This window comes from Vulpes lagopus, chromosome 8, assembly GCF_018345385.1.
Source record: "Vulpes lagopus strain Blue_001 chromosome 8, ASM1834538v1, whole genome shotgun sequence".
Lineage (NCBI taxonomy): Eukaryota > Metazoa > Chordata > Mammalia > Carnivora > Canidae > Vulpes > Vulpes lagopus.
In genome coordinates this window covers 33,238,743-33,310,831 of record NC_054831.1, presented here as the reverse complement: position 1 = coordinate 33,310,831, position 72,089 = coordinate 33,238,743, and the positions used below count along the sequence as shown (strand labels likewise).

General features: G+C 43.1%; 2 protein-coding genes and 1 long non-coding RNA gene across 4 annotated transcripts; 2 read left to right on the top strand and 1 right to left on the bottom strand.

Moving 5' to 3' along the window:
• The first annotated feature begins 13,800 nt into the window (after positions 1–13,800).
• GJB2 (gap junction protein beta 2) lies at positions 13,801–19,226 on the top strand. Its single transcript, XM_041768189.1, has 2 exons — positions 13,801–14,007; positions 17,120–19,226. The coding sequence occupies exon 2, from the start codon at positions 17,142–17,144 to the stop codon at positions 17,820–17,822; it is 681 nt and encodes a 226-aa protein (XP_041624123.1). The 5' UTR covers positions 13,801–14,007; positions 17,120–17,141; the 3' UTR covers positions 17,823–19,226.
• Positions 15,345–35,622, bottom strand: LOC121498148. Of its 2 annotated transcripts, none has more exons than XR_005989620.1 (5): positions 35,485–35,622; positions 17,044–17,256; positions 16,358–16,744; positions 15,990–16,203; positions 15,345–15,908 (listed from the first exon to the last, which is right to left on the bottom strand). It is a non-coding gene; the product is annotated as an uncharacterized LOC121498148 (long non-coding RNA). The 2 variants fall into 2 exon arrangements; XR_005989621.1 differs by having other exon boundaries at positions 16,510–16,744.
• An 11,969-nt stretch (positions 35,623–47,591) lies between these two features.
• Positions 47,592–66,179, top strand: GJA3 (gap junction protein alpha 3). The gene is made up of 2 exons (XM_041764884.1): positions 47,592–47,790; positions 63,852–66,179. The coding sequence occupies exon 2, from the start codon at positions 63,869–63,871 to the stop codon at positions 65,180–65,182; it is 1,314 nt and encodes a 437-aa protein (XP_041620818.1). The 5' UTR covers positions 47,592–47,790; positions 63,852–63,868; the 3' UTR covers positions 65,183–66,179.
• Positions 66,180–72,089: the final 5,910 nt, after the last annotated feature.

Here is a 72,089-nt window from a genome sequence, read left to right as displayed (position 1 = left end):
ATCAGGAACTGATATTTAGGTTCAGTGCTAATACCAAAGAGATGCTCTTAGTTCAAAATGTGCCACAATCTCTAATTTATTTATAAGATGAGTGAGATTTGAAATTTTTATATTGTGCCTCCTCCCCAAACATGACTGTTCTAACAAATAGAAGATGTATAACCTTCATCAATTGGAGCTATCATTTATAGGGTTAAGATCTTAAGTTTCCCCTGAAGCACATCTGTCAAAATAGTGCTAAGTCCAGGAACAAAATAATAAGGACCAGATTAATATGGACTATAAACCATGAGTCCTCAAACACAAAGCCCAGGAACCTGTATTTCTAACATATTTCTTTGCGTTTTATACAGCCAGCCTTGGTCCAGGTTACCGTGGAGCAGGCAAATTTTTCAAATGTCAGTGGGCCTAAGAATCACCTGAAGTCATTTAGAATGTTTGTCCACAGAGGTTAATTTGGTCAGCCATGGGAAGTAGGGGAATTGACATTCTAAGGTTTCCTTGGCTCTCCTTATTCTGATCTTCAGAAACACAGACACATGGCATTTCAAGCAGGCTCCTTGGAAATAGCTTTGTGTCCCTGAAACATTTCCACTCTGGAAATGCGTCTGTAAAGGGTGTGCTGTGTTCAGCCACAGAATGATAAAACTGTTGTATAAGTACTAGAGATTGATTGGCTTTTTGGCCCCTATGGACTCAAAACATGAATTTGTCCGTTCAGCAACTTGTTCCACACAGGGAAAGAGGAGAAGCTCAGGAGTCACACCTGTGTCAGTTGCCTTGCTCTGACGGGCCCTGAGCCTCCGCTCTCCATGGATGGCGTCTCCCATGGTTAGTCAATTCTCCAGGCTACTAAGCAGCTCTCTCAAACACCCTGTGGTCACCTGTCACTCTCCTCACAAATAAAACCACATTAAAGACTTCTGATAAATTCTTTTCAGGATTTACTTTCTCTTTTTATCCTACTTAGCTTTCTCTTCCTTTGGTGCCGCAGGCCTCACTTCTTCTCCTGCCAGCTCCTTTGCTTTGTTTTCCTGTGACTATCTTCTTTCTCTTTTCTTTCAGAATGTTCTCCCTTATCTTCCTTGATATAGACAAAAGGTCGGAAGCCAAGCCGATCACAAGGTGAGAGCCCAGTGTCCCAGTTTGCTCTGTGCCAGAGTGGCTGTACCTCTTGGATTTGCAGACAACCTTGGATATAGATCCAGGCAAGCCCTGAGGCTGAGTGTGATTATTTCAATGAAGGTAGTTGCTCAGATCACATCTTCCCTCTAAGGATGGAGGTAGGTAGATTTCTGGCTCCAGTTGTTTCTTCTTCCAACTCTTACTTTCTCCTTGATGCTGAATGAATCTCTTTAAATTGGAGATTCTAATTTCTCAAGTGTCTATTGCAAACCAGGCACTGTGCTAGGCATCGTACATGATGCGATGTAAATTTTCATCTTACAGAAGAGGAAACGGGCATAGAGGGCTGAGGCATTTCACCTCAGGCCATGAAGTTGATAGAGGAAAAAGCAAAGGCTCAAAATTGGGTGTCTCTGATACATTCCCCCATCGCAGTGCTGGGAGTGATGGGGAAATGGAGACAGAGTGGACACCAAGCCTCAGTTCTTCTGGAAAGGCATTTTCCAAGACCCTGTCTCAGTATCTGCCCTCACACACCACACACTGCTGTGCAAAGACCTGGCGGGAGGAAGGTGCACAATGGCAAGACTCAAAGTGACCTGCATGGTTTGACATAAACAACAGCAATGGCTTTTTATTGTTAGTAAAGTAACCACTGGATAAAAATAATGCTCAAACTACTGGGTATTTTCCCCAAGGATACAGATGTAGTGAAATGACAGGACACCTGCACCTCAATGTTCATAGCAGCAATGTCTACAATAGCCAGACTATAGAAGGAGCCAAGATGTCCTTCGGCAGATGAGTGGATAGAGATGTGGTATACATATTCAGCGGAATATTACTCAGTCATCAGAAAGAATGAATACCTACCATTTGCTTTGACTTGGATGGAACTGAAGGGCATTAATGCTGAGTGAAATAAGTCAATCAGAGAATGACAGTCATCATATGGTTTCACTCAGATGTGGAATATAAGAAATAGTGAAAGGAACCATAAGGGAAGGGGGGGACTGAGTGGGGAAAAATTAGAGAGGAAGACAAATGATGAGAGACTCCTAACTCTGGGAAACAAACAAAAGCTGCAGAAGGGGAGGAGGATGGGAGGATAGGGTAACTGAGTGAAAGGCACTGAGGAGGGCACTTGATGGGATGAGCACTGGGTGTTATACTATATATTGGCAAATTGAATTTAAATTAAAAAAAATAAAATGATGCTCAAAAGACATTATCATTAAAAGCAGAATATACAAATATACATTTTATTAAAATAGCAATTATTTTTATTGAAGTTCATGATTCAATAAAAGATTTATACTAAGAAAAACTTAGAAGACTACCACAAATAAGTCTCACATAACAGATCATTTGAAGTAACAAAAATTTCTAAAATTTTGTCAAATGATATTTGTAAAAAACATTTAAAAAGTGTGATCCAAAATTTTTAACATTATCTACTGTATAGTTTCAAATAACTAAGCAAGTAATTCTGGCTGAAGTAATGGTGGGTTGATTTATCCAAGACAAACCCTACTGCTGAGAACACATAAAGAAGTTGGACGATGTAAACAAACGTGTGAAAACCTCAGAGAACTACCAGAGTAGCAAAGACTCTAAGGACCAAGATCCAGGATCCCTGGGTGGCTCAATGGTTTGGCATCTGCCTTCGGCTCAGGGCGTGATCCTGGAGCCCCAGGATCGGGTCTTGTGTAGGGCTCCCTGCATGGAGCCTGCTGTCTCCCTCTGCCTGTGTCTCTGCCTCCCTGTGTGTCTCTCATGAGTGAATAAATAAAGTCTTTAAAAATAAACAAATAAATAAGAGCCAAGATCCTGGCCAGAGAAGATGAACAGGGAAGTGAACTATTTTAAACACAAGGCAATTTGCCAATTTGAAAAACCCAAAACACAAAAACAAAATTGAGAGGCTGAATAGAATCTCTGGCAATGTCATGGGGCTGGAAGAATGAAAATTGAATTTGGGGGGCCATCAGAATACAGGCTTTCATAAATATCCCACTCTTTCAGTATGGACCCCCAAAGGGCTTACTAGAAGTAAAAACAACCTGAAATCAGACAACACTCACCAAGACTAAAGCCACATTTGAATCAGACCAGTCTTTGGTTGGATCGATGGTACCACACTTACCATAACTACTTTCCAGAAGCAAAAATAAGTGATCTCCAGATGAAGTTAACATCACGCTGAGGTTCTAAATTCCACATTCAGATTTATCCTCCTATCAGCCACCATAGGTTCACTTACTACTCACAGTGCTGATCTTGAATTCTCTCTTCATATCTAGCACTCTGGAACCTCCATGTCTTCATTTCTTTCATTTAGTTATTTAGTACAGTTTTTAAATAACATGTTGTTGAGAATTATTATATCTGAAGGGGGAAGAGGAAACTTCTAGAATAGGTCCTACTGATATGTTGCCAGAAGTCCGAATCACCTTTTACTTCAGTTACCAAATCTCTTTAAATTCAAAATACATATTTCTTAAAAAGTCTTCCCTAAATACTAAAGAGGTGGACATCAAATATATTTTTATCTCTTCTTTCCTTTTTTCTATGTTATTATTTCTTAATATTTCTGTGATAAATGAAATAAAACTCAAAATTACCAATTTTTCTACTTGTTACAAGGTTTTACTTTTTTCAAGATTTTTAAAATTTATTTATTCATGATAGACATAGAGAGAGAGAGGCAGAGACACAGGCAGAGGGAGAAGCAGGCTCCATGCCGGGAGCCCAACACAGGACTCAACCCCGGGACTCCAGGATCACGCCCTGAGCCAAAGGCAGGCGCCAAACCACTGAGCCACCCAGGGATCTCCTATACTTGTTACAAAATTTTAGAAAACATCTGGAGGAAGGGATTAGTACTGAACTCTAACCAACATTTCAGGAAGCTTCTCCCCATGTACTTCTTTCCCACAACTTCATACAACCATCCCTCTATGACACCTTAATTTAAATTTTGGGCCAGTAGTTCGTGAGTTAAAAATAAAAGACAAAGAGAATTAAAGAGAATAAAAAAAAAAAAAAAAAAAAAAACTAAAAAAAAAAAAAAAAAATTAAAGAGAATAAAACACATTTTCTTTTTTTTTTTTTTAATTTTATTTATTTATGATAGTCACACGCAGAGAGAGAGAGAGAGAGAGAGAGAGAGAGAGAGGCAGAGACACAGGCAGAGGGAGAAGCAGGCTCCATGCACCGGGAGCCCAACGTGGGATTCGATCCCGGGTCTGCAGGATCGCGCCCTGGGCCAAAGGCAGGCGCCAAACCGCTGCCAGGGATCCCTAAAACACATTTTCTAAAAAATAAAAGTTTTATGAATTGGTCAATGAGAAAAATCCTCCATCAGGCAGTTCACATAATATATTTAATGTAATTTTTATGAACTCAAAACCCAACCATGCTGGCACCCTGATCCTGGACTTTCAGCCTCCATAGTTACAAAACTGAGAAAAAAAAATTGTTTTTTAAGCCACTCAGTCTATGGTATTTTGTTATGGCAGCCCAAACTGATGAAGATAAAAAGTTTATTTACTTTATTAATATTTTCAAAGAGCTAAACTTTAGCTTTGTTTAATTTTCTGTATTGTTTTCTTCTTTTCAAAGATTTTATTTATTTATTTGAAAGAAAGCACAAAAGAGAGAGGGAGGGAGAGACGCAGATTCCCCACTGAGGAGAGAGCCCGATGTGGGCCTCGATTCCAGGACCCCAAAATCATGACTCATGTGAAAGGCAGACACCCAACTGACTGAGCCACCTCTCTATTATTTTTTCTCTAATTCATTGATTTCTTATTATTTTTTCCTTCCTCTACTTACATTGTTTCATTTTTTTCTTTTTCTCAAGCTTCTTAGGTAGAAATGTAGATAATTGATTTTAAACTTCTTTTTCTAATATATATATATATACACTTAAAGTAAAAATTTATCTCTTAGCACTGCTTCAGGTGCATCCTGCAAATTTTGATGTTTTTCTTTTTCATTCATTTTATTTATTTGAAAGGTCTTTTATGACTTCTTCCTTTACCTATTTATGTGTTGTTTAATTTCCAAATATTTGGTATAGAAAATACCAAATATGGATAGATACATAGGTAGATAGATAAATAGATAATTTAATTCTGCAAAGGTCAGAAAATATACTCTTATTTTTATTCTTTGAAATTTATTGAGACATATTTCATGGTTCAGTATGTTTTCTCTCAGCAAACATTCATGTGCACTTGAAAAAATGTATATTATGCAATTGTCGGGCATAGTGTTTTATAAAAATAAATGAGGTCAAGTTGGTTGATAGTATTCTTTTGATCTTCCATATCTTTGTTGATTTTTGTGTAATGTTCTATCAACTGCCCAGTTATTCTATTAATATGGATTTGATCATTTCTCTCTTGGGTGCTTTCAGTTTTGCCTTATGTTTTTTAGAATTCTTTTATTTAGTGCATACACATTTAGGATTGATGTCTTCTTGATGAAATTATTCCTTTGCCATTTGTCTCTTTAATTCTGGTAATCTCCTTGTTTTGAGGTATACGTTGAGCTATAGTCACTCTAGCTTCCCTACAATTTGGGTTTGCATTGAATATATTTTTTACATCCTTCCACCATTCAACCTACTTGTGAATCTGCTTCTATTGACTGTTTTTCTTCTCCTGATTATGGGTCTCAGTTTCCTGTTTCTTCACATGCCTTATAATTTTTTACTCAATGCTGATTTTGCACATAAAAGAATTTCCAGGGGTGTTTTGTTTTTGTTTTTCCAGTGAGTGTAAGCCTTTTTCTCTAAAAAGTGGCTAGAATGAGGATTTGATCATTCAGATTTCATCAAGAGTCAAATTGATCTGGGACTGAGTGTTAATTAAATTGAGCATACCTCTGATATCTGATAAAACAAGGACATTTCACTTTGCCATTCAGCCCAACCTCAGCTTCCTACACATCCACTATGGAGTGGCTAGTCTATTCTGTCTTGTCATTGTTCGAGCTAGGAGGAGATTGAGACACAGACATCGTATAGTCTTGGCTCATTTTGAGTCCAACTCTAGCACTACTCCAAAATTCAAACACTAAAATTATGTAATTCTCTGTTTTCCAGCCTTGCCTGCGTTGACACTTTGCAGTAACCCTGGGGACAGGGGGAGAGGGAAGGGAGGAGAAGGTTGATTGTTAAGCCAAGCCATTTATTTTTGCATTTGAGACACTTCTAAATTCCAATCTATCTGCCAGTCCATACTGTTACTAGTATCCTGACTGTTTTTCCTCAACTCTATAAAGCTTCTTCATCTATAAGAGGCCTGCTTCTCCACAAACCAGGAGTTTTCCTCCAGATATGAAAGCAGTTGTGGCTCTCTGCTCACCATCATTTCCTATAAGTCAGTTCAACAAAGTTTAATCTGCCCATTGTTCTCTGACAGTTGCCATAGACTTTTATTTTAGTAGATTTTTTGTTATTGTTACCATAGGAATAATGGTATTGTATATTCTCTATTCTATTTGGAAACAGAAGTCATAATGCTGTTTGTAATAGCAAAAGATTGGAAACAATCTAAATGGTTATTATTAAATCATTTTTAATTAAATTATTATGTAATCATATAAGGAATACTATGAAGCTATGGGAAAGAATGAGGAAACTCTTTACTTATTTGTATAAAATGATTCCCATGATATATTGAGAAAAACAAAGTGTAAAATAGGGTGTACAATGCTCCACCTTTCACGTAAAAGAAGGGGAAAAGGTTATCTGTATTCATATAGATTTAAGTCACATATAGATCCATATCACATTCATATATATAAATTCTGAAAAGACACAAAATAAATTAGTAAAAAATGGTTACCTCATTGTTTTTTAAATGTCTTGATTCTTTTTTTTCTTTTTTAAGATTTTATGTATTTGAGAGAGAACAGAGAGCACAAGTGGGGAGTGAGGGTGGAGAGATGGACAGAGGGAGAGGGAAAAGCAGACCCCCTGATGCCCAATGCCGGGCTTGATCCCAGGACCCCAGGATCATGACCTGACTTGAAGGCAGATGCTTAACCAACTGAGTGACCCAGGCTCCCCACATATCTTGATTCTTAAGACTCAGTTTTCACATCTGTAGAATGAGATTAAAAATACTTTCCTCAAAGAGTTATGCAATAAAATAAACATAAACATTTGGGTTACTTCAGGATATCAAATTCTAGATAAATAACACAAATAACCTTTGCTTTGTATTATTTCCACAGATTGTTTCATTTCTGTTTATGTGTTTTTTTGTGTGTCCATTATACACTCAATTTAGTGGTTCAGATATGTTACATTTACAAAGGCCTATTTTTTTTTCCTTTGATAAATTAAAAGTAGAGATTGTGTCTTTCCAAGGTCTATTTACCTAATAACCTACATGCAATATCACATAGCCTATAAGAAAAAAAAAAAAAAGAATGTTTCCCATCACATGGTGATTGAGATGATGATGCTAAGAACCTCCAGACTAACTAATACCATCTCCACTAATGGTACACAGTACACACCGGAGCCTGCATATCACTAAAGAGAAGAGCCCAGTACTTTAAATTCCTCACCATCACTGATTTGTTTCAAAGACATTACAGAAAACATAAAAGACATAATGTCTATTGCCTTCTCTTTCCCAGAGCACAATAGTTCAATACATACTTTTAACATTAAAACCCCCATCTGGTTCTTTAAATACATAATCCATTAAAAAGATTAATCCACAGACCTGCGTAGCTCAATTGGTTAAGCATTCGACTCTTGATTTCAGCTCAGGTCATGATCTCAGAGTCGTAAGATGAGCCTAAACAGGAAGTCTGCTTCCTCTCCTTCTCTCTCTCTCTGCCTCCCTACCCTGTGCTCATGTACTTTATTTTTCTCTTTCTAAAATAAATAAATAAATAAATATTTTTTTAAAAAAGCTGATCCATGACTCTTGAGCATACTAGACATTAAAGCATTATACATATCTTTTTTTAGATAAATAATTTTGTTAAGTTAGTAAAAGACTAACCAAACGTTGCTCTTGTTTCTTAACCATCCCACAAACTCAACATACTCAGATTGGAGAGGTGCATTCACACGGCATACTCAGATAGGAAAGAGACTGGAACGAGGTCATCTACCAGCCTGAACTATACAGTTCTTAAGCAAACCAACCACCAGTAACTCTCGCCAGCTGGGAGTTTCTGGGATCACTGGGCTGCGAGCTCAAATAAGGCCCAGCAGAGCTAGGAGGCTGCTCTTAGGGCCCTTTGTACCAACACAACTTCACCTGGGCCACAGTGATTTGTTTCTTGCCCTGGAAATAGAATAGAGAAGTGACTTTCCAACTTTCTGTGACAGGGATCTATAGCAACAAGTACATTTTACACTGGATCCAGTACACATGTGGCTATGTGAGTATGAAAACAGGAAATATCTCATGAAACCCTTACTAAGAGCAATTCATTCTGATATTTGCTCTTCTGTTCTATTTCACTTAATTGGTGGGGGTGGGGGGTGCTGGATTTATTTTCCAGGACAAGCAACACTAGACTAGAAGAAAAGATATCCATTTTCCCTCCACTATCTTCCAAGTACGTATATTCTACAAAAACTTCCTGACAAGTCTTCCCAGTGCCATCTACTGTACCCTCTGGGTATCGCAAGTGCCTTTTTTTTTTTTCTGGCACAGAAATTTAAGCATGAGATTAAATCAGAGAACTCTACACATCAATATGTGCTTCTTCCTCCAAAGTAGAAATGGCTCTGAAACAGCTTAAGAAGTTTAGATTAATATCTAGCACACAAGCCCAGTTCTGAATTTTAAGATCAAAGGCTTCATATCCAATTCCAGAAGAGGGTCTTTCCATGTCTGAGAACATTTTCCTGATTGGGACCTCAGGAGCAAAACTGACCATGGAGTCAGTGGTTTCCAGAGAGTGACAAATTTAGATTCAGGACATTCTAGACTAGCATTTCATAGCAAGCTGCTGTGACCTACCAAATACAATATAAGCAAGGACTGTCTCTATAGTCCCTTGTCAAACCTATGCCTGTAATTTTTTTTTTTTATGAAGCAGCTCATGAGTATTTACTCTACCCTAACTTAGTCCAAAAGCTCTTTAAGTGATAGATAACACAACGTTGTTGTAACACAAACTAAAATGTAGAGATCTCTTTTGTTCCTTTGGGAATGATGGATAATTTCCATTTTGACAAATCACCACAGCTTACAGAATGTAATTTTTATATTCACTAGATGTAAATTTTCCCTACCAGTTTGCCTGGGGAGTTATAGTTTTCCATTCATTTCTGACCAATATACGCTTTTGATACGAATACAATTGGAAGTATCTTTGTAATTTCTCCACTGTCTGCTTAAATAATCATAAAAGAGCTACACAGATATTTTTGCAAGTAAGAGCATATGTTCATCCAGTAAAACCAATTCCTTGCCATTCAGACATATCCAGCAACCTGAATTTCTCCCCAGATATTTTACATGTGAATATAAGAACAGAATGAGGAAAACAGAAAGGCCTATTATAGTTTTAGTCACAACTCAAAAGCTGGAATTTTCATAAGATGCTTTTAATTTGAAAGGGAGGAAGAACAATTAAATTATTGAAGTCTGAGGTCTTTTCTCTGTTTTTAACTCTTTGGATGTAACAACTGATTTTTTTCCCTAAGTGATTTGACATTAAAATTTTTCAGGATACATAAATGAGGGTGTCAGGCAATGATGCAGAGACAAATCATTTGCAATAGTGTTCTCCTGAAATAATTATTCACAAAAATTTAAAAGGCTCACTGTGGGACCACTCTTGCTTTTAATTTATATTATTATACATAAGCTGTTATTAATTATCCAGAAATGCCAAGAAGATTCATTATATCTTCAGTTTCCAACTGCAATTTTGAAGAAGGCTGAACTTTCTGGATTTTTTGCCAATTATTAATATGATTAATATTTCACAATAAAGTCAAGAAAGTAGGTGCAGGCCAGTGGCTAATGGCTCTAATAACTAATAGTTAAGAGACATTCAATGATTCTAACTGACTCTTAAACTGCCAAAGGTTAGGACAGAGGCTCCATTCTCACACAAGACTCTTCATGTCTTGAAATATTTTCTGCTATCTTCTACATATTATTTGTGAGTTAGAAATTTAACAGAGACATTCTTATGTACATTCAGATCATCCTTCCCAGAGGGAATCCAAAAGGCTGCCCCATTAGGCAGCTGGCAAGCAATTAGCCATTAAAATATGTTAAGAAATATCATTTTTCTCACCCTGATTTCTTACACAAGAGCAACTTTGTTCTTTCTGATTTATAAAACAGCTGTCAAATTGAAATACCAAATAGCTTTAAATATTATCATTTCACCTTTATAACCTTACAACTGCATCACTTTAAATACCTGCAAAAACGTTCAACTCAATTATAAACACCTGGGATTGATTTGTCTGTTTGCTACTAACCATGTACATAAAAACATTAGTCATATGTATCTTTGACATTCCAAAGTGATAAGGTGTGGCTATAACAGCTCCTCATCAGTTAATCATCAATAGCTACTCGATAAGCGTATAATTTTCCCGGGAATTGATTCATTCAAGACCAACTCAGAAGACACCAGAGTTTTCTTCCACATGGCTTTTCTTGGGAATTGTTTCATTCGAGACCAACTCAGAAGACACCAGAGCTTTTTCCACAAAGCTTTTCCTGGGAATTGTTTCATTCGAGACCAACTCAGAAGACACCAGAGTTTTTCCACAAAGCTTTTCCTGGGAATTGTTTCATTCGAGACCAACTCAGAAGACACCAGAGCTTTTTCCACAAAGCTTTTCCTGGGAATTGTTTCATTCGAGACCAACTCAGAAGACACCAGAGTTTTTTCCATAAAGCTGAGTCAAGGGCAGCCTGGATGGCTCAGCAGTTTAGCGCCGCCTTCAGCCCAGGGCGCGATCCTGGAGAACCGGGATCCAGTCCCACATCCGACTCCCTGCATGGGGCCTGCTTCTCCCTCTGCCTTGTCTCTGCACCTCTCTCTCTCTTTATCTCTCTCTCATGAATAAATAAATAAAATCTTAAAAAAAAATAAAGCTGAGTCAAAAAGTATTCTCTATACTGTTCAGTGTTTACAAGTTAGTAAGACAAAGGTAGACAAAGGTAGGCTCACGCTCACCCTGAGCACCTGCCATGTTCTGTGGTGCTGTGAAGGTTAGAGCAGAGGGCAGGGCTTTCTCTGGGAGCTGGAATATTCAAAGATGAAGACATGTGAAAACAGGGCCACAAAATTAAGGCTTATGTTCAATGTTTACCTTTAACAAAATAATGCTTTTAACCAAAAGGAAAAAAGTCAGCAACATGATTATGCTATACCATTCATAAAATGATTACAGGATTTATAAAAATATTAATTTGTGGAATGATCTGCTAATTGTATATATGTTTAAGTTCATGTGGAAATAACTTCAAATACCCAAACTTGAGACCTTTTTTCCATCCTACCTCTTCTTCTCCTTCTTCTTTATTCTGGAGGACACAAAAACATGTATTTAAGATTTTCTGTCTTGGAAGAATCCAAGCCTGATAAGGAAGAAAACACTAACACACAGAAAAACAACACAAATCACAGAAACAAAATAGAATTGGGTTAAGACTTAAGAGCTGCAGAAGTCTCACCATATAGCCCCAAATAGGAGCAACTGTGATATACAATTAGCCCCATACTAATTATGCAAATCAGGAGAATAAGTCAGGAAAACAAGGAAAAGGAAGTTGAACAGAAACCTATAATCAGGAGATAGACACTAAAACCTAAGGTGAAATTTTTCAATGTGGGAAAGTGAGTCAACTTTCAATCTCTAAACCATCTTTACCAGCAAGCTTCCTACAGTGTTCTAGATCCTTCCTTCATTCCAGCCTGAGCAGAGTTCTAGCAGATTCCTAATCTGCGCTGCCACTGCTGCCCCCAGCAAAACTGAATAAAAGACCACCTGCCAGCTCCCCACCGTCCACCCGGAGACACCTCCCACCTCAAGTGATGGGTACTCAGACCCAAGAGGCTCCTCTGCTCCACTCGGCTTTGCCTTGTCATTTCCAAAAAGCTGATTCAGTATATCTCGGGGATGGGCTATGTAAGGGCTTTTGGCAGCTCTTGGGGCTTTGTTTCTTCATGAACAGACACTCCCTCCTAGACTAAGACTTTAGAGCCGGAAGGCGGGGTAGTAACCACGGGAAAACATTCACATTCTCCCAAACAAGAAGGGCCTAAATTGGCCCATAGCAGTGGCACACCAGTTTTACAAGGAAAAGTCAATGCTTTGACACTAATGGTGGCAATCATGGGAAATCCATTTCTGAGGCTAGGTCTGTTCTGTCAGGATGAATCATCATCTTTGCTTAACATAAAACTGACCTAAGTAAAGGTGAGCATGGGAGCAAGCATGCCTGCTCTTCCACATGGGCTGCTCTTTGCAGAAATCATGAACCAAGTTTCCTGAGCAGGTAACAGCTGCTGAGGCTTGACATTTTCCCCAACCTGGCCTGGCCTGGCCTGCTCTAGCAGATTCTCTATCCAGTTGCTCTATGAATATCCACTCTCTGTCATTTGTATCTCAAGACATCAAAATATCCAACCAAATGTAGACCATGAGACCTCATAATCCGAGACCAAGGTTCCAGAGGAACTGAGCAGTCGGGGATCTTCTCCAGAGAACTTGTTAATGCTCCCCTTTCATGGTGTGTGTGTGCAGGAGGAGGGGCCACTGGACTTCATTCATACTCTTTCTTTCCTTTCTGAATAATCTGAGTCTCCCCCACCCCAAACTGAGTAGCCGCCTTGCGATTTCCAACTGCCGAAGGGAGGAGGAAGTGGGCCGAAGTGGAGCGCCCTCTGCTAGGGTGCAGACGGCTGGACACCCACATCCAGGGCACACGGAGAGGACCGTGCCAGCCTTGGCAAGAGAAAACCTGTCTCCCCCACCACCTCCAACCCTAGCCCTTGGCATATTGTTAAAAGTGGTCGAATATGAAAGGGAATTCAAGGAGGCGTTGGTCGAGTTTGCCTGTGAGATTTTAGGGGGAGAATGTAGCAGGGATTTGGCCCACCCCAGTGGCGCCACCTGCTCGCCCACTCTGAGCCCAAATTCCAAGGACGACAGAAGGGACCCTGAGCCCCACAGCGCGGCAGAGAGCCTCGCAGAGAACTGGGCCTCCCCGGCCTGAACTGGAATCTTCAAATCGTTGGGAACGCCTGTTTTCTAATACTTAAGAATATATAGATGAAAGCAGATCTATAAATACAATAGTACTCTTGAACTGGTCCGAGTAGAAATAACAGTAACAGCAACAATTATCCTTTAACCCCACCCATCCCCAAGACGCAGGGAGCCGGGCTGGGGCTTGGCATCCTCCTCGAGTCACTAGGCTCGGCCTCCCGCGCTCTGAGCCGGCGCGGGGGCGCTGGGGTGCCGAGGGGCCCTGCTCTGGGGCGCTTGGGGCACGACGGGGCCCTGAACCTCCGGGACCTCGAGGGGCGATCGAGAGATCCCGGTCCCGGGGAAGCTCCGGCCACCGGGGAGGCCCTGCGGCCCCGCCCGCAACCCTGGGGCGGCCGAGCGGCGAGGAGCCGCCCCCTGCGAGCCTTTCTAAATAGCTTCGGGGAAGAGGCGGAGTGTGGGATGCGGTTAAAAGGCGTCGCTGGAGCCAGCAGGTGTTGAGACCCGGACGCCCGGCGCTCTCGGCTCTGCGGACCCGCAGCCAGTCGGCGGCGCAGCAGCCACAGCGAGCGCGGAGGCGGCCCCGCAGCACCAGCCCGGACCCCGCGGGAGCGCCCCGCCCCGCCCCGCCGCCCCGCCGCCCCGCACAGGTGAGGCGCGCCCGACTCTCGGGGCCCGGGACCCTGCGCCGGGAGAGCGCGGGACCTCGGCTGGGCGGGGGCGCCCGGCGGCGACCGACGGAGGCCCCTGCGCCGTCCCTGTCCCGGGCAGGGGCGACGGCGGACCTGGGGAGGAGGGCAGGGGCGAGAGCGAGCTTCGGGGAGTTTCCCCGGCCGAGCTCTGAAATTGGAATCGGGCTGCTCCGGCCGGACCTGCGGGGCGCGGGGTGGGAGAGCGGGGACGTGGTAACGGGAGCCGGGGCCGGGCCGGGCCGGGCGGGGCGGGGCGGGCGGGAGCAAGCCCACCGGGCGGACGCGGTGGGGCCTGGGGCGCTGGACCCGCCGTAATACTCCCCGGGAAACTCGCACAGCCGCCCCCTGCGTTAGGTGCAGCCGCCAGGGCTGCTTAGTGACTGCAGCTCGGTTCAGACCCACAACTCCGCGTCGTTGGTGAAGCAGGAAGCTTCGCGGCAGGGAGCTGACCTTTACCTCCGCGCACCGGCTTTGCTCGGCAGCCCGGGAGGGCGGCGGAGGCGCGCCGGGAAGCCCGAGGCTCTGCCCGGAGCCCGACGCCCAGGACGCAGCCTAAGCCGAGTTAGGGGTTCAGTTGCTTCTCTTTTTCCTGAACGGTCAAGAACGTTTGTCTCCAGGTGGACTTTCCAGCTGGAAGGAAAGCTTTAGGACCTTTGTGGCCAGTGAGGTCGTTCGCCACTGAGAAACCTGTTCCTTAGGGTGGTGTCGCGGCCCCCCAGCGGCCCCTCAGAGGGGGGATATTAACCAACACGGCGTGTGCCTCCCAGTTTCCTGACGTCCAGGCCCAGGGTACCAGGACCGATCACTGCGACTGTCTTGGGATGTTGGGGCCACCGTGTCCCCTTAGCTGTTTGAGTCCCTTTCAGAACTAGCACTAAGTCAGGCCAGTTAGAGACCCCGGGAGGGGATGGGAGCTCCTGGGCAGAGGTCAGCCTTCCTAACAGGATAAGGACTAAGAAGAAGCTAAGGGGTAAGGAATTTTCTTTTGCCATTTCTGTAACCTGGTGATCCACCCAGTGCCTTCCCTGAAGAGCAGAACCAGCTCCTCCGCTCACTTCTGGCCGCACTCCAAACAGTGACAGGGTGGTGTGGGCCAGGTAGGAGCCTCCCTGCTGCCCATCTGCCAGGTCAAGAAAGGCTCCCTGGGTGTCCTGAATACTGAGAACAATTCCTTACTGCTTGGTTGGTCCATCTTGACCTACTACCCCATCTCATCAAATTTTAATTTGCTCGTCTTCCTGAAAGGATCTTTAAAACAGGTAGTTTTAAGCCAAGAGCTTTAAAAAACACACACACACAATATACAGTTTATTTCGAACTGTCTTTTTCTCAACTGCTGGTGATCCGTCAGGCTTACAGAAGAGTGTGTGATCTTTGGCCCATGCAGGAGCAAAGGCATAAGCCCCACCCCCTAGATTTTTAGCCAGATGTATTGATTTAAACCACCTACAGTTTATTTTACTGAGTTCTGCTTTCCAGTTCAGAAGTGCCAATGAGGACTAAAGTGCCAATGACTGTCTAATTTCATAAAATTGTTTGGCTAAAAGATGAATTTGGGTTCTCCTAAGGACCTCCCAGAGAGTTTGTGTCTAAAAAGTCGGCGTTGAATGGAGACTTAAGCCCCGTTTCTTCCAGTTGATGTGTCTCTTCGTCAAGCAGAGTAGGGCTGTTTCTCTATCATATTTCACTCTTCTGTAGGCTTCCTGTCTGTGACTCTTCTCCATGTCTCTCCTGCCTCCTCTGGCCCCGGTGGCACTAGATGGCTTCAGCTGGACTTGGTGCGCCCCAAGATGAGGTGCAGTGATGAAAGGTGTTCATTCCAACCCTGCTTAGGAAGTCCATCAGGATACAGGACCCAACTAGCTCAAAAGGAGGAGAGCATTTAAAGTAAAAGAAGGATTCACTATCAGTTTAGAAGGGGTGGAAAGCCGATTACTCACCAGAATTGTGGAGAGGTGGAATCCTGTTTACAGAGGGGTTGATTGAGACAGACGGGGTGTAACTCTGAATAAATGAAGACACTTCATATCCAAGGATGAAGAGAAGGCCACTGTCTCACGGAATATTGATCCACAGGCTTCTCCAAATCCCTTTTCAATGAGTAGTACATTACCCCAGCAGACTTTGGTTTTGAACTTCAATACATTGACTCATCTGGTAGGGCCAGGGAGGAGGGAACCACTGAATTACATTTTCTGTCATTTTTAATGTGCCTCTTTAGAAACACTTCTAAATTAAAGCCATAGCCCACAATAAAAAGGCACAGTTACAACAATTACCCTAAAGTAATTAGTACTTCAGTACTAACCGAGCAATCAGTCCCAGCATGGCAGTGAGGACCTCCAATCCACACATGAAAAGGATGCAAAGATCCATGCACAGTGGCTTTGCTTCCAACCTGCTCCTTTTTATATAGAAAAAGGAAGTGACACCTTTTGTGAAATTTTAACTTGGGAGTACCTTCAATGTAAACTCGCCCATCAGTACCAGTCATTTCACTGCTACATCCCAAGTCCGTGAAAGTGAACGGAGGTATTTGCAAGGAAAGTGGCTCTGCAGGGAGAAGGCCCATTGGCCTCCAAGGCAAGGCTGGCCTCAGCTACTGTCATCTCCAGTGGTACCATCCAGACCTTGAGGCTAACGGGCAGATGCAACAGCTGAGTGCAAATCGGGTGCGGAGTAACTCAGGCTGAGTCTGCAGACAGTGCAGAGAGTCGGGTCAGCACTAATTAGGGCCTTTAAGTTAGTGAGGGCTTTTGCTTGTGGTACTCCTCCCCCACCCCCAGAATCTTTATTATATGCTAAGCATTGGGTGAATTATTCAGGTGAATAAGCTACTCTTTATTCAAGAAAGCATGCAAACATGTTCCAGGTGGTTTGGGAACTATACATCTAATCTTATAGCAAACTAGGTTGGTTTTGTTTTCACCTTTTTTTGGTGAGGTTATGTAAGAGTTGGTATTTGCTCAAGGAGAGATTTGAGTGCTCACTTACCTGGGACTCAGAGAAATCTTCCGAATTCTGTCCTGACAGAATTGAAATTGAACTATGTTCACTTTGCCTTTTCTAGCACAGTCCACCCAGAGGAGAAGATGGATTGGAGCACACTGCAGACTATTTTGGGGGGTGTCAATAAACACTCCACCAGTATTGGGAAAATTTGGCTCACAGTCCTCTTCATTTTTCGCATTATGATCCTCGTTGTAGCTGCGAAGGAAGTGTGGGGAGATGAGCAAGCTGATTTTATCTGCAACACACTACAGCCTGGCTGCAAAAATGTGTGCTATGACCACTACTTCCCCATCTCTCACATCCGACTCTGGGCTCTTCAGCTGATCTTTGTGTCTACCCCCGCTCTCCTGGTGGCTATGCATGTTGCCTACCGGAGACACGAGAAGAAAAGGAAGTTCATTAAGGGAGAGATAAAGAGTGAATTTAAAGACATCGAAGAGATCAAAAGCCAGAAGGTCCGTATCGAAGGGTCACTGTGGTGGACGTACACCAGCAGCATTTTCTTCCGGGTCATCTTTGAGGCAGTCTTCATGTACGTCTTCTATGTCATGTATGATGGCTTCTCCATGCAGCGTTTGGTGAAGTGCAACGCGTGGCCTTGTCCCAACACAGTGGACTGCTTTGTCTCCAGGCCCACGGAAAAGACCGTCTTCACAGTTTTCATGATCGCGGTGTCTGGAATTTGCATACTGCTAAATGTCACTGAATTGTGCTATTTGCTAATTAGATATTGTTCTGGAAAGTCAAAAAAACCAGTTTAACACATTACCCAGCTAGTGGATAAAAAGAGAGGGTGAAAAGGATGAGGCACAGGTGCTTTGCTACCAAGGCATGGTCACCAGCATTTCCCAAGATCAAGATTCTTAAACACAACCATTTGAAACTGTTCTAGATCTAAGTGAAACTCCAGATGCCTCCAACAGAGCTTTACTCTCCTAAAGCTTGAAAACAAAGGCATAATTCTATGCCTATACTGATTTTTACTACAATTAGTTCTAGTGAAGCCCAGTGCTAGGACGGGTTGCGGGTGTAAGGACTCTCCAATTTTAAATAAAGGACATCAGCATTTGTTTCTCTTTCTTTGAGGAAAGGAAAGAAACCCCAAGTTCTAAAGAGGACACTGAGAAGGTTGGGTTGGTCCCCTTAGGATTCCCTTTGCCATTTTCCCTGAATTAAAGGTGAACATAGAGATTCTTGATTCTTTCATTTACTTGGGAAGTTTTAGTATCTAACAAATGGGCAGGGTTATCTAATGCTTCAAACACTTGTCACACTTTTTTTAAGCGAAAACTTTAAAGTGGGATATGTTCTTTTGATCTGCAAGATATTCTGAAACCATTAGATGTTCCTCCTGTTTCAAAGGCTCAGATTATTATATATATATAAATGGTGTGCAATGAGATACCATCACGGTATCGTGAAAAACATGGTTTTTCAGTTACGAATAATTTGCAGTGCCATGTGAAGCTGTTTGCTGTACTAGTTGTGGTATGTGTCACATGAAAGCATTTCAGCCTCTCACATGTGAAACTCCCCAAAAGTACCTAGTGATGGCTTATAATGGCAAAGGGCCTACTGTCAAAAATTTAGGTTTAATTGGTTTAATTTTGCATAAGAAATATGGGCCGGATAGACCACCAACTACTACCAACTACAGGCTGGCTCAAGACCCCGTCTTTCCTGTACAGTATTTACCTTTTCCAGGACTGTGGTAAATGGTAGGAATACTGATTTAAGGAGCTTGCTTGGGAATATTTTATTGCCACAGTACAATTTAATGGTGCAGAACAAAATGGAGGGGAGGGTAAGTGACCATTTTTAAAGAACAGATGGAAAAACTAGACTCTAAATTCTGATGATTAAAAATGAGTTTTCATCTACTTCCAAAGTTTTGTTTTCTTCCCTCTTCAGCATCTAGCTTTCTTAAATGAAGATGGAATTGATAGATATTTGTTTTTAAATAGAAACTAGAGTTTAGATAAATATTTAGCAGTTCTGTAGGACAAATTGAACTCTAATATTTTCATTGTGCTTGACATGGTTTCCAAAAAATGGTACTCAACATACTTTAATGAGGGTAAATGTTTTCCTGTTGCCAATAATAGCATTGTAAAAACATTTTGTAATAATAAATAATAGCTTTAATTACATGCTTGTAAGTAAAATAATTTTGTAATATCTCAAATGTCATTTAAAATATTAAAATATAATTAATTCATAAGGTAGCTATTTAAAATCTATTACAGTTTTTAATAGAAGAGCAAATTTTAATTTCATCAATAGCCAGTTTTGTATGTTCCTATTTTATATTTCATAACAACAAATGGGTAAGTTATGAGGCATCTGTCCACCATTCTGGGATTCTTCTGCCCAATTACAGAAAAGCCTCTCTTACTAGAAAGTTTGACAGGGAAGGGAAAAATAAAGGTTATTTTTGCCCAACCACATATGCCACCTCGAACAGGTTTTTGACAAACACATGTGCAGTACAATGTACGGACTGGATCTGTAACCTGGAGAATGCCAAGTTGGATTCACATGACCAGCTTGGCTCCTAGAAGAATCATGGAGGCTGACACTTTCAAATGTTATTCATGGTGAAGTTTGGCTGAGGCACGAGAAAAATTCTATAAGGTGTCTTTTCTAGGGGATTTTCTTTCTGTATATTTGTACGTAATCAAAGCTGGTCTTGTAAAACTGCTTTTTATTCCTTAGTGCCCACTTCTTTAGGAAATAAGCCTGGCAGGTCAGCCTTTGCCTGTGTCTGAGAGTGCCTGCTGCCAGAAGGCCTACCTGGCACTCAGGTGCTGGTCCCCTACCGGCCAGCAATGGTCTATCCTTTTAGGTAGAATAAGCCTTCAGCACAAGCACCTCAAAGCATTTTTACACATTACTACTTTTATGTAGAACCATACACCTACACTTTTTACATGGATTTAAGAGGACAAAAGACAGGCTCACCTAAGTGGCTCATTTGGTTAAGCATCCACCTCTTGATTTCTGCTCAAGGCATGATCTCAGGGTCATTGGATCAATCGGGGCTCTGTGCTCAGCAGGGAGCTGCTGAGATTCTCTCTCTCTCTCCCTCTGCCCTTCCACCCCAGTCTCTTTATCTGTCTAAAATAAATAAATCTTAAAAAAAAAGGACAAAAAACAGGTAATTGCAAAGGGATAGGAACTAGTCCCTGGCCATCTTCCACAGTGTTCTGCATGCAGCCTGTTAAAACAGCACATGACCTTTTAAATAGATATGTTCACTCTTATACTCTATGAAGATTATTATTCTCAAGGTTTTAAAAGTCTGGGTCAAAGTAATTACAGATTACTGCTGACCACTTCTAAGAACTTATAGAGAGGTCTGGCCACATGCCTGAAAATTAGAGCTTGAGCTTTGAATGTATTGAATTAAATCCTCAATATATATTTCAAATTTATCATTTGTGCTAGATAAGAAAAAGCTTTGCTGGTTTGTTGGTTTGTTTGTTTGTTTGTTTGTTTGTTTGTTTGTTTTTAAAGACTCCACCAAAGGACCTCGTGTCAGGTTGGCTACATCAAGGCAGTAGCCTCACTGGCCTCATGTGGGCCAGGCTCCAGGAGGGCCTCAGCACTGCAGAGCATCAGTGTATGTGACCTTGGGAGCTTATGAAGCAGCACGTACAGTTCAGCTGCTAATTCTACCTGGTATGAGGTTCATTAGTAACCTGGCACTCGTGGTCTCAACACTTCCATAAATATACAACTGTCAAAAGGTGGATTGCAATCGGTATGAGCGAATCAGGGCCAACTCAGGAGGACAAAGGTAGTGTCCTCCAGGGTGGCCTGACCTGAGCTGGCCACCACTGCCATCATTGACCTCAGCAGTCAACTAGACAGCAGCTGGCAGCATGCTGAGAAGGGCCTATGGTAGGTAAGCAGGAGCTCACTTATTTCTCTAGACTTCAATTTTCTCATCTTAGAATGGGCTTACTGAATACTTCCCAAGGTTAATGGCAACTAAGTAAGATAATTCATGTAAAAGCTTTCTATGAAGTAAAATGCTAAGTAAAATATTGCCACCTGTTTTCTGTTAGATAGACCCCAAACTGGAAATATGATGGGTGGTATTTCAGATAGAAATGACTCAAGCAAAGCTTGATAAACTGGAAGCTGGAAAAAAATGCTCATTTACACAAAGTCTGGAGTAAGTACAATACAGAGGGAGGAGAGACTAGCCACATAAGACAGGAGAGGAGGAGCTGGGTGCAAATGTCACAGCACAAAAAGGGAGACGACAGCTATATTACTGCGTAGTGAAAGAAAAGTCAACAAGGTCATAAAGTTTCCTTTCATTTGGTTAGAGTCTCTGTTACCAAATGTTGTATGCCTAGATCTCATTTAATCCTCACAGCCACCCTGGCAATAGTAGGCCTTCAGGTAGTACTATTCTTACTGAGCTGGCCAGGAAGGTGCCCCTCAGGAGATAACATATTTAGTCAAAGGCCCACAGCAGACAGTCCTATCACACAAAGGCTGTGGGGCTGGGCTTCTAGAATTCCTCCAGTACATTTCATTCCCGTAGCTGATAGCCAACACCAGAGGGACTCGCCATCTTCCCCAGTGTCGATAGGGTTAAGGAGGAGTCCTGACTTCTTAAGACACTCCACTCTACTCCGTGCATCTTGAATTATTCATTTACTCGGCCAATATTTACTGAGTACTAACTGAGTGCCAGGAACTCCTGGGCACCGAGACTGCAAACAAAACAAAATCTCTGCCTTCATGATGAAGGAGGCAGACCACAAACAAATCCCTGTCGGGGACATATGCTGCAGATGAGTGCAACAGAGGAAAATAAAAGTGCATAAGGAAAACAGGATGGCCCAGGGGCAGTAAGGGTTGGTCTTTGGTATGAGGGTGGGGGGCCTCCTGTGAGGGACACAAAGCAGATGGAGAAGCAAGTATCTCAGGGAAGAGTCGTCTAGGGAGAGAGAAAGACCCAGACGCCAGAGTCAGGGAGAGAATGGGAAGAGATGAGGCCAAAGAAGGGACGGGTAGTACAGAGTACAGAGCGTGTGGGGCAGGAGGCCAGCAGAAGAATTCTCTATTGTTGTGCTGAATCTCCTGTTTCTAACCCCAGCCCTCCCGCATCTGTTCTGCCCCCTGGTGGACCCAGAGAAGTCTATTTTCCACTTAATAACCTTAATAGCTGAGAACAGATCCAGGTTCAACCCCAACTTTATTTTCCAGGTCCACACTTCTCCGTTGGTCTTTCATTCATTCAATGTTAAGTAACTACTGTGTACGAACCTACTAGGTATAAGCAAATAAGAAAGAACAAAGCCCATGCTCTAACCTTTGGCAGTCAAGCAGTGGTATCAGTGCCAGGAATTTCCAGGCTTCCCCTCAGGGCAGAGGGGATACTCCTCAGCCCATCAGTGTCCTCCAGAAGGGAGATGGTGCCCAGCACCAAGTGCAGCACTCCAGGATGGCGCAGCATTGGAGTGACTTTTCCAGCTCAAGTGAGCTTTTTAACAGCTTCATCACCTTTCCCCACCTTCAGCTACACCCCACCAAGGTGATTTATGTAATTACAGAATTGATATATAAATATATTTGCATTTAAAATTAAATACAGAAGTATATAGAGTCAAACAGGAAAGTCTCATTTCACAGCCCTGCTCAGAGGTATCATTATTAACATATATATGTATGTGTATATATATATATATATATATATATCCTTCCAGTCTTTTCTCCATGCAATTGCAGATACTTATATACATACACACACAAACATACATAACCACTTTAGTTTGCATTTCCTACATATTTTTTTTTCTGTGATAGCTTATATAATAATATACGCCTTGGAAATATTTCCAGGTCTATATGTATAGATCTAACTTGTTCTTTTTAACAGATATACAGTATTCCGCAGAATGGTTGGGCCATAAATTATTGAAGCATTGCCTTGTTCTAAACAGTTGCACTGGTTCCAAGTTTTCACAGACTACTCCTGCTCCCCTTTCCCTCACACTGCTCCACCCCCACCTCTCACCGAACTTTGTGGTACATGTCACATGGATTTTTCCAACCTAAATGCAGGCCTCTACATTTTCCTTGTCAAATTCCATCTTGCTGATTTTGGTTTATCCCTCTCATCCATCCAGATCTTTCTGGGTCCTGTACTTAGCTTATTGGCAATTCCTTCCAACTTTATGTCATCTGTCATTTTAATTAGCCTGCTTTCTCTATAGTTACTTAAACCAGTAAAAATGTTGAATATGGAACAACCCACCCAAGATTTCCTTCCAGCTCAACAATAATTCATCTTACTAGCATGACTTCACTTTGTAGTTTTAAAAATAAATATTCTTAGCTGCATCTAATTCACAAGTTTTCATCTTAATAGCAAGGATATTATGACACACTTGGTGAAGTATCTTACAAAGATACTTAAGAACATTTACCATTTCATTATCCATTTTAAAAACATATCTATTGAGCTCCTCCTATGTGTAGAGCATTGTTCTAAGCCCCTGGCAATGGCAAAGATTATTTTAAAGGGTCAAAACAGTACAGTCTGGAACCAGTTGGATGTGACAGGCACACAGAAGGTGTTCAGGGTGTGAAATAGTTTCTTTAGGGGGGCTGCAGAAATGAAAAGCTAAATCATGAAAGATGGCAGACTTTTGCCAGGAAAAGACCTGAGACTAGCGGTTAGTTTGGCTTTCTCCACTTCTTTGAGAAACTAATTTATCAAAGACTTTTTCTACCATTCGATGTTATAACTGGCTGACCTATTTCCTTTAGTTCAGACCAGAACCTGCAGAGGGGTGGCAAGCCTCTCTCTGCTGCCATCTGTTGTTAACAAAGGTAACTACCGGGTGCAGAGTCATTGCAGTCCCTGAGGCTTCTCTTGGTTGCAGCAGGGGCACCAGCCAGCATCAGTTTGCTTTAAAAACAAAAACAAAAACAAAAACAAACCTACACCTGAACAGCCACATTAACCCCTTCATAAAAACCTCATTGCTTCCATTGCTCTCGAGTTTGTATTTCCAATTTGTAGACAGACAGACAGCCATTGTTGTTTTGTTAGGGTAACCATAAAAAATTCACACATAAACATATACTATTTCTCTCCTAAATAGTATAATAACCAATATTAGCAAACTTCTATAATCTTACGGTTATAATCAGTGGCTTTTCACAAGCTTCTTAGTTAGGCTTTCCCTCAGGTTTCTCTAAGTATTTTGTCACTTGAATTTTGAAATCTTAACATCTAGGACTATAAATACCATGGTGAGATTATTTCTTACTCAACACTCATCTATGCGGATAGATGAATCTCTTATTTAAAAAATTGCAGGGAGGCACCTGGGTGGCTCAGTCAGTTAAGCATCTGTCTTCACCTTAGGTCATGATCCCAGGGTCCTGGGATCGAGACCTGAATGGGGCTCCCTGCTCAGCAGAGAGTCTGCTTTCCTCTCTCCCTCTGCAACTCCCCCTGCCCCAGCTTGTGCTCTCGCTCGCTGTCTCTGTCTCTCTCAAATAAATAAAATCTTTTTTAAAAAATTTAAATTCATTATCTAAAATTATTGCAGCAAATCCTTAAAATTTCAAGGTTATTTGGTTTTACTTCCTTACATTGTAAGAAGGGAAAATCACCAAATATAGTCCACTCTAATTTTTCAGTATCCTTATTAATCATGATTTCTATTTTTTTAAAACCTGAAAAATGGGGTTAGGGCAATTTTGAGTCACAGCAGCTCAAGAAAGCATGGCTTTTCCCCCATTTGCTCTGCTTTTACCAAAAAAGAGAGAAAGAGACTTTAATTTGAATAGATAATTGAACACCTATGTTCATAGAAGTGTTACTCACAATAGCCAAAATGTAGGAAAAACTCAAGTGTCCATTAGCAGTTAGAAGAATAAACAAAAGATGACACATGCACACAATTAGATATTATTTGACCTGAAAAGGAAGAAAATTCTGACATATGCTACAACAAAGATAAAAATTGAAGACATTAATCTAACTGAAATAAGCCAGAAAAAAGCAAATTACATATGATTCCACTTTTACGAGGCAGCTAGAACAGTCAAATCCATAGAGACAAACAGTAGAATGGTGGTTTCCAGAGGCTAGGGGCAGAGGGGAATGGGGAGCAATTGTTTAATAGGTTCAGTCTTAGATGATGAAAAGTCTTAGAGATGGATGGTGGTGATGGCTGCACAATAATGTGCTTTAAAATGTACACTTAAAATGGTTAATATGGTAAATTTTATGCTCTATATATTTTGCCATAACTTTTTAAAGTGAAAAAAGAAAGATCTCTTTTCTCAACACAAGAGACAATGGATGGTATTCATTGAAAGACACTGATTGTGATCACAGCGTGTTTAGAAGGATTTTGAACTCAGATACACATCAAACACTGTTAATGTCTTTATCGTATTTTATTAGTGCTATAATGCACCAAAATAAATTCCTAAGCCCATATATATTAACCATAAACATTAATCAGACAAGTCTGAACACACAGCTGAGTCTTTCCCAGACCTATTGAAAAACAGTCATGTTCAAGTCTGGTCAAGTCATTCAGGAAAGAAGTTCCAGAAAATTACTCTGCTTCAAATACAAGTGATATGCTAGAGTGACCTTTCCTAGCCTCAAAAATATGTATAGTACTCTCTGTAGCCAAAACCAGATGAAATATTATGAATAAAAATTATTGTCAGGAATAGTGATAAAAATGTGGGAATAAAGGGAACCTCTCATGACCAGATCTTTAAAATTCACATTTCTCTACGTTCCTCTATTGTTGTTAATTTCCCTGGCAACTTATTTCCTGAAACTGGTATGAATTAGAACTCATTATAGTAACCTGGTCTATTTTTCATTTCTCTCCCAAACAGAAGCAGAAGTTTTCATAATAATCATATCCTCCATATCCACAAACATATGGGGGATTGAAAGAATTTGCTCCCAACAGACAGCAAACTTCCAACTGTTTAAATGATACAACAAATTTAAACTCATAAACAGAACTTTTTTTCCATGGGATTTTCATTCTTAGGAGTCTTTTACTATCTTTGAAGGGCATCTGTGTGGCTCAGTCGGTTAAGGGTCTTAATCTCAGCTCAGGTCATAATCTCAGGGTCCTGAGATGGGCCCAGCATCAGGCTCCATGGTGGGTGTGGAGCTTGCTGAAGATTCTCTCTCTCCTTCTCCTTCTGTCCCTCCCCCAACTCTCTCTCTCTCTCTCTCAAAAAAAAAAAAAAAAAAGAGTCTTACTACCTTTGGGTTTCCAAAACCATATTCCCATGCTCTAGGAAGTAGCAAAATCAACATCTTTATGAAAAACAAGGAATGGGGCACCCTGGGTGGCTCAGTGGTTTAGCGCCACCTTCAGCCCAGCGCGTGATCCTGGGGTCCCTGGATGGAGTCCCACATCAGGCTTCCTGCATGAGCCTGCTTCTCCCTCTCTCCCTGTGTCTCTGCCTCTCTCTCTCTTTCTGTGTGTGTGTGTGTGTCTCTCATGAATAAATAAAAAAATCTTTAAAAAAAAAAAAAAAAAGAAAAAGGAATGAACACCTGTTGTTGTTGCCTGTCTGTTGTGTTGTTGTTTTTGTTTTTTTTTTCCAATGATGTCCTCTTGGCTCCTTCTACTTTGTAATGCATGTTTTGTTTATTGGCCTGGGAGATCGTCAAGGGTTTAACTAAGCTACTACAGGGTACTGCTGCCTCAGCATCTATTCTGTTTGGCCAGGTAACCTGTAGGGGCCTTAAACTAACCCTAGCCCCTCATGCAAGTGCATGCCCTCAACAGAAGCCCACAGAGTCACAAGTATATATACGTTCCTGACATGACTTCCCCAGCCTTGTGATAGTCTCCCTACCTCCCGGGGCCTTTCCCTTTTGTGTGCCCTGCATGAGACCTCCATGGAGCTTACCAAACCCAGCTCTTTTTGGCTTGAACTGACCAATCTAACCTTAGCCCAGGATTCCCAGAGCACTGCACCCATGAACACTAATAAAGGCACTGGTCCTGCCTCTCTCTCTGTCTGCCTGCACCCCGCCTTGAATTCCCCATGTGGCCTCTTGATCTGCACTGTGTCCTTGCCTCAGGACCTGTGAGTAATAAGCTTCTCCATCTCAATTTTTCTTGTGGTCTGTGGTTGAATCACAGCTCACCATCTGGCACAGCGTGCTCCATTTAACAAGTGTTAATTTAACAAAGTCAGAATGGAGTTAAGATGTGGTCCCATCAAAAAAGAGAACAGACGAGAATTGGTCCAGCCCTTTTGATTCTGAATCAATAATGAGTGTGCAGAGAATAGTATAGGAAAGCCCCGAAGGCTCATGAGAAAACTCAGTTGACTCCAAGGATGAACCAAAATACTTTGGTGAAAGAACACCAAACACTTCTAGATTCATCAACTCAGTTACAGCAAGGCTTTGCAGGAGTTCTAAAGACTTGTAAAACTCAATCCTCGGCTCTAAGAACTTACAGAGGAAGATGAGAGCAAAGGAAAAAGGAATGGTCACATTCCCTACGAGGTGGGATGAGCTGGGAGGAACACATTTCATGTAGAAGAATGACATAAGCAAAGGTGCAAAGGGAAAAAGGAAGAAGCTTAGGTATGCATTTGAGGGCTCCGAAGGAGGGTGGGAAGGGGAAGGTGGATGAGGCAGGGCTGTGGAGCCAGTAGGCAGAAAAGTCAAGAGGATGGGGGTTTGTTCGGCAGGCAATGGGAAGCCCCTGAATGTTGCAGAGTTAGAGAAGCACACAGTCCAAGCAGAGCTCCAGAAAGATAACTGACTCCAAGATGGTTGTAGAAGAAATAATGAAGGGAGTCAGGGACATTGTTTAGAAAGCTACTGGAATAGTCAGATATAGTAATATGTGGCCAAATTAATCCCATGAAAGAAAGGAAAGGCAAATATATATGTTAAATAATGTATTAATAATCATGACTTGCTAACAGATTAATTTGGAGAATGAGAGAGAGAATAAGACTCTAACATGACTAACTTTCATGCCTGAGCAGTAGAAATTAGAAATAAGAAAGTGACCTAACTTCAAGTGGTATATTCACTGTAGAATGAACAGTACAAGAACGGCCACCTAAATTTCTCTCATGACCATTAGGATTCTTAAGATAAAAGATCTCAAAGCCTGTGTCATTCTAAAAACAAAACACAAAAACCATGAAAAACCCTCATACCTATTTTTCAGAGAATGAGAGCTCTACCACCAAAATTTGGGATGGCAGCCCTAGGGGCTCAGTGGCTGTGTGGGTTTGGGCTCTGAGCTCCTCTTAAAATTGATAGTGTGATCTAATCAGAATGTGTATTTAAAGTCTGGGTTGGAACAAAGGATACATAGATATTCAGCCACACTGTCATTGACCACACCACCACCCAGATTGGAAAGATACACCTCTTTCAGAAGACGGTCAAAGTCATTTGCAGGCAGCTCTTTAAAGGTTTACCATCAACATCAATAGTACTAGCTAATACTTGTAAGCTGCTTTATAAGTTTTACCTTACACCTTTACTTCTCTAGATTCATTTGAGTCTTACACATCCTTTGAGTTTGGTGGTATTATTCTGGATCCATGGTTATACAACTTATAATAATAACCAACATTTGGACTAACTTTTAAAAATATCAATTTGAGAAAGCTCTTGGCAGGGTAGCTGGCACATAGTAGGCCTTGACACATCTAGTTGTTACTTCTTCGTGCCCGCATTTTACCTCTGCACTGCGATTAACACAGGAGTGACCCTCACATTACAGATGTGCAAACTATGCTTCAATATGAGACAGCCAGCAAGGGGACACATCGGGATTGGAAAGACTTTAGCCTTTTGCATCCTTTAGTGTATAATTCAATTTGAATATATGCCTAGGAAAGCTTTTATGTAGCTGGTGAATTATTTGAAGCTTCCCTACTATTTCAACAACTGACACTCAACATAAGAACATTCCCTGTTTTTAAAATGGAGTAGCATCAGGGAATAACTAAAGTTTGGGAGAGAAACAAGCTTTTCAAAACACTCCACCATTACAGAGTCAAGAGTACGTGTGTTTGAACTCTGAAATATTTATGCTAAGACAAATAGAAGAAAACTGATCTTCTACCAATCCATATGATCTCACTTCCTCCTGTCTGGAGGAGGTGGCCATGCTAGCAGAAGGAGGCTGGCAGCAAGGGCTCTGTGCTCTGGATCCCTAGTAAAGTACAGATCAAGTTTTGTACTCATTAAATAGCTCCTTGCACCTGGGGCACACCCTAATTTCAGGTCTCAGGCTGGAGTGATTCAACATGTGGAAGGGAGGCCTTAATTAATGAAAATGCTAGGGTATTAGAGGAAGCCATGGTGATTCAGCAAGCATTTTTACTTCTGAGTCAGTCTCAATCATAGGCAAAACTGGGTTAGGATGGGTTTTTAGAAAGGGTGTGAGGCTTCATCTTCAACAACCAATGAAGAAACAGAAAAATCCTCAGTGAGGAAGGAATAATAACAGGTTAGTGCCTTTAATGAGGTATAGAAGTGATTGGGGAAGCTTCAGTGATAGTTCCCAGACCTACAAGGCCTAAACCCTGTTCAGACAACAGGCATACACTTAACAAACACATGCCAATGCGTGAGGAGGTAGTCCAGCTATAGGCACTGAGCCTATGCAGCCAAGCAGACAACCAAGGTCTAGGCCACACAGAACTTGGTCAGCAACAGATCCAGTAAGGAGGCCGGGGGAATTCTCTGGGATATCAGCAAATCATGTCAACTGTGCTACTGCTGTGGTTTAGGGTGCTTCAGCTCACCTAAGCTGGAGAATATGAGATCCAGGTGTTCCCCAACCCTAAGTTCTGGAAAGAAGTGTTCCTGTCTCCTTTCCTTTCCACTTAATCAAACAACACCTATAAAGCATTAACAGATGTTGATTCTCCTCTTAAATGCTGAAATTCAAAGGTAAATAAGGAAACCTGTACTGCTGACAAACCTCTCACTGAAATAAAAAATAATATTAATAAAGAAATAAGCCAGAAAGACAACTATCACACCATGTAAGACATATTCCAAGTGGGACTTCATCCCCTCACTCCTGTCTCCATGAGGGTGCTTCTCAAGGTGTTCTCTCCCTTTCTCTCTCTCCCTCTCTCCTCTCTCATTCGTTTTCTCTTTCTCTCTCAAATAAATAAATGAAATCCTTTAAAAAAAAAAAAAAGAAAAGAAAAGGAAACACCCCCATGAGGCACCAAGAATAGCGAATTCACAGGCACAGAAAATGTAATGTTGGTTGTCATGGGTTGGGGAGGGGGAATGAGGAGATGACCCTCCTTGGTTTTCAGTTCTCTGATACTGAGGTTTCACCCTCTAACTGTCAACAGTGTCAAAGGGCTGAGTGGACTGTAGGGCCCCCACAGCCTCCTCCTCAACCCACTCAGGAGGCCAAGTGTTCCAGACACCATTCTGTCAGTGCTGTGTCCTCCTGCTCACCACTAACAGTGTTGACATTCAGTTACCATGTCCCATGTCTTTGGGGCTTAGAGAGGTGAGCATTCTTCGCCCTCTGACCAAGATATTCCAAGTGTGAGATCTGCAACCCTTCTCGGCACTAGAGGTAAAGCATTAGCCAAAATAACACTCTTACCTGTTCTCTTTGTCATAACTTACACAGAGTATCCTCTGGGAATCGAATGGCCTAGTCCATACCATTTCAGCCTCTCCTAACAGCACTGCAAGACCCAGCAAGGAGGCCAGGGGTATTCTCTGGGATATCAGCAAATCATGTCAACTGTGCTACTGCTGTGGCCTAGGGTGCTTTGGTCCATGCCCAAGCAATTGGAGAATATGAGATCCAGGTGTTCCCAAGCCTAAATTCTCCTCAACTTCATCACATAGCAAATGCCCAAGACAGTCCAAGAGCTGGTACACTGCTTCCACCGTTGCTGTTCAGTTAGATCTTCTCCTCAAGGGCCTCCCAATCCTCCCCGCCTACCACCCTTCCTCACTTCAAACCTCATCACCCAGACCCCATCACCGAGACCTCAATTCACTGACCTTCATGCATACCTAGCACAGTGATCCCCAGCAGTGAAGGGACTCACCGTGCATTCTCTCTGCACACCTGCTCCAGCTGGGGAAAATTGCATAACTGTGCTTGTTACCTTCAGACCAACCTGGGACTGCCAGTCTCTGTATGACCTGGTTTTGTGTAATCCTTTTACTCATTCCCAGCTGGTCTTGGAGCCTGCCTCACTCTTGTGAATGACCAGTCTCTTGGTCCTGTCTCTTTCCAGAAAGATGAATTAATCCTATCTCTTTGCTTTGGGGTCCACGTGCATGGGTGGGTAGAGGAGAATCCTCCCAGAATTTTTGGATTTCCTGTTGCCTGAAAGATATATTCCTGCCTCACTGGTTTGTTAGCCAAAGGCCCTTTGCATCTGATGCCAGTCTATGGTTCCAAATTCACCTTTTATTGCTTCCTTAGTGAAGTCCTTCATGCCAGCCTCTGATCTCTTCCTGGGCCTGCAAACATGCCCCATTATCTTTTTTATCAATTGTGATAAAGTACGCACTACATATCCTTTACTATTTTTAAGTGTACTGCTCAGTAACACTGAGTACATTCATACTGCTGTGCAGCCATCACCACCATCCATCTCCAGAACTCTTTTCACCTTATAAAACTGAAATGTCTCCATTAAACAGCTCTCCATCCTGCTCCACCTAGCCCTCAGCAACCACTATTCTACTTTCTGTCTCTGTGAATGTAATTATTCTAGGTACCTCATATAAATGAGATCATATAGTATTTGTCTTTTAGTGGCTGATTTATTTCACGTAACATAACACCCTCCAAATTCATTCATGTTGTAGCATATTGCAGAATGTCCTTCCTTTTTAAGACTGAATCACAGTTCATGGTATGCATATACCACAGTTTGCTTAACTGTCAATGGACACTTCCATGCTTCAGCTATTTTGACTAACACTGCTATGAACACGGGGGTATAAATATCTCTTTGAGACCCTGCTTTCAATTATTTTAGGTCTGTATTCAGAAGTGGAATTGCTGGATCATATGGTAATTCTATTTTTAATTTTTTTAAAAACTGCCATACTGATTTCCACAGTGGCAATACCCTTTCACATTCCCACCAATAGTGTGCAAGGGTTCCAATTTCTCCACATCCTTGCCAATACCTGTTACTTCCTGTTTTTTTGTTATTAGTCATCCTAATGGGTGTCAGGTGGTATCTCATATCTGCTTTTGAGTTTCCCTAATGATAGGTAATGTTGAACATCTTTCCGTGCGCTTATTATTGGCCACTTGTATCTCTTCTTTGGAGAAATATCTGTTGAAATCCTTTGAATTGGTTTCATTTTTTTGTTGTTGAGTTTTAAGAGTTCTCTACATATTCTGGTATTAATCCCTTATCAGATACATGATTTGCAAATCTTTTCTCCCATTCTGTGGGTTCCCTTCTCACTCTGTTGGTCACATCCTTTGATACACAAAAATATCTAATTATCATGAACTCCAATTTGTCTGGCTTTTTCTTGTGTTTCCTGTGCCTTTGGTGTCGTAGCCAAATGCAACATCATGAAGCTTTAGCCCTACGTTTTCTTCTAAAAGTAACAGCTTAAGTGTTATATCTTTGATGCATTTTGAGGTAATTTTTGTATATGATGTTAGGTAAGGATATAACTTCATTCTTTTCATGTGGATATCCAGTTTTCCAAGCGCCATTTGTTAAAGAAACTGTCCTTTCCTTACTAAATTGTCTTGATACTCTTATCAAAAATGATTTGGTCAAATTTGTAAGGATTTATTTCTGTGCTCTCTAATCGAGTCCATTGGTCTATATATCTGTCTTTATGTCAATACCACATTGTTTTGGTTACTGTAGCTTTCCACTAGGTGTTGAAATCAGGAAGTGTGAGTCCACCAACTTTGTCCATTCCTCTCAAATTTGTGTTTTTGGAGTTCCTTGAGATTCTATATGAATTTTAGGATGGATTTTCTTACTTAATATCTTTTGCTCTTTGCCTTTGCTACTTTTGTGTCCCTTGTCTCAGCATTCCTTTCCAAATATCATTTAAATCATTCAAAATCCAGCTCAACCTCTACTTGACTATCCTCACTTGAATTGATTTCTTCCTCCTCTACACTCCTACTTCACTCATTTCCTGTATCGCTCATTCCAGACAGCCCCTGACCCTTCTCATGGTCCCTTAATTCTCAAATGTCATCCAATCAAAAGTAGGCCTTTCTATTAGTCTTTCTCGTAACACCATGTGTTTGTTTTCCCTTTAAAGTGCTCACCATGATTAATAATTAACTAATTCCTAAGTTAATTTTCACACATGCAGATCCTAAGACAAAGTTCTTTCACATTTTAACATCTTTGAAATAGAGCTTTGTGTCTTACAACTGATAATGTCTTACCATCATAATTAGAGCTTTTATTTTGACTGAACATAAGTAATGATATGTCTTACAATCAAAGGTACTTTTGATTCGATGAAACACAGGCTGTGTCTGCTTGTGTACCTGTTTAATGATTGTCTCATTAGACTGTAAAAGTTCCAAGAAAGGGGAACCTGGGTGGCCCAGTCAGCAAAGCATCTAACTCTTGCTTTTGGCTCAAGTCAAAATTGCAGGGTCATGAGATCAAGCCCTACTTTGGGCTCTGGGTTAAATAGGGAGTCTGCTTGAGATTCTCTCTCTTTTCATCTTGCTCTGCCTCTCTCCCCATACTCTCTCTCTCTCTTTCTCTAAAATAAATAAATAAATCTTTTTAAAAAAAAAAGTTCCAAGAAAGCAGCGGTCAACCCTGCTCACCATGGCACTCCTAGGCCTTGCTCAGTCTGTTTGATGCAACTATTTGATGAATTAATGAATTATAAGTTCTTTGAGGCAGCTAGTAAATACATTGTGCTTCCCTGGAGGTTCCACAACCCCTACAACAGCACTACCTGCACTTGGGCACTTGCTGAATCAACAATTTTCAAGCTAGATAGAATCTAGTGCCTGATTGGTCTATGCTCTTTGATAGAAATAAAAGGATTAAACATACCTCGTTCTCTTAGAGGAAAAAGCAACGCAAGACCTGTCAGAACCCAATGGCTTATGCTTTTTTTTTTTTTTTTCCTTGGCAAACACCTGATCTGGTCTTTGTAAGCAGAATGCTGTTTCTGAAATTTCTACACACACATAACCTTTCATTTTGCCTTTGTGGCAACACACTCTTCCTTGGAGACATTACACAGCAACCATTTATGAGTGATGTCATTTTTTTTTCTCAAGAGAGTTAATATTATCTGTTAAGAAAATGACACATACTTCTATGCTCTTGGTAGCTGCTAACTATTTATAAAAATGTTGTCCATTCATAACAAATAAACTGAATCATGAATAAACAGGAAATTACATTTGTCCTCTTGTGAGGGGTCACTGAATCCTGATCTGGGTTTGCCAACTGTGAATACACAGAGGCAGAGTTTGGGCCAGATAAGCACAGACAAATTCTTCAACAACAGCTCTACTAACAGAGAGGCAGAAGGAAGAAAGAGGAGGACATGGATTCCCTTAACAAAGGCAAGGCTTTTTCATTGCTACCTGTTTATTCTCTGCCCAAAGTGAAAAATGAGGCTATGTTTTGCCATTGAGTCCTTCAACATTTGAAGAATTCACTAATTGTGTAAACACCTCTATTCAGAGTAATCAGCTTTTGCAAAGAAGAGGAAATAATGACATCTAGACCAGTGCTTCTCAAACCATCTGTAGTAAAAGGTTATTTTTTTCCTAATCTCTTGAAGACTGATACTTTCGCAGATTACAGTATAAATACCACAGCAATGACAAATTACTACAAAAGTCCAACTAATAATAATGAATGTCATTTTTTGAGCAGCAACTATTAATCAGGCACTATATTCCACTCTTTCATACAGTGGGTCACCTCGAATCATCTTCAAAACAATCCTACGTGGATAGTCTCCTATTTGCACCAATTTGGGCACAGGAAGCTTGCCCGGTGCTAAAGAAGTGAGGAGGGGCAGACTGGTGATCTGAACTCAGACATTCTCATAGTTATTCTGAAAAATATGCTTGTGTGATCATTGCTGCTGATGGCAGGGAATTTGTCAGCAGAATTAACTGGAGAGGCTTGCCTGGCATCATCTCTGCTCATTCCTGACAGAGTTGTTAAGGGGTCGGGGAGAAGGACTCATGGCAACTGGTGGAGAAGAGCAATCAGAGATGAGGCGCTGGGTGAGGGAAAGAAGAAATTACACATTAAGCAAAAGTAAAATTAAAATGAGAGGACTGCAAAAGGGCAAGTGAGAAGAAAATGTAGCCAGTAGAAGCCAAGAAAGAAAAGAGTAGGAAAGGAATCAAGAAGGTAATCTGTGAACAAAACCTGTTTAAGCAACACCATGAGGAGCGCCTCCAAACTTCAGTTCCAGAAGTTTTATGGTGCTGTCAGGCAGTCTGTCCTTCCTCTAAGAGCTAAGGTTATTTTAAGGAGATGGATCAGGAAGTTCAGGACACACCCATCCCTCCTGTGTGTCAGTTTCACCCAAGCCTGTTGAGCAAAGTCTAGTCTCCTAAGGCCTCCCAGGGGATGATTCAAAGACACACCCCTTCACCTCCTACCACACGTTTCGCAAGATGGCTCAGACGTTGTTTTGACAAATTTCCAAAATCAACTAGGTTGGCCAATGGGTTTTATTTAATGCTTTCACACACTGCTAACATAGCCTTTATTAGATCTAAATTCATCCCTTCCTTCCAGAAGGCTATCCTCCCTCAGCCCTGCATAAATGCATTTTCTGACCAAGCTTCCAAAGGCAGAGCCTCCTCCTCAAACACTCCAGCTGTCTCTACCACCTTACCCACTAGGTCTGCAGCAGCATGGACCATCATCTCCTGAAGTCGACCACCTCCTGGCAACTCCAGCACGGCATGTGGAATGGATTTAAGCAAAGGCCATTTTCCAATAACTTGTCTTAGGTCATAGTTGTCCCTTTGGAGGGCACACAAAACAAGCCTAAACTTTCTGGGATGCATGCACACACTGTTTAAGAGCAAGGGCTGGAGAGCCAGCAGACCCAGATTAGTATCCTTGCTTTGCCACTCACTAGCTGTGTGACCTTTCTGAGCCTCCATTTTGTCACCAGAAAACTGAGGACCCTATGAATTTCACTGGCTTCCTACGAGGATTTCTCTTATTGGGACATAATTGACATAACATTATATTAATTTCAGGTGTACAATGTAATGATTCAGTATTTGTATATATTGCAAAATGATCACCACAATAAATCCAGTTAACATCCATCACTATGCATAGTTACAAAATTGTCTATTGGGCAGCCCAGGTGGCTCAGCGATTTAGCGCCACCTTCGGCCCAGGGCATGATCCTGGAGACCCAGGATTGAGTCCCGTGTAGGGGTCCCTGCATGGGGCCTGCTTCTCCCTCTGCCTGTGTTTCTACCTCTCTCTCTCTCTCTCTCTCTCTGTCTCTCATGAATAAATAAATTTAAAAAATCTTTTTTAAAAATTGTGTCTATTGTGATAAGAATTTTCAAGATCCATTCTCCTAGCTACTTCCAAATAGGTGATACAATATCATTAACTATAGTCACCATGCTGCACATTATATCCTCATGACTTAATTCATTTTATAATTAGAAATTCATATCTTTGGACCCCCTTCACCCATCTTGCTCATCCTCTACCCTCCACCTGCCATCTCAGGAAACCACTAATCTGCTGTCTATATGAACTGTATGGGGGAGGGGTGGGGGTGTTTTATGTGTCTTTACTTTTCTTTGTTTAGATTCCACATATAAATAAGATCATATGGGACACCAGGGTGGCTTAGTGGTTGAGTATCTGCCTTTGGCTCAGGAACTCCCAGAGTTCCAGGATCCAGTCCCACATCGGGCTCCCTGCATGGAGCCTGCTTCTCCCTCTGCCTATGTCTCTGCCTGTCCTTCTCTCTGTCTCTCATGAATAAATAAATAAAAATATTTTTTAAAATAAATAATAAATAAATGAGATCATGTAGTACTTTTTCGTTGGACTTATTTCACTTGGCACAATGTCTCACAGTCCATCCATATTGTTATAAATGGCAAGATAACTCATTCCTTTTTATGGCTGAATAATATTCCTTTCTGTGTGTATGCATGTGTCACATTTCCTTTATCCATTCATCCAGCTCATGAACATGCTGTGAGGCTTAAATAAGCTAATATAATGGGCTCCTGGATGGCTTAGTGGGTTAAGCTTCTGACTCTTGATTTCAGGTCATGATCTCAGGGTCGTGAGATGGAGCCCCACATTGGGCTGAACATAGAGCCTGCTTAAGATCCTCTCACTCTCCTCTGTTCCTCATCCCCCACCATGCATGTTCCCTCTCTCTCTTAAAAAAAAAAAAAAAAAAAAGAGCTAATATATGTAAATTTCTTAGACCAGTGTCTGGCACTTAGTAAGTACTCATCAAATGGACTAAGAATCTCCTCTGAGTCTTTTCTCTTAGCAAAATATCCCTAATACCTTCAACTTTTCCTCATATTTTGTGGTTTTCAGTCTTTGCCCCATGCTTTTAAATGGGTCAGCCACCTTTTAAATGGCAATGTTCCACTTAAATAACCTTTTGATTGGACTGTGTCCAAAACTAACTGCACTCCTTGACATATGGTCCCAACAGCAGAGTGGAAAGATCACACCTCCCTGTCCTGGATATGGGCTTTTAGTAAATCTACCTCTGCCGGCATGAGATTTTTTCCTTCAACACCATCCTATTAACACAGATAAACCTGTGCTACCATTTCCCTTGATTCATTATCTGTGAAATCTTTGTTTATAACATTAAAAAGAGGAATTTATGCTTATACCTCTTAAAAGGCACCTTTTTTGTGCTTTGATGATCATCCTGGATGGAAGGAAATATGAGCTCAGAAGACATCAGGAATCGTGATAGAGTGAAAGATTTCAGACAAGTGACCAGGCAAGAATGCTGATACGAGCTCCAATCCTCGGGACCCAGGGGTGTTAGGAAAAGGAGTGGCTGCCCTCTTTTGACTCAGCTGAAAGCTGTGCTCCAGGAGAGTGGGTTTCATGGAGGCAAGTGGCAAGGAATGCGCTGTTTACAGTGGGTCACGAAACACTCAGGAAGAGGCTTATTACAGGTGTGGTCATAGGGGAAGGGGGACTGCCAGCAGAGTAGAAGTGAAGATGAATGATCCTTGGGCTTTTCCAAAGGGATCTCGGCTGCAAAGCTGCCGCCTCAGCTGGTGGGAATCCCATCTTCCAGGTGGCCAGAGGAGAGGTGACTGGCTGGCTCGAGATGCCTTTAGAGGACACCTGCAGTGGTTCCTAGTAGTTTGGAGGGGACAGACCACACTCCAGTTATAACTTTGAAAGCCCCTCATGTTAAACTCAGTACTGAGGAAGCTGGGCTGAGTAGGGAGGCTTGGCTAGGGCAGCCTGTCTGCCAGAGACCATCCACGTTCATGTGTAATGAGGCTATCTCAGCACACACACTCAATGCAGCACATGCCTGAGCAAAGTGTGTGAATACCCTGGACGCTCCAAACAGGAAGGGCAGAGGAACCAAAACAGAAAACAACTCCTTAAAAATAACTCTCTCCTGAGACAAATGCCAGGGTTTCACCTTCACTATGCAGATTGCTGTCCTATTTCTTCTCTAAGACTTCAATCTGAAATATATCATCCATTTTCCACTAAAGAACTTTGTCCTCTTGAAAAGTCATTTATCCTCTCTCTGTTTGGGTTTCCCTAATTTTCAAACAGGCAAAAATCATCCTAGAACCACCACCCAGCAACTTAACATGCCAGTGATTCCAGATGTTACCAAGATGCTTCCTAATTGGTGATTCCCACCAATGGTGTACAAAGCTTCCAATTTCTCCATGTGCTTGTCAACATTTTTATTTCCTGGGGTTTTGTTGTTGTTGTTGTTGTTAGTCATTCCAAAGGAGGTAAAGTGGTAGCTCATTGTAGTTTTGATTTGCATTTCCCTGATAATGAGTGACGTTGAACATCTTTTCACGTGCATACTGGCCATTTGTATGTCTTCATTGGAGAAACATCTGTTTAAGATCTTTGCCTACTTTTGAATCCTTTTTTTTTTAATTGTTGACTTTTAAGACTTCTCTACTTATTCTAGATATTAATCCCTTATCAGTTATATAATTTGCGAATATTTTCTCCCGTTCTATGGATTGTCTTTTTTACTCTGTGGATAGTGTCTTTTGATGAATAAAATGTTTTAATTTTCATGAAGTCCAATTTGTCTATTTTTCTTTTGTTCCTATGCCTTTGGTGTCATAGCCAGGAAATCACTGCTAGATCCCACATCTTGCACTTTTTGTCCTATGTTTTCTTCTAGAAGTTTTATTGTTTTAGATTTTGCATTCAGGTGTTTCATGAATTTTGAGTTAATTTTTTAAGACTTTACTTATTTGACAGAGAGAGAGAGAGATTGAGCACAAGCAGAGGGAGCAGCAGGCAGAGGGAGAGGGAAAATCAGGCTCCTCACAAAGCCCCAATGCGGGGCTCAATCCCAGGACTCTGGGATCATGACCTGAGCTGAAGGCAGATGCTTAACCAACAGAGCCACCCAAGTGCCCCTTGAGTTAATTTTTTATATAGCGTTATGTAAAGATATAACTTCATTCTGTTGCATATGGATCTCCCATTTTTCTCAGCACCATTTGTTGAAGACCATCTTTTCCCCATTGAATGTTCATGCCACCCTTATAAAAGATCATTTGACCATAGACGTGAGGGTTTATTTCTGAGCTCTGCATTCTATTCCATTGGTCTATAAGCCTGTTTTTATGCCGATACCACACTGTTTTCATTGCTGTGGCTTTGTAGTAAGTGTTGAAATCAGGAAGCATTTGTCCAGTCTTGTTCTTTTTCAAGTTTGTTTGGGCTCTTCAGACTGCCTTGATATTCCATGTGAATTTCAGGATGTGCTTTTCTATTTTTGAAAAATGTCATTGAGTTTTTGATAGGGATTCCAGTGAACCTACAAATTGCTTGGGTAGCGTCAACATTTTAATAATATTAAGTTTTCCAACCCCTAAACATGTGATGTGTTCACATATTTTTTGTCCTCTTTAATAGCCTTTAGCAATGTTTTCTACTTTTCATTGTACAAGTCTTTCACTTCCTTGGTTAGTTCTTAACTATTTTATTCTTTTTGATGCTACTGTATATTAAATTGTTTTTGTAATTTTCTTCTCAGATTGTTCATAGTGTATAGAAAAGGAACTGTTATTGTGTATTGAGTTTGTGTCCTGCTATTTTGCTGAATTCATTTACTAGTTTTAATAGCTCATGTGTGTGTGTGAGTGTGTAGAATCCTTGGGATTCTCTCATAAGAGAGAAAACAAACAGATGACTTTACTTCTTCCTTTACAATTTGAATACCTTTTGTTTCCTTTTCTTTCCTAATTGCTCTGGCCTGATTTTTCAGTACTATATTGAGCAAAAGTGGTGAAGGTGGGTATCCTTGCCTTGTTCCTGATCCTGAAGGAAATGCTTTCAGTCTTTCAACATTGAGTATGATGTTTGTTGTTGGTTTTTCATATATGACTTTTACTATGTTGAGGCAGCTTCTTCATATTCCTAGCTTGCTGAATGATTTTATCATGAAAAGGTGTTGAATTTGTCAAATGATTTTTCTAAGATGATCATACGTTTTTTTTCCCTTCACTCTTTGATGTGCATTGCACTGATTGACTTGCATATGTTGAAGCATCCTTGCATTCCCAGAATCAATCCCACTTGGTCAAGGCTATAAAATCCTTTTAATATGCTGCTGAGTTCTGTCTGTTAGTATTTTGTTGAGGTTTTTTGCATCTATGTTCATAAGAAATACTGATCTATGGTTTTCCTTTCTTTTAGAGTCTTTGCCTGACTTTGGTATCAGAATAATGTTGGCCTTATAGAATGAGTTAGGAAGAGTTTCCTTCTCTTCAATTTTTTGGAAAAGTTTGAGAAAGATTGCTACTAGCTCATCTTTAAATGTTTGGTAGAGGAGCACCTGGGTGGCTCAGTTTGTTAGCATCTACCTCCACTCAGGTTATGATAGCAGGGTCCTAGGATTGAGCCCCATGTCAGGCTTCCTGCTAGGCAAGGAATCTCCTCCCTCTCCCTCTGCACCTCCTCCCACCACAACCCTGGCTCAATCTCTCTCTCTGTGTGTATCTCTCCCTCTCTCTAATCAATTAATTAATTAATTAAATCCTTAAAAAATAATAAAATAAATGTTTGGTAGAATTCACCAGAGAACCCATTGGGTGCAGGGCTTTTTTTTTTTTAGATTTTGATTACTGTTTCAAGCTCTTTAATGTATAGATTTATTCAGATTTTCTTTCTTCATGATTTAGTTTTAGGAGGTTTTGTGTTTCTAGGAATTTGTCCATCTCACCTAGGTTATCCAATTCATTGGCATACATTGTTCGTCCTCTCTCAAAATCTCTTTTATTTCTGTTGATTTGGTAGTAAAGCCTCCATTTTCATTTCTTATTTTAGTAACTTTAGTCTTCTCTCTTTTTTCTTATTCAGGGTAGCAAAAGGTTTATCATTTTATTGATCCTTCCAAGCATTCCATTTTTGGTTTCACTGATTTTCCCATTGTTTTTCTATTTTATATTTCACTTATCTCTCCCCTAATCTTTATTTCCTTCCCTGTGCTAGCCTTGGGTTTAGTCCTTCTTTTTCTAGTTCCTTCTGCATGCACATTTGTGCACAACTGCCCTAATGCTCATCCACCATTCCTCCACCACATGTTCTTTCTTTTGCCTTTTTGGGGCATTTTTTCCAGCATGGTTTGTCCAGCTCTATTTCATCCTGACTAGCCAAGCAAGCAATTATAGATACATAGAAAATACGCAACAGAAGAAAAAAAAGAAGAGCTACAAATGAACTTTCCAGCAAATTAATCTAAAATTCCTGCATACAACACATAAATTTCACCAAGAGGATTCAATTAATATATTCTTAGATGTTTCTATTAGTTGGATATAATCATTTGTGTAAGAATAATGAATTTCTTAAAGCATTCATGAAATTGTATGCTGCAGTAATAAGATTAGTAATCAAGTCCAATTTATTTGCCTTATTGTTATTGTGATTACAAAGCAAACTCCCACAGAAGATGGAATCTCAAATTATTAGATTTAACTCTCTGCAAGAAATAAAAAAGATTCTTTAAAATGCGTGTTATGTTGGAGCACCTAGGTGGCTCAGTTGTTTATAGACGTCTGCCTTCAGCTCAGGTCATGATCCCAAAGACCTGAGATCCCCTGCTCAGTGGGGAGCCTGCTCCTCCCTCTCCCTCTGCCATTCCTCACTCCCCTCCCCACTCATGCTTGCTCTCTCTCTCTCTCTCTCTCTCTCTCAAATAAATAAATAAAATATTTTTTAAAAGAGAAATTATCCACAGATTCTCATACTCTTACAAGAATTAAAAAAGAAAACAGATGCTTAGGAAACTGAAGAACTATCCCCTAGTGAAACAGCGCAAGATTATTGGATCATTAAGTTGGGCCATCTGATTTGATGGGGAATCATGAGAGCTGACACTTCATGACCTGAGACAGGTCTAGTGCTAAATTCAGAAGCAGAATCTCCACTATATATCCCCTCCTTTTTCCAGTGTAACCTGTGCTAGGAATACTCACCAGGGATGGGAACTATAGATTTATAAACTATTATCAGGAAGGCAAGTTCTAGACTCTCCCCCCACCCCATCCCCAACTTCAGTCGTGCAGCGGGAAGTTAATGAGACAGACCAGCTGAGCTGGGGTCTGCAGAGCAGAGAGGTGGGGAATGTGGAAGCCAAAGGCAGGAAAAGATCAATACTATGACTCTTCACACTTGTTTGAAAACCTTAAGATGAGAGTTTATTCAAGACACTAGTCCCATATATTGTGAATCGCTAAGATTTTGGCTCTGTTTTAAGAAATCCTCAAGAAGTATTAAAATACCAACCATAATACTATGTAGTAAATACAGACATTGTAACTTCCCAGGTAGCCCCATAGTGTTTGGGGAGCAATGGAGAGGGCTCCAAGCTGATTGATAATAATGTTTCTGCAGGCAGTGGCCTCCTAAGTGCCCTTGAAAAACTACCGGTCTGGGGCAGAATTTAAATATGTGACACTGGCTGTAAACTTTTGACTTAATCAAGTTAGGGCAGCTTTCAGAAACAAAAGTGCCCTAAAATCAAGGAATTAAACTCTGTGGTTAAGAAATTTGGCAGAGATTCACACAGATGTAGGCTTTCCCAACAAAACGGAGTCCTAACTGCCCAAAGGACACTTAAGTTGCCTCCACCATGTATCTGATTACATCTCTTAAGAAATGTGTACACATTTACAGTTGCACCAGAAGTTATTTAAATTATTATGCTTTTTTATTTACTACCACTGCCTTCATATGAAGTGAAGATGTCTCCAGTGTTTATTCGTGAATTAATACTTTGTAATTCAGAACAGATGGTAAATTCCTCCAGTGGACAGAGACTAGCATAGAGCTCAGCACAATAAGTTCTTTGGGTGGAGAAAATTCTCATCTCCCTCAACATCCAGTCTATGGTCTCGTATGGACAGAAGTTTAATAAATAGTAATTGAATTAATTTACAAAAATACTATAAAAGAGGGGATGCCTGGGTAGCTCAGCAGTTGAATATCTGCCTTTGGCTCAGGGCGTGATCCCGGGTCCAGGGATGGAGTCCCGCATTGGGCTCCCTGCAAGGAGCTTGCTTCTCCCTCTATGTCTCTGCCTCTCTCTGTGTGTCTCTCATGAAAAAATAACATCGTTAAAGAAATATTATAAAAGATATGCATATTTAACAAAATAAGTAAAATACTATGCACTGCCAATTAGTATAAGTAGATAATGAACAATACTGCCTACACTAGTAATTTTAAACCAAAAGAAAAAAGTCAAATTACAGGTTTTTTTTATCCATCTTACACCTGGGTGCTTAAAGAAAAGCACTATTAAATTCTACTCTCACATAATCACAGACATGATAACTGTGTTACTTTGGGTTGCCACTTCTAAGAAGGACGTAAATATTCAACAAATATTTGTTGAACTTTCATTAACATGTACAAAGCACAAAGATTTATGCAGATCCAGCTCAGGCCCCAGAAAGCAATTCCTGCCCTGACTACCAGGGGGCACCCAAAGCAAGCACATCTGAGTGGCCGGTGGAAGAGAAAAAGGGCCAGGTGGTGCCTCTCCAACACCCATGTGTGAGGCGTTCCTAGCTCAGAGAGCAACCACGCAGGCAAGTCTCTCTTCACTGTACAATTTTTTCGCTAGAAATGTTACTAGTGTGTGGAAATGGGACCTGTCAAATGAGAATTCAGCTTTAATCAATTTGGCATATGTATGTATGTACATACACATGGACATTCCCTCCTGAAATTATCCTAAACACAATCTTTCTTGAAACAAAATGAGAAGCAAACAATCTTTACAAATAAAAAGTAAATCATATAATTAAGTTCTTAGTTGTCTAGAAAATATACAATGTGACAGGTGTAGTAAGAAATCACCATTTTAATTCTGCTACTCTTTACACAATATCATTTCTAATGTTTTAGTAATGTTGTAGTAAAATATATGTAACATAAAATTTGCAATGTTAACCATTTTTAATTGTACAGTTCTGTGGTAATAAGTACATTCACAATGTTCTGCAACCACCACCACCATCCGTCTGCAGAACTTTCTCATCTTCTCAAACTGAAATTCTGTTCCCACTAAACACAAATTCCCCATTCTCTCTTCCCTCATCCCCTGGCAACCACCAATCTACCTCTCTATCTCTATGATTTTGACTACTCTAGGTACCTGACATAAGTAGAATCATAGAGTATTTGTCTTTTTTGTGACTGGTTTTTACTTATAAACTTCCAGGTACAAAATAAACCAGTCACAGGAAAAGTAAAGATAATGTATTAGAATCAAGAATACTGTGATAACTTTGTATGGTAACAGGTGGTAACTACATTTATTACTATGACCATTTCATAATGTATATAATTGTCAAATCACTATGTTATATGCCTGAAGTTAATATTAATATTGCATGTTGACTATATTTCAATTAAAAATACAGGGGAGCCTGGGTGGTTCATTTGTTAGGCTTCTGACTCAGATACTGCTCAGGTCATGGTCTCTGGTGATGGGATCCAGCCCAGCAGAGGGCTCTGCACTCAGACTCAGAGGAGTTTGCTTGACATTCTCTCCCTCTCCCTCTGACCCTCCACTTGGTCACACTGGTGCTCTCTCTCTTTCTCTCTCTCTCTCTCTAAACATGAATAAGTACATCTTTTAAAATAATTAAAATAGAGAAAAACATTTGAAGACCTTATAGAACAATATTTCTCAGTTTAAAAAAAAAAAAAACCTAAGTCTACATGGCCACCACCTACTATACCTACTACATACATACACCTTCAGGTTCTACAAGGAAGGAGATAGTTCAGATGTACCTTCAGAAGCTTAGTTTTCTTTTATCCCTGAGATAACGTTCAGATCACAACTGAGTAAGTAAATTCTCTAGGGTAAGAAGATTGCTAATCAGAACAGATCTAAACTCCAACAAAGGTGTCAAATGGAAGCTGTTCCATGGAAATTTGAAAACATTCAGAGGCTCTGATTTTGCCACATTCTTGCAATAAATCCATCACTCATAAAGGGAATTCTGGGATCATTTTTAGCTTCTAGAATGACAAACAAAATTCAGTCAACTAATATTTATTAAATATCCTGTCCAGGCTAGGCCCCGTGCTTAACCCTGGGGATGCAAAAGCAAACCGTGCGGTGCACGGAGGGAATGCAGGGTCCCCCTAAACCGCGCTGAGACAGTAACAGACAGGGAGGGGATTCCTCTCTTGCTCAGGGGCTTCTGTAGTTGGCTTTTCTTTCAAGCGTGTGCAATACCAACCCTGCGGAGGGAAGAAGTTAAAGTCTTCACCCCAATCTGGGCAAGCAGGTTAGGCCTTGCCCTAGCATCTGGTCACTAGCACCAGTGAGAATGAGTGACCTGCGGGGACACGTGTCCTTCCCTGTCACCTCAGGCAGGGCCAAGTCTCAAGTGCATTGGAACAAGTTCTTAAAAGAAAAAAAAAAAAAAGCATCCCTGTGACCGCCGGCTAAATTAAGTGTGTTTGACGGGAACCAGGCTCGAGGCTACTATTTATAGCTCCTCGGCTCCCTTCCCAGGACGCGCTCCCGCCTCCGCACCGTCCCGGCCCTCGACAGCATCCGCGCTGCGGCCGGCCCAGGCTCTTGCTCGGGTCGACTGGCCCCCTTTCCTGGGAGCCGCCGGCTCAGCGGCCCCGGGCCCGCGCCGTCATTCCAGGATCGCGTCCCCCGACGGACCGCGGAACTCGGGCGGGGCCGAGGCGCCCCAACGCCCGCGCCCCCAGCTCGGGAGCACCCCCAGAGCCGAGGCGCTGCCCCGCGAGGGCGGGTGCACGTGCGCACGAGGGGCGCCCCCGGGGGCGGGGTGGAACCCGTGCACCTGTGCGCCCTGCGCTCGCCCTGCCGTCCCCGTCGCCCGCCTCGCCTCACCCCTTCAGTGGAGAGCAGACGCTAGGCCCGCGGAGGCCCGGCGGCGGGAAAGAGCCCCAAGCTCGGCATCCCGAGATGGAGGGCGCTCCCGCGGTTGGGGCGCGGGATGCGGGCGCGGGTGGGGATGCGGGCGCGGCTGCGGGGCGAGGGCTGCGGGCGCGGGTGGGGCTGCGGGCGCGGCTGCGGGTGAGGGCTGCGGGCGCGGGTGGGGCTGCGGGCGCGGCTGCGGGTGAGGGCTGCGGGCGCGGGTGGGGCTGCGGGCGCGGGTGGGGCTGCGGGCGCGGCTGCGGGGCGAGGGCTGCGGGCGCGGGTGGGGCTGCGGGCGCGGCTGCGGGGCGCGGGCTGCGGGCGCGGGTGGGGCTGCGGGCGCGGCTGCGGGGCGCGGGCTGCGGGCGCGGGTGGGGCTGCGGGCGCGGCTGCGGGGCGAGGGCTGCGGGCGCGGGTGGGGCTGCGGGCGCGGCTGCGGGGCGAGGGCTGCGGGCGCGGGTGGGGCTGCGGGCGCGGCTGCGGGGCGAGGGCTGCGGGCGCGGGTGGGGATGCGGGCGCGGCTGCGGGTGAGGGCTGCGGGCGCGGGTGGGGATGCGGGCGCGGCTGCGGGGTGAGGGGTGCGGGCGCGGGTGGGGCTGCGGGCGCGGCTGCGGGGCGAGGGGTGCGGACGCGGGTGGGGCTGCGGGCGCGCTGTGACCGTGTGCGTGCTATGGCTGCAGGTGCGGTCGGGCGGGACGGGATGCGGACTGCGGGTGCGGGGTGGGGCGGGCTGCAGGTGGGTGCGCGGGACGGGAACGAGAGGCGGGTGCGGGGCGGGGGCCCTGCGCGGCACCCTGGCACCGCCCCCGCGCGGCCCCCAGGAGGAGGTGGAGGCGGCGGGGGCGTGGCGCGGCGGCCGGGGCTGCGGCTTGGGGGCGCCGAGCGCGGGGCGCACTGGGGCCAGGGGATGGCCGCCGGGGCGGGGAGGCTGGGCCCGTGCGCGGGGCGCACGCGTTAAGTTGCACCGCACGTGTAGGAGAAAGTCTCCTTTTGAGAGCGGCCGGGAGCCCTGCTCGACGAGGAGCGCACCCGGGTCGCCGCCGCGGCAGAGCGGGGTAAGCGCGGGGCCGGGCGCCCCGAGCCCAGGCGCCGGCGGCCGGGGCAGCCCCGGGGCGGAGGGGCGGGCGCCGGGTCCCCGCACGGAGGACGGGCTCGGGCGGAGCGAGGCGGCCCCAGCCCCGCGGCGCGCCGGCGGCTCCCGGCCTCCCGGAATTCTTTCGGGAATTCTTGGGAAGAGGTGGGAGCGGCAGGGCTGGAGGGCGGGACACGGGCAACTGCCTGGGGAACTTGGGGAATACCCGCGGCTGCTTCGCTCCCGGGGCCTCTGCCGAGCGCGGGGTCTCGGCCTGTAACGGCCTCCCCTGGGGACTCTCCCTTCGGGTGGGGAGCGGGAGTGGCCCCGGGACGTCAGGTCCGAGGGTCGAGGACGGTTTAAATACTTGACTACTCTCGACAGACCCCACGGCCACAGGGAACGGAGACCAGCTGTCTGCTGGCGTTTCGCAGCGCCACGCTTTCTGCAGAGCTGTGGGTGTCTTTTAGGGACAATGTTGGCTCGCTTACTTCTTTTAAGAAACTTTTTGGAAGGTTTTTTTTTTTTTTTTTTTAAGAAATGTTTTAGTTATGAGTACCACGATCTAATTTCTTGACCCATATGCTTGTTACAGTATGTTTAAGTATAAAGAATTTACAGAAGAGTGGAAAAACACTTATCTGCATTCCACAGTAGTCCCTTCTTTCAGGGGCTGTTCTGACAGTCAGTTGCAGCGATGCGGGTGCATTTGCCTTGCCGTCTACTCTGCACTGTAGTGAGCAGACTTCATCCCAGTCTGCAGAGCCCTCGGTTCACGAATATGTATGACTGGGACATTAGGGACAAGTGGAGTTCTCTGGTTTTTACCAAGATATCGCCAAAATTTGTCACTTAAAAGTGGTGCTATGCAAACATCCGAGACGTGAATTATGCTTTAGCTTATAGGACTCAAGAATTCAAATTGATGGTTTATGATGTGTGCATCACTTCACTGACAATCCATCAATGTGCTGTGAAATGTATTGCAAAACAAACATTAAAAGATTAAAGAGGAAAGGGGGGAGATTTCTTTTCCAAGAGTCAGTGTGTTCTAAGTAAACAACAGCTAATTTGGCACATATTCCACTAGTTCAGCAGTTTGATTCATGTTGAGATTAGCATCTCATAAGGACAATGCACGTGTCCCTGTAGTGTAAAGTAATTCACAAAAACTTTACTACTATAACAAACTAGACAATGCTTTTTATGTTAGCCAGTGAATGTTATTAATGGCTTAACACCATCTTAAGATAATGAAATGTAACACAATGTCATTGTTCGCAAATAAGAAAAAGAATTTTGACACAATTTCCTTGAATATTACTTACATTTCAAGTTGTGTTCATTTTCTTAACAAAAATAACTTTTACACTACACATTTGAGCCTTAAAATTATGTGTATGTATCACAGCCGTTTTATAAAGCCTCACATATGCAAAGAATTTAAATAATATTAGTCTTTCGAGTGTTACCATTACGTGAACATGCACCTAACAGAACAAATAGGATATACAAATTTTTAGGATTTTACCTCAGTATCACACATAAATGCATGAATAAACATAGTTTTTGTACCATACTAAAATATCAGAACATTCCAGACAGTGGACAGGCCCTTGAGAAGTATTTCACCCTGTATAGATAGCATGATTCCCAGGATCTCTATATTAAGAAACTCAGCCAAACTCATGATTAACATACAGTGTCCTTGTCTCTCCACTCCACTGTGTTGTGGCCATTACCAGTACTATGTAACACTTGCCATATTATATTTTGATTAGTTTTTTTTACAAGTCTGTCTCACCCACAGAATGTGAATGAACCTCCTGAGAGTAAGACCATATCTTAATTAATAGTGCCACATACAAAATAGGTGTTTGATAAATATTCATTAAATTGAAGAGAGAAAAAAAATCCAATACATGTGATAATTAACAATATACATGTGTCTCTAAAAACAGTATGCTTTTGCCATTTCAATATAATGCATAAAGGGCATAAAGGGAATAAAATAATGATAAAGTTTAATCTTAATTTTCATTTTTACAGTGATGGAAAATTCTTCATCATGATAACTAAGTTAGTACTGTACTACTTTTTAAAAATCTCTGGTCTTCAAAAGTATGACTTCATAATGGTTGATGTGAACAGCTTCTGCACTCTCACATCTCCTTTAATTTGAAGAATTAGTGGTTTGCTTTATTTCCTGTTAACAAACGAATGATACTAAATGTAAAAATCACTTAATTTTTTTGTTCAGACCACCTGATTATCTCCAGGAATTGATGCTCATTTTATTCACAAAACTCCATTTCTTATTAGCTTTAAAATTAATCTTTTATTCTAGAATATAGAAGAGATTTCTGTTGTACACTCATAAAAGTGGGTTTGAATTAGAAGTGAAATTATATTTATACTATAGAAATTATTACAAAAATAGAAACCATTTTGACAGATGTAATCTGTGTCAGTAATATAGATGGAAAAATAAAATATCACAATTTTCGGGCTGTGAGGTTTTGTTCACTAAAGCAAGAGTGAAGATAATATCTGAATTTGCTTTAAAATGACAATTCCAATTTATATGGTGGAGTAACAGGACCGTTCTTAGCATGTCAATAATATTTAATAATTTTAGCCACTTTGGACTCTAACCCATGTTTCTAAACATACGTTTTAGAGTGTGATCAAGTGATATAACTAAAAGGGCAGCTGTTGTAATCTGAACAATCTGCCTGGTGCATAATCCGGTGAAGTCACGCGGAAGAGGAAGGTATGACTGACCGAGTCAAAAGTCAGGAGTTTTCGTGCTGGCTTCAGCATTGTGGGCTGTGTAGCCTTCGGCAAATCACAGTATCCAGTCGGGGCCTCCATACCCCAATCTGTAAAATAAAGAGGATAAACTAGACCACTTCTGAGGTTCTTCTAGCCCTGTGATTCCATATTTCCTCCCTGGATGAACCAGATTCCTGAAGGATGTAATTTAGATTTATAGAGGGAAATTACTTTTAACTGACCAGACTGTGTGAAGTCAGTGCTTGGTATACTCTTCAGAAGGCCTGATCTGTGCTTTAGACAGGACGAGATCCTGTTGGGAGCAGTAATACACTAAAGCATCCCTATAATTTTCTTTATTTACCCTTACCCCCAAGCCACCCTTCAGGAAGTATTGGTAAATTCAGTTTTACTTCAAGGGAAGTGACTTTTTTTCATTATTCATTAAAAGTTTAGAGACTAATGCTTAAGTACATTAAAATTAATGCTCAATTACACTAAAATGTGTAAGTCAAATGTTTAAATGAAAACTTCAAGTGGTATCCTTAGGTCTTTCACAGCAGTTATTTTAAAAACTTTTAATGCCATTTAATAATTGGCAGGAGAAACCAGAGGACTCCACAGGGTAATGGAACAGGGAAAACATTTGGAGGGTTTAAAGAGGAAGCCCAGTATGGCATGAATAGTAGTGGAAGACAGTCATGTTTCTAATTATGCTCCAGACTATTTACATTTTTCTGTCAATTGAACTGAAGCTCAACCAGCTGTTAATTTTCTAGCTTAATATTAGAACTCTAATTGTGGAAATGGTGACTTAATACTGATTTCTAGTAGGAATATTTATTTTATTTGAGTATTTCAAGAAGAAATACTGTGGTTAAAAAGTAAAGTTTATTTTTACTTTTGTCGTTCTTAAATATAAAAATTGAATACATTTGTTCTTTAATACAATTGTTTAAGTTGCTTTCAACTTAAAATTAGCTCTCATTCAGCTTTTTAAGTTACAGAATGTCAGTGACGCCTGAGTGGCTCAGCAGTTGAACGCCTGCCTTTGGCTCAGGGTGTGATCCTGGATTCCCAGGTTTGAGTCCTGCGTGAGGCTCCTTGCGTGGAGCCTGCTTCTTCCTCTGCCTGTGTCTGTCTCTGCCTCTCTCTCTCTGTGTCTCGAATGAATGAATGAATAAAATCTTTAAAAAAAAATAAGTTACAGAATGTCAAAAACAAAAGAAAAACTGAGTTTTTCCCCTTTGACTCGGGATGAAAATGTTAATCATATTTACCTTAACCAAGACTTAAGAGCATATGACTTTTCAAGTATTTATAAACAATTTAAGATCCAGCCCCTCAAAGAACAATTAAAATTCCCACATAAAAGAGAAAAGAGAGGGATAATAACATATGGATGGCAGGTGTTTTCTATCCATTCTTATTTAATAAACAAATAGAATAAAAGAATAAGGTGCACCTGGCTGATTCAGTCAGTGGAACATGCAACTCTTGATCTTGGAATTGTAAGTTCAGGCCCCATGTTGGGTATAGAGATTACTTGAAAAATAAAATCTTAAAACAAAAATAAAGTATAATTTAAAAACTATTTCGTGTTTCTGGAGATTTGTTCTCTGACAATAAACAAATAAATAAATAAATATTTATATATAATCCTAGCAGTACTTTAAAATTATTGATAAAGAGGTTAGAAAAATGGTGTTTTATAATTTCATTGATCAGTTGATCTGTAGAATGATGTCTCCTTCCAGAGCATGAGATTACTGAAAAGTTAAGTAATAGAAACCATGCACTTTTTCATTTAAAATAGGGACTCCCCTGAAACTGTACAATAATAAACAATTTCACAGTAAGATAAAGGATACCCTTAAATTATATATTTATATATACACACATATATATATTTTGTAATAATACTAGCAAATACTAAAATCAACATTATCAACTTAAAAGATCTATAGGAATTTTTTTGTAGATTTATTCTGTATACTATAAATATATATGATTTATATATTTGTATATATAAATATGCTATAAATATAGCATAGGTGATAAAACATTGGAAAAAAATGACAAAATGAACTCTTATCCTTTTTCAAGCATATCAAAATTGGTTCATTAGTTAAAGAAAAACTACTAATAAGACTAATATTTTAAAAACCTCAAATAAACAGTATTTGGAACCAAACAAATGATTCTAATTATAAATACCATAAAATTTCAAAATCATAAGAAAATACCATAAATAATTTTTTGCCAATAAATTTGAAACTTAGGTGAAATAGAAAATTTTCTAAAAGATATGAACTATCAAAATTAACTTAAGAAATAGCAATTTCAGGCAGCCCGGGTGGCTGAGCAGTTTAAAGCCTGCCTTTGGCCCAGGGCCTGATCCTGGAGTCCCAGGATTGAGTCCCACATCGGGCTCCCTGAATGGAGCCTGCTTCTCCCTCTACCTTTGTCTCTGCCTCTCTCTCTGTGTCTCTCATGAATAAATAAATAAAATCTTTTTAAAAATAAAATAAAACATTCTTCTATTTAAATAAATAAATAAATAAATATCACAATAACAGGAGAAGAGTATTGGATTTAGAAAACAAAAGCCAACCAACCATTAACAAAGATTGGAAGGAAACTTCTTAGCCTGACAAAAGTTGAAACATCATGCTCAATGATAAAATTTGAGAAGCATTCATGTTAAAGACAAAAATGAGAAAAGATATCACCATCTCCACATTGTGCTAAGAGTCCTGGCCAGTACAGGAAGACAAGAAAAAGAAATAACAGGAATTAGAACTCAAGGAGGAAGAAACAAATCTGTCCTCAATAGCAGATGATTCGATTATGTGTTACATAGAAAATCCAAAGGGATCTCCTAACTATTGAACTATTAAGACTTTCTAACAGGTTTCTGGATATAAGATCAATATATAAAAACAATGTTCCTAAGTACCAACAGTAACCAATAAAAAGTTATAATGAAAAAACGACTTGGAACAAAAAAATTAGAATGAGTATAAATTAGGAATAAATCTAACAAAAGATGTTTAAGACCTTTAGGAACATTATCCTAAAGCACTATTGAAAGGCATGAAGAAAGTCAACATCAATGGATCAGTTGTGCCTATTGACAGGGGGAAACTAGATTGTAAAGAGCTAAATTTTTTTTTTTTGTAAATTTATTTTTTATTGGAGTTCAATTTGCCAACATATAGAATAACACCCAGTGCTCATCCCATCAAGTGCCCCCCCAGTGCCTGTCACCCAGTCACCCCCACCCCCGACCCCCCGACCCTTACCCCACCCCTAGTTCGTTTCCCAGAGTTAGGAGTCTCTCATGTTCTGTCTCCCTTTCTGATATTTCCCACTCATTTTTTCTCCTTTCCCCTTTATTCCCTGTCACTATTTTTTATATTCCCCAAATGAATGAGACCATATAGTGTTTGTCCTTCTCCAATTGACTTACTTCACTCAGCATAATACCCTCCAGTTCCATCCACGTCGAAGCAAATGGTGGGTATTTGTCATTTCTAGTGGCTGAGTAATATTCCATTGTATACATAAACCACATCTTCTTTATCCATTCATCTTTCGATGGACACCGAGGCTCCTTCCATAGTTTGTGGACATTGCTGCTATAAACACCAGGGTACAGGTGTCCCGGCGTTTCATTGCATCTGTATCTTTTGGGTAAATCCCCAGCAGTGCAATTGCTGGGTCATAGGGCAGATCTATTTTTAACTGTAAAGGGCTAAATTTGATTCATCTATAAATTTCATGCAATTCCAATCAAAATTGAGTCTCAGATTTTCATGGAACTTGACAAGCTCTACCTAAATTTCATCTGGAAAAAATAAAAGGCCAAAAGTTGCCTAGACAAATATGAAGAACAAAATTGGGGGACTTGTTCTACCAGATATCAAGTATATCTAGAACGCTTGCCATTAGGTGTCCTGCTGGTTGGTGTGATCAGTCTTTTCTTCTGGAGATGGAAAACAATGTCACATGTTACTTTATCTGAAGCATCAGAGGTTCAATATTTTCCTCCTTTGTGCTTGTCTTTGTGGTTGAACTTTTCCCAGTGCCATGAGTGCCATGGCACTACGGCACTATGGCCCTGTGTTGTAAATTAGTTCCCGTCTTGCTTTTTAGTCTAAGACAAAGCTAAATGTTGGAGTTGAAGCTATAGAGTAAAAGAAGAAGGAGTCTCTTGTTATTTTTGGTGAATTTATTGTGAATTCTGTTTCCTTTTTAAAAAGTCAGATCAGAACTATGGAAAAAGTGTGGTAGGTACATAATAACATGGGCTAGGTCCCATGGCAACTGGAAATTACTGTCTTAAATGTGAATGCTTGAAAAAGGCAGGTAAGGTATAAAAGATGCTAATGGAAAACAGTCTTTCTACCTGCTGGAAAGATAGCTGGATAAGCCTTTTTTCGTTGTATCATATTTGTGACTAGCTCAGTCTACCATGTTCTTTTAAATTTGTGCCAAGTCAGAGATGGCAAAAAGCATCTTGGCCACCACTGCCTTATACCAAACTCTAGCAGACATCACTAAAGGAACATAGAACTCTTTCTGGCTAAGCCTATATGTGACTCTCAAAATCCTACTCAACCATGTTCCAGGTGATCACAAACAGTTAACACAAAATTAATTTGCCTACCCATACTCCAAGTTATACTACCTCTAATTTAAAAACCTAGCAACAATGTTTTCAGTGTCAAAGTATAGTCACAAAAGAGAATCAAGTAGAATGCAAATGATATCTTTTGAGTGTTATTCCATCTGAGTCTTAACTAAAAGTTGCATTTCCTAATAAGCAACTCTTTTGCAAGTTTCTCCTTCTGTACTGACCTGCAGATGCTGGAGTGCCCCCAAGGCTTGGTCTTCGGCCCCCTTGTCCTTCTCCCCTGCCCTTAGATAATCTCAGTCTAGTCTCAGGGTTTGATGATGACTCCCAAATGTTTCTCTCTAGCCTTCATGCTTGCCTAATAGGTGTCTCAAACTTAATATATTCAGAATAGAACTCGTGATTCCCATGCCTTTCCAAACCTTTACCTCCTCTACTTTCCCCATCTTGGTAAATGGCAGTCCCCTTCCTTCTGTTCCCTTGGCCTCTCCTCAGTCCTACCCCAACCCTTGACCTGTCAGTGCATCATGCTGGACCTATTTCAGAGTCTGCGCAGACCCGGCCATTTGTCACCACTGCCACTTTTGTGGATTATAGCGCAGCCTGCTCCCCAGCCCTCTGCTTTCACCTTTGCCCACTGCCCCTTCCACCCCGCACCTGTTCTTGACAACAACCAGAGGGGCTCCATGAGGATGTAAATCGGATGACAGAACTCCTCTGTTCAAACCGTCCAGCACACTCTCATCTCACGTGGAGTATAAGCCAGCGTTCTCATCACGGTCCGCTCTGATCTGCCCCTGCCCCGCCTCACATGGGCCTGTCTGCTCCCGGCCGTCCTCCCCAGCAGAGCACCCCAGGTCTGCCCGCCACTGGGGCCCTTACTCTGCCTGGATGGCATCCCTCAGATGTAAGGCCCAGCTCCACTCGGAGGTCACGCTCTCGGGAGGCCCGTGCCGCGGCCCGTGCCTTCCCTGTGCCTGCCCGCAGCCCTCGGCCCCCCGCAGCCTGCGTTTCTCTCCTGCCCGCACGGGCCGCCCTCCTCTGCTCATCGCCGAGGGCCTCACAGGGAGCGGGCTGCCGCTCAGCCCCCCTCAGGGGCCACAACTCCGACAGAGACGCCACGTCTGGCTGGGCACTGAAGGAGCCCAGTCCCTTCTCCTCCTCTCTGTTCCCCCTTTCCTCCCAGGAGCTCCAGTCCTGCCCCTGCCTGAGGGGCCGACCTCTGGCTTGACCCCGCTGAGAAGAGCCCTGTCATCGCTTTGGAGAGAGCTCGCGCTTCCTGCCCTCTCAGCCCGGCTCCTGTCCCTGGGCCCCGTCCTGGTGCTGGGCAGCCCCACTGTCCCTCCACCCCCTGTCCCCGTGGCTCCCGTCGGTAGCCTTCCCTACCCCTATCCTGGAAGCACCTCCTTTGGGCCTTATTCTCCCAGTTTTTAACCGTTTTGCACCTCTCCTTCCTTTGAGGTCTAGACTTGTTGAGCAAGTGCTCTCCGAGCCAAGTCAACACTTCGCTCCCCCATTCTGCCTCGAGCCACTGGTCTGGACTTTTGTTTCTGTCCCAGTACTCCCACTGGCCTGGGCATTTGAGGATGAGCAGTGCCATCCTTGTTGTGAGATCAAAGGGCCTTTCTTTCCGTCCATCCATCTTGAACACACCGAGGAATGCTGACACTGTTAGTCACCCCCTTCTTCAAAGCCCTCCTCTGGCTTCCCTACGTCCGTGTTACCCCCATCTCCAGTGTCGTGGATGCTCTCAGAGTGTGCCTTCTGAGATGGGGACAGCCTTCCCAGCAGGTCGAATGGGCCCCGAGGGCTCCTGGGTATCCCAGAGAACAAGGCAAAAGTTCAATCTGGGTGGTGCAAAGTTGAATGTGGAAGTCAATTCTATAGAGAAGAAAGGGTGTTCCATTTTGACATTATCTGATATGATTTTGATAAGGAAACAAATACAAGCCAAAAAACGTGAATTTGTCTGGCAGACCTCAGCAGGCCCCATGGAGGAACGTCCTCCCCTCAACACTTTCGAGGGGTCACTGCTGCCCGTCAGTACTTGGCCTCAAGCTCTCACCCACAGGGTCACCCTTCGTCAAAGTGGTGACCACACACTGAGGGCAGTGCGTCCCTCCCACAGCTCTTCACCCATGAGGTCCCTTCTCCCTGCTGTGCTGTGTGCTGTGCGCTCAGGAGAGGTGGAGCTGCACTGCAGGCCTCTGCCCGGCCTCACCTTGCTCCTTGTCTCCTGCTTCCTCCTGGACAGCCTCACGCGTACCTTCTGCCACTACTTTTGATCCAGATGGTCACAAAACCCGTCATCATCTTTTCTTCCAGCCCCAGTTAGCCAACCCCCCCCCCCCACAGTGTTTCTCTCTTCCCACAGCCCCCCTGATTTTCCCACTCAGGCTCAGAAATATGAGGTTTGTCTTTAATTCGTGCCTCTCTCTTTCATTCTCTGACTCTAGGCAGACTCTACATTCTGCTTTATTTTTGTCTCCAGACTGTGTCTCTTTTTCTGTCCTTCCTTTTTCCACTCGCCCTGTTGTCATCCGCCCTGGCTGCGGCATTCATTCGGAGATTACCACTCTTCCTGAGGCCCTGTCAGGGGGCCCCTTCTTTCCTGAACAGCACTTTCAGCACATCTTTCCGCTCTCCAAGTGATTCAGTGGCCCTCGATGTCCTTTCACTCCTTTGTCCCACCAGGGTTTGCTGAGCGCCTATTATGTTCACAGTGCAGCCTGTCTAGCTTTCCTGTGCAGAAGCAGCCATTTAAAGCCAGTGCTTGCACACAGGGCCCCTGTTCCGGCCATGCCAGGTCATTCATAGTCTCCCTGCCATGGGAATGCAGATCTGGCCTTGAAATGCACTCCTGCCCCTCTTCCCCTACCCAAAGCCACCTCTCCTAAACCCAGCTCAAATGCCACCCTTCCCTGGCTAGCTTCCCCTGGCTCCATGTTCTGTTATTAATATCCTTCTTCTCTAAAATCTCTCTGTACTTGCAGAGCTCCCCATTTTCCTCAATTTTCCTATCTCCACAAGTAGACTCCACAAGTAGACAAGATAGAGACCGTGTTTTTACCTTCACTGTATTCAACAGAACACGTGGCCCAGAGTTGAGCACAAGGTTGTTGCTAATAAATAGCCATCCATTGATATGAAGGGACACTCAACATATCTTAAAGGCTAAGGGTAAACCATACAGCTTTGAAAGTGAAAGTGTAACTGTTAGGAGAACATGGAAGCATCTGCATAAACTCTGCAACAGAAGATCTTGTTCTGCGGTAATGTCAGAATCAAAGTTTTTGCTAAGATAAAAATAAAAATACCATCTCACAGAGGTAATCCATGTCCACATACAAGTACTAGAGAATCCCACTGCCACCGTGGTGGATCTGTTATCTAAACGTGCTCAGTGCTGTAGCTCTGATGCTCTATGATTAGATCATATGCACCTTACAAAGTAAGCATTCATAGTGTGAGCTTCCAGGAGCTGCTCTAGTGTTGTGAAATGGCCTGATATTTTGACAATAAGAATAAACCCATTTTCCTCTTTCAAGCAGAAGGATATCTCATCCAGTCACCATGTTTGTCTCACTTGAGGCCAGCCCTCAGTGGGTCATGGGGTCCCCGGTGTTGTCATTTGTTTGTACTTAGCCAGCAGAGTTTTGCTGTTCTGGGTGTGCTTCACTCCTCTGCTGTCATTTTCTCCCTGAATTGGTACCAGGGATATGATTAAAAAGTGATATTGGTAAAAACACCTTAAGAATAGCTGTATGAAAAAAAAAGGAACGTCTGCATGGTGTCTGGAGCAGACTGATGAGTATGAGGACAGGTGGATGTTGCTTCAAATCTGGAGGCTCCCATTTTCATCTGACTCTGACCCATAGTGCCAGCTTTCCCATAGGTATCCGGTCCTCTGGTTAATTTTTTGTTGTTGTTCATTCATTCATGCACTTTCCAAAACAAAACCCAAACTGTGAAATGAGAGTAAATAGTGGAGCAGTAGTAAGACTCAGCAGTGAGTTACAGGAACAAACAGCCTGGCCCTTGCTTTGAGAGAAACTGGTAGACTGCCATGGCAGGAGAATCCAGTGTAAGCTCTATGCCATCAGTGATAACCAGTGTCAGGGTTCATGTTGCGTCTCAGAGATCCCAGGATCATTCTCCTCTGACATTGGGCTAATCATGTCACATGTATTGTATTTGTCCTCTGTGTGCTTATCAGGGGCATGATGAAAGAGATCTAAAGAGTAGAAACCGTAATGAAAGAACAATGAAAAAGGCGTCTGACTTTTTAAAAAAATTAGAACTTTGAAACAAAGTAATGGTCATGAATCCTTTACAATGATAAATGTGATATTGTTACAGAAAATGCAAAAAAATATGAAAAGGAAATTAAAATCACCCAGTTCTAGAAACACTATGGTTAACACTTAGCATTTCGATATCTTTCTTGTTCTTCCTTTTACATGAATGAATGTGTGTAAAATATCTGGTATCACACTATAGTTTCGTATTAGGCTTTTGGCATTTATCATTACAGAATAAGTATCTTTTCATGTCATTAATGATCGTAAAAATTATATCTAATGAATACCTTGTATTTCAGTAGTTATGAATGAACCATAGCTTTTCATTTGTGCCTGGATTTATTCTATAAAGAATCAAAAGGGACTGTATCGGTTAGGAATTCTTTTGTCTGCAGGCAGTAGAAAACCTAACTTGAACAAATAGAGTTTTTTCCTTCATATAAGTCTGGAGGTGGCTGTCAGTGTTGCTGCAGCAGGTCTACCTCATCACAACAGGTGCCTTGGACTTTCTCAACCACCCTTCACATATATACATACATACATGCATGCATTTATTTATTCATTCATTCCTTTATTTATTTATTTAATTCATGAGAGACACACGGAGAGCAGAGACATAGGCAGAGGGAGAAGCAGACTCCCCGCAGGGAGCCTGATGAGAGACTCGATCCCAGAACCCTGGGATCATGTCCTGAGCCGAAGGCAGATGCTCAACCACTGAGCCACCCAGATATCCCTCCCTCACACTTACTGACATGTGCTTGCAAGGTGACTGCCCAGCCCCGGGCAGCACATCTATACTCACTATGGAAAGAAGGGGGAAGGGACAGCACAGGTACCATCTGCCTTTTTATTAGGAAACTAAAAGCTTTCCCAGATGTTCCCCAGCCAACTTCTTACACCTCATTAATAAAACCAAAGGAGGTAGGAAAGCAAAAATTTCTCTTCCCGGTCACATTAGAGGTAGGCAAGGGAGAGAAAGACCAGGAATGGGATCTGGGTTAAGCCAGATCCTGATGTCAGCCTTGGGCACTGTTACGTATTTAAATTGCTCATCCTTTAGTGGACACTTCTGCTTCCAATTATTCCTTTGCCTAAGTAATTCACAGTAAATATCCATTCATTCATCAAAATCTCTGATTATTTCCTTGGTATGATGTCCCAGGAGTAGACTTACAGGTTAGAGGTATCACAGCTTTTATATCTCTTCATACAGATTACTGAACTCATTTCCAGAAAGGCCTTGCCAGTGTGTGCCACCACACAGTGCATGAGCCACGGGTGTCTCTCCACTCAGGACACACTCTTCATCTTCACATCTTTAGGACTTACTGAGCCATGGCAGCTGCCAGACTACCAGCTAAGGATATGGATGGAAACACGTTGTAATTCTGTAGGTTGCGATCAGAGGTCACAATGTAACTTTAAGGGTACCTATCTGAAAGTGTTTATCAGCACCTGGACCTAAAGAACTCTGGAGAGGCTGAGCCAGCAAAGAAGAGTATCAAGATGCCACAGGCAGCTGCCCTACTGTCCTCGTCTGATTTACTAGTTGCATAAATATTTACCTAGCCTCATGTTTCTCAACAGGTTCACAATGGGCATTTGGGGCAGGGAAGTTCTTTACTGTGGGCGACACCCCCGTCACTGTGGAGCATTTGGCTTCCCTGGCCCTGCAGGGAAATGCCAGCCACACTTTCCGGGCTCTGTGACAAGCAGAGCCTCCCTTAAGGTGTTATGTGCCACCAGCCTTGTGGGGAGAACCTACCAGGCACTTGCACTGACTCCTTTCTGGTACATCATGCTGTACTCAGCAAGGCAGAAGTGCCTGCACATCTGGGAAGGTAGCAGAAAGAAGTATGACATTCCCCACACTGATCTTTTCTTAGAGACTTCCAGAAATGCACATTGCCCACTGTTCTGCCTGCAGACATCCAGAAGGAAAAGCTGTGTGTGCAAACCCCAACCTCAGAACTAGAATTAAGGAGAAAGTCTACAAGCAGTCAAGGTGGTTAAGGGTGGTTTTCTATAGAAACTCAGAGGGCTGTGCTTGTCTGGGGACAGCAAGGAGAGAGGATGCCATTTGTAGCTTAGCAAGGTAGGAGCTGTGGGAGGATGGAAAGAACCTCCTGGAATGTAAAGGAAGCAACAGCCACTAAGCCAGGGCTGTGATAAGGAGGAAGAGAAAACACAGGGCCCCCATGGTAGCCTGAGTTGACCACTCTTGAAGGGAGAGTGGCAGTAAGTGACAGGTCAATAGGCCAGGCCCTGGTTTTAAGTTGAAGAAATATAGCACATGCAAAGGCCTAACAGCAGAGGTTCAGGGACCACAGGAAGCTTGGTATCACCAGAGTGTTGGATCAGGTACTGGGTGGTACACACTATGCAAGGCTTTTGTCCTGCACCCCAGAGGAAAATCTCCAGCAGATTGAAGGGAGGGGCTATGGACAGAGATGCCAGGCAGGGACCCTGTGACAGCCTGGGGTTGGGGAGAAGCAGGATGTAACCTGGGATGGTTCCCTGACACCTGACATCCTTCATGGAGGAATGGATTGTTTCATGTTCAGTAATTAAGTTTCTAAATTAAAATATTTTACTTCCTAAGAACATCCCCAAAAGAACAGGTGCCAGGCACCATATGGGACAAGGAGGCTGGTAGGATACGTGAATGGCAATATTTCTCTAAAGACCTCAGAAAAGGGCAGCCCGGGTGGCTCAGCGGTTTAGCGCTGCCTTTGGCCCAGGCATGACCCTGGAGTCCCGGGATTGAGTCCCACATCAGGCTCCTTGCATGGAGCCTGCTTCTCCCTCAGCCTGTGTCTCTGCCTCTCTCTCTGTCACTCATGAATAAATAAATAAAATATTTTTTTAAAAAAAGACCTCAAAAAAAAAAAAAAAGACCTCAAATGACCAAAGCAAAGGAAGGGTCGGAAGTTTATTCTAGGAGGGGGTTAACATTTGTCTATTTCTTTAGATCATGGTGAGTAAAGTTTTGTTTTGGTTATTTGCCTTTGAACCAATTCATAAAAGTTAGTATTTTTAAACATTTTAAAATTCAAAACAAGAAGAGTATTCTTTAGTGTTGCTGGAGGTCCTACATGCACTTACAGCTTAGACTGCTACCTTGTGTGAAGAATGACAGAACAACAGAGCTCTTTGTGGTTCTAGTTCGAAGCTCCGGGCCTGCGTGAGCAGTAGTGACAGGGAGGACGCCTTGTAACATTGGTGCCCTGCATCTGGGGAACACTGCTGCTTTCACAGAGGAGGCCTGCCAGCCCCCTTCCATCTAGGAGGCCATGCACTGCACTGACCTGATGACTGTTGTCCCATCTTACAGGTGGCCACACAGGCTCCTGGGGACTGTGCAGCGAGTTAACCATTTATGAGACATTTGCAAAGTAAAAAAGAAAGCAAATAACAGAAAAGATAGTAGGTTAGTGTGTGGTAGAAATTATGAGGGTGGCATAAGGGAGAGTTGCTCTAATGTCACATGGACTAAAAGGGGGAGGTTAGGAATCGGAGCAGGCTGTGTACCCCACAGCACCAGCACTCCCTTGGACCGTGCTCTGGCAGAAAGCGGGATGGGTAGTGGGGAGCCAGGGCCGTTCTATGGCTCTCAGGGAAGTCATTTGTCTTTGGAGCTCCAGTTTCCCCAGCTCTGAAGTGAGGGCCTGAGTCGCCCTGGGCATCTCGTTTGTGCCAGCACGGGTGTGGTGTAATAGCTGGTTTTTATGCTGGCACTGCGGTCTCTATCGCTGCCCAGCACGATGTTGGAGACACACGCATGCATGCACACCTGCACACCCACACACACCCCTGCATCTGCAAGCGCACACACCCCTGCACACACACACACACACACTCCTGCACATGCACACACACCCTTGCACCTGCACTCTCACACACCTACACATGTGCACACATACCCCTGCACCTGCATGCACACACATGCACACCTGCATATGCACACACACACCTGCACACACACCCTTGCACCTACACCTGCACACGCGCACACACATACCCCTGCAATGCACACACAGCTGCACATGCACACACATAGCCCTGCACATGCAAGACACCGGCACACATACCCTTGCACCTGCACACACACCAGCACACACACACACGTGCATCTGCACACGCACACACACCTGCACTCACACACGCGCACACACACCTGCAATGGCACACTCGTTTGGAAGTGGCTGTACCCCTACCCAGGGAGCCCCTCTTCCAGCACCGCCTCCGGAGGTCTGCCCCCGTGGGGTGCGTGGACCCTCCGGCCCCCTGCGTGTCCTCCTGTTAACCAGCACCGTTCCCTTGCAGGTTAGCAATCTGGAGCAATGGGCGACTGGAGCTTCCTGGGGAGACTACTAGAGAACGCGCAGGAGCACTCCACGGTCATCGGCAAGGTCTGGCTGACAGTGCTGTTCATCTTCAGGATCCTGGTGCTGGGCGCGGCCGCTGAGGAGGTGTGGGGGGACGAGCAGTCGGACTTCACTTGCAACACGCAGCAGCCCGGCTGCGAGAACGTGTGCTACGACAGGGCCTTCCCCATCTCACACATCCGCTTCTGGGTGCTGCAGATCATCTTTGTGTCCACGCCCACCCTCATCTACCTGGGCCATGTGCTGCACATCGTGCGCATGGAGGAGAAGAAGAAGGAGCGCGAGGAGGAGCTGCTGAGGGCCGAGCTCCCGCACCCTGGCCCGGCCGCACGCTGCGGGCCCGGCGGCCAGAAGGACAGGCCGCTGCGCGACGACCGCGGCAGGGTACGCATCGCAGGAGCCCTGCTTCGGACCTACGTGTTCAACATCATCTTTAAGACGCTGTTCGAAGTGGGCTTCATCGCCGGGCAGTACTTTCTGTACGGCTTTGAGCTGAAGCCGCTGTACCGCTGCGACCGCTGGCCCTGCCCCAACACGGTGGACTGCTTCATCTCCAGGCCCACAGAGAAGACCATCTTCATCATCTTCATGCTGGCGGTGGCCTGTGTGTCCCTGCTCCTCAACATGCTGGAGATCTACCACCTGGGCTGGAAGAAGCTCAAGCAGGGAATGACCAACCACCCGCGCGCAGACTCCCCCGAGGCCACGGTCGGGGCCACCAAGCCCGGGGGCGGGAGCGCCCTGGGCGCCCCCTCGCTCTCCGAGGCGCCCGCGGTCACCATCGGGTTCCCGCCCTACAGCGCTCCCTCGGCCTCCTCCCCGGGACAGGCCACCGCCGCGGGCTACCCCGGGGCGCCCCCGCTGGCCGCAGACTTCCACCCGGCAGCCCTGCCCGAGGCCCGCGCGAGGGACCAGCACCTGCTCATGACGGAACAGAACTGGGCCAATCAGGAGGCCGAGCAGCACACCTCCGCCAGGAAGGCCTCCGGGGCAGCGGCGCCCTCTGCGTCCCCGAGCCCCGCGGGCAGCACCGGGCAGCTCCCGCCGGACGACGGGACGGGCGGCGGCGAGCCCGGCCTGCTGCTGACCGGGAGCCGCAGCAGCCTGGGGGACAGCAAACTGGCAGTGACTCCCGACGACGCGGAGCAGCCGGTGACCACCCCGGCAGAGACGCACGCGCCGCCGCTGCCCCCGGCGGATGCGGGCCGCTTGAGCAAGGCCAGCAGGGCCAGCGGCGGCCGGGCCAGACCCAACGACTTGGCCATCTAGTGCTGGTCTCTCCAGACAGCCTCACAATAACCTCTTTTCTAGCAACCAAAACCAAAGTGCCGTTCCAGGCTGCAGGGAGACGGAGCCTGGAAGTGAGGGGCACTGGAGTGCGGGAGGGGAAGAGCCGCGGGAGAGAAGGCTTCTGTGTGTCCATGCTTGCTGTTCTTAACCCGGTGAGGTAGAGTGCCAAGACCGCGGAGGCGTGCTGAGGTGGGGGGGCGGGGGGGCAAGGTGGGTGCAGAACACCACCGGGGCCGCCTGTGCCGGCGTTGCCGTTTCTGTGGGTACCTGCTCTGCAGCGGTGGAGCCGCGGGGCTCTACCGTCCCTTCAGTCCCGGCAACGAGGATTTCCATTCCCAGGCTCTCCAGAGCCTCTGGGCGGCCCAGAAAGTCACAGACGCACTTAGCACTTATCTCTGTTTGATACTTTTAACTTAGAGTTGAATTTCATTTGGGATATTTGCCAAACTGCACTAAAAAAAGATTTAGAGCAAGTCCATATAGTGTCATTTGAGTTTCTGAAATTGCCTGTGAAGCCCAGGATAGCAAACTGTACGCTCCATGACAAGTGACGATGAGCAGCTACCCTCCAGAGGCAGAGATTCAGCCCAGGCAGGCGAGAGCCACAGAGGTTGCTGGTAAGAAAGCAGGTAGAAATGCAGCGACACTTGAGATAATTTTTAAACAGCTGAGGAAATTGAAATAAAAGTGTGGCAAGTATGCCTTAGGTATTTATTTTTTAAATGATATTTTGTGCTTTGATCTGAATTGTACAGGTATGCCTATTCCCCCCTCCCCATTTTCTTTAAGGAGAAATGAAAGAAAAATAGTCCTGTTAAAATGAATACTGACCAAGAGAATGCTAATTTGTCCCATTATATCCTAGTAAAGATTTGAACTTTCTTTGAAAGAAATTCTTCGACCTCACGAGTCAGCTAATTGCTATGAGAATGTACTGTATAAAATAAAGGCAGGGGAAATTTAAGTGCATTTCAAATACTTGAAGTTGTGAAGTTTTTGAATGGAAGGTTAAAAGTTTACTCTTGCCAGAAAAATTATTTATAAAGATGAATCAATGACCTACGTGTTTTAACAGTACAAAATAAAACTCTCTGAGTTTCCTAACTATTCTTTGTGGGCAGCCTGTTTGCTTTCTAAAGTGTAAATAAAAGTATCTGGGTTTTACTTCCTGTGTAAGTGCATGTGCTGTTTTCGGACGTGCGCCCCATTTGTCACCCACACAGATTGCTACACTGACGGGGGGAGGCTATTGATCTGCACGGGAATGGCTGGAAGGTGGCAGAATTTTCCGAACTGCACACCCTGCTGTCGTGTCTTACTCGTGGTAATGCTGAGCCAGGTCCTTCTCACACTCCCAACTTCCACTGAGTATTGTCAGCCTTATTCAGCAAAACACAAAACACTTGCCAATTTGATTCATTTCTTTATATGAGGCAACATCAATTTCCTGATGATTTATCTGGGGCTACACTCCATATACTTTGTGTTTCATATGGGACAGAGCAACCCACTGGCAATCTGATGAAAAGATTGCGATTCCCATTCTCAGATTAACGTGTGCACCTAGTTCATTAGAGCATTCTGTTTGCTGCAGAGTGAACTCGGATGATCTCTTCGGCTTGAAAAATGTTAACTTCCCATAAATATCCTGTCGCCTTTCTCAAACAGGTTTGGGCTTACAGAAAATTATTTGAGTGACTGTTTTCTCAATTCCCCCCAGGCTGGTGCATATAACTTGTACCACAGTGGATGCAGGGGAGAGACGTTCATTCATCACCTACAATGGATGCCTGAGACTTCAGGCAGTAGAACTTGAGTGAGAAGGGCCACCAGAAAGTACTAGTTTGAAAAGCATTCTGATTAAAAAAAAAAAAAAAAAGCTTTGGTCACAATTGCACTTAACAGACAAAGTATAACTCACTAAGTGGATATGAACACAGGTCCTTTAGGTTCTACCATGATAAATGTTAATAAACTGCTTGGTCACCGATGGTTTGATTTGGGTGGGGGTGGAGATGAGAGTGAACAGTATAATCATATTTAGTTTTTACATTTTAAAATTGGATTTTCCCTCTCTCTCTCTCTTTCTGTCTCTCATGAATAAATAAATAAAATCTAAAAAAAAAAAAGGGCAGCCCAGATGGCTCAGCGGTTTAGCGCCGCCTTCAGCCCAGGGCATGATCCTGGAAATCCAGGATCAGGTCCCACGTAGGGATCCCTGCATGGGGCCTGCTTCTCCCTCTGCCTGTGTCTCTGCCCCTCTCTCTGTCTTTCATGGATAAATAAATAAAATATTTTAAAATTGGATTTTATTCATCATATGTTGATAGAGATGCCAGCATTGTGAATTGATCTCAGTCCAGTTGGCCCATTTAGTGCATGGGTAGGAGTGTGAAATTAGATTCACCTCCTTGAAAACCACTAATTTATAAAGAAGTAAAACTCTGCAATACAACAGTGCATGCCTATAGTATTTTTTCAGGGTAGTGTTATGATTTCAATTCATGTAGAAAATGAAAGCAGGTGTTACATTGTGTTGCTATTTAGGGTGTCCATGACCCCAATGACTAGGGTCCTGCTCCCTCATGGAGATACAAGCAGTGTGAAAGAGTGCTCTCTATTTAGCCAGTCACCATAAGCATTAATATTAATAAACAATAAAAGTAGAAATCACCTTTCCCTATGGTCAAAATCCAGAGATTTTTTTCTCTAGCCTGTTAATTATTTGGAAATTTCTCTGGAATCATTTTTCTCCTGATTTAATGGAAAAAAAATGTTTCCATAAGCTTATTTTAAACTCAAATGCTCTGCCTAATGTATTTATGCACATTATCTTTTAATCTTCAGTATACAAGACAATTACTTTCTTGCATCCCTGTTTGCAGAAGCTGGGCCATCCTGTTGGCACTACATACATAATGTATGGCAATCAAAATGTCAAGCATTACTAATCCATCTCCAAATCCATTTATTAAAATTCTAAAACATTTCTTATATAGTCATTCACTTTCTCCCTTTTAAACTTTATTTTACTGAATTATTTTTCCCATGACATTAACAAAAAAGATACCTTAAGTTTCAAAAGAAAATAGAAAGGGGAAAAGAGCAAGCCAGAATATTTCTGATCCATCCTGGCTTTCCTTGATCACTAAGTAAATGGCTAGATCATAGATTTCTTATACAAGAATACCTGGAATTAGAACTATGAATACAATTCAAATATCCTTTTTAAAAAATAACTTCATGAAAAAAAAAAAATAACTTCATGAGATTTAGGTCTCTTTTCAATTAAGGATTTTTTCCCCTATTAACACTTTAATTCTTTAGTATTTATTTAAAAAGCCCTTTTTCTGAATTGTTTTCTTTTGAACTCTTCCTTCTGGTATTTGTAACATTGATTTATGAATTTCCAGCAAATAAATTCTTTTTTTTCAGCAAATAAATTCTTATACAAAGTATTGCATGATTTCAAAAGGTAAATGTTTTTGTAAAGATCAATAGATTCCTGCCACCACCCCCACCCTATCCGCATGGAGTTCTGGATATTCTCTAAGTAACTTGTAAATGTGATACAAGTCGGCATTGTACATTAAAGTCCAAAAATGTATTTCTCATTCTAATTTTATATTATTACTCTGCAGAGCTGAAGTTTGTGCACTGTAAGATTTTTTATAGCCCCAAATATATTTTTCTCTTTGATTGTAGAATGTCTCAGCAAGACTTTTTATGGTCAGCCAGGAATTTAAATAATACTAAGAGTGTGAACTGTTTGTAGTATTATGTTTGCAGATTTTTGGTAAGCAAATGCAAGTTAGATCATAATATTTACAAAACTCTTACTAAAACTTTATTTTTTGTGTTATAACAGTATCTTTCCTAGACTAAATTGTAACTGAAAAGAAGCATTTTATAAGCTAAGCAATAAAAAGTGGCCTTAAATGTAAATCATCAGCTCTGTAGTTGGTTAATTGTTTTTATTGGTAGAATCCTTGACGAGGTTTTCAAAGTAAAACTTTTCCTCTAGATAGAATAAGGAGCAAAAATTTCTTTCCTACAAAAGAAGCTTGAGAAATTTCTGCAAAGGCTGTTCTATCTTTGCACAGGTACTTAGGAACTTAAAGTAGCATCTTCTCAGAGTTCCTGTAGCATTGCTACTACCTCTTGCTGCATGTTCTCCAGAAGAACTAATGTCCTGCATGTTGATCCTGTCTGTCCCCTTCACTCTCCTTCAGGCACTACCCTGATAAGATTAATGGGGTTTCAAGAGCAGTGAGATCACTTTGGGCTAGCAAGGCTGGAGTTAATCGTTCTTGGTGATGACTTTTCTGTATATAATTACAAATAATTGTGTAGTTGTCATCTTTGCTTTTATGACACTTGGCAATACCTGTCATGTGTCCGACTTCAAGTCCTTAATAGAAATGCAATTCTGCTTAGGCTGTTTCTGCTTGACAAATCCACTTGGGAGATGATTTCCAGGGACACAGGGTAACGGAGACCCCTGGCTGCTTTGAAGGCTCTACGGCAATGCAACACTCGAAATTCAACGCCACCAAACACTGATTAGTGAAAATTTCCCCCATTCAGACCATACCTACGTGCCAACGTCTGTTCTGATGGAGCTTTTGAAAAGAGGCTCGGCTCTCGCGCGGGAGGAGCCCCCCGCCCCGCCCGCCCCGGGGAGACCGGCCCGACAGCACACCCCGCGACCAGGTAGCCGAGCTGCCAGCGAGAAAAAGGGAGAGGGGGCAGCGACGGCAGCCTGGGGCTCCTCCGAGAGAGAGCAGAGCGGGGGCGGGGCGAGCACATCGGGGGCGGGGCGAGCAGAGCCGAGTCCCCGCGGTCGCTGTCCCCAGGCGGGTCCCGGCGGGCCTTCTGCACAGCGCCCCTGGGGTGGCTGCTGCGGGGCCTCGGGGACGGGACTGGGACGGGACTGTGGGGCTCGTGCGCTCAGGAACCAGGCGCAGGCCCCAAATGACTTGGGTCGCAACGAAATCCAGGTGGTCAGACCCTCCGTCAGTCCGTCAGTCCTCAGGGACCTGGGGCTCCCGAGATGCTTGATCATGGATGCGACCCCTCGCGTTAGCAGGCGTTCCTGCTAATTGCTAATTCTCTGAGACAGAAGGTCCTGCGCCCAGCAGCACTCCCCCACCCCCACCTTCAGGGTCACCAAGGTCATGGACAGGGGTCAGAATTCCGCACCGCTCCTTTCCAGCCCTTTGACTGCAGCAAAGTTGTTTAACCTCTGACTGTGCAGACGGGTTTTCACATCGGAACAGTGAAAATTTGCAAGGAACAAATGAGAATGAACAGAACATACTTGTCGTAGTGCCTGCCCCAGAGTAGCGCTCAGGAAAGCCTCAGCCAAAGTACCTAAAGGTAACCCTGGCCAAATTTTCTGGGGCCTATACAGGTATACTATTTACCTTTATTCTATACGTGCAATGGACTATTATTCAGCCCTAAACAGGAAACTCTGCCACAGGCTATGGCAGGGATGAATCTTGAGGACTTATGCTAAGTGAGCAGGCCAATCACAGGCCAAATGACTTATGATTCCATGGGCTCTGTCCATCTACAGTAGACATGGTGGAGGCAGAAGGTAGCATGATGGGGGAGGAAGGCAGGAGTCATTGGGGGACGGTACCTTTGGGAAAGATGACAAAGCTCTGGAGACAGATGGTTTGAATGGACTTAACATGACTTACTTAAACATAGAGAAAATGGTAAATTTGATTTTGTATGCACTTTGCCATGATCACAACTTTACATATATATTTTTCAAAAGCTAAAAAACATTTTAAATTGAACTGAGATTGACACGTACAGGATGCAGTGCCTAAGTGCACAACACAACCCATCCATTTGAACACACGTAGGTAAGCAACACCCGGAGCAAGAAACAGAACAGGTCTTTATTCCGGAAGTCTCCCTCTTTTTCCTTTTTGACGTCATCACTGTCTACCCTTTTTTGGCATCACTATTCACTCTAAAGTTATTCCTTATGGAAGTGAAGGAGACCATGAGCCAGAGAAGGAAGGAAAGCAATGTAAGGAGGCAGGTCGCTGGGTAGGACTAGCGCAGCTGCCGCATCCCAGCCTGCCTGGTTCACAGCCATCCAGCTGAGCGCTGGCCCTAAAAGGAAGTCAGCTTGGAAAGCTCTGAACTGACCCTAGAAAACTACCGATCCCTGATTTGGAATCTTCTTTGGGCCATTTTTAGTTTCCATTACCTTTTTAGTAGGAAAAACAGAAGTTTGTAGTTTTTTAAATGACTTAGAATTTTTATTGAATAAGCTGTCAATAAATATGTACTAAATATTAAACAAATGAATGCCTACCTTGCTACACACCACAAGAGCCAAACACATCCAGGCAGTTAGGTCAAGAGTTGCAACTTCTGCAAGAACCTCTTTTAAGTTCTAATAGGTCTAATAAGTCCCTCAATGAACTGGCTATAGACACCACTTTCCCCAGAAAAGTTGATTCTTAGCCATCTATCTGTGTGCAGCATTCATGTGTGAGTGCATCCAAACATAAACCTGGACATTTTCTGTTTCCCACAGAATTGCAGCTCATGTTGTCCATAATATGGGCAGGCTCCCCCTCGCCTTTCCAGTTATGATAGACAGCCTCAAAGGGCTTCCACTGAGCTGGAGGTGCCAACTTTGGAACTAGACACTTTTTTGTGGGATATAAGAGATCCCCATCCTTCTGATTTCCCCTGAAAGTTTAAAACAAATAACCCCCAAAAGGCAGTCCTGTCTTGAATGAATTCAGAGGAAGTATATGCATTTTGATAGTAAACCTTCAGGAAACTCATCCTCCCTTCCACAGCCCCAGGGGACAGAGGAGGCAGGTAGCCAGGACAAGGGTGGCCCCGGGAG

What these genes read in the sequence shown, in the direction of transcription:
- GJA3 (XM_041764884.1), top strand. Translation starts at nt 63,869, where the DNA reads ATGGGCGACTGGAGCTTCCTGGGGAGACTACTAGAGAACGCGCAGGAG.
- GJB2 (XM_041768189.1), top strand. Translation starts at nt 17,142, where the DNA reads ATGGATTGGAGCACACTGCAGACTATTTTGGGGGGTGTCAATAAACAC.